The sequence below is a fragment of the Crocuta crocuta genome, unplaced genomic scaffold (genome assembly GCF_008692635.1).
Source record: "Crocuta crocuta isolate KB4526 unplaced genomic scaffold, BGI_CrCroc_1.0 scaffold204, whole genome shotgun sequence".
NCBI lineage: Eukaryota > Metazoa > Chordata > Mammalia > Carnivora > Hyaenidae > Crocuta > Crocuta crocuta.
The window spans coordinates 308,530-380,618 of NW_027529603.1; the positions used below are offsets into that span (position 1 = coordinate 308,530).

The 72,089-nt window shown below is 39.3% G+C and overlaps 4 protein-coding genes across 5 annotated transcripts in view; 1 reads left to right on the top strand and 3 right to left on the bottom strand.

The window, feature by feature from the left end:
- The window catches only part of RIGI (RNA sensor RIG-I), a 35,640-nt gene extending 17,157 nt beyond the window's left edge, over window positions 1-18,483 (bottom strand). Inside the window, exons 1-10 of one of the 2 annotated variants that reach the window (XM_077761851.1) lie at window positions 18,288-18,483; window positions 13,010-13,144; window positions 9,918-10,099; window positions 8,780-8,927; window positions 7,623-7,745; window positions 6,453-6,554; window positions 5,884-6,037; window positions 4,856-5,114; window positions 2,862-3,024; window positions 870-989 (exon numbers count right to left, since the gene is read on the bottom strand). In XM_077761851.1, the coding sequence (XP_077617977.1) occupies window positions 870-989; window positions 2,862-3,024; window positions 4,856-5,114; window positions 5,884-6,037; window positions 6,453-6,554; window positions 7,623-7,745; window positions 8,780-8,927; window positions 9,918-10,099; window positions 13,010-13,144; window positions 18,288-18,393 (1,492 nt within the window). In that variant the 5' untranslated portion in view covers window positions 18,394-18,483. The remainder of the gene's footprint in view (window positions 1-869; window positions 990-2,861; window positions 3,025-4,855; window positions 5,115-5,883; window positions 6,038-6,452; window positions 6,555-7,622; window positions 7,746-8,779; window positions 8,928-9,917; window positions 10,100-13,009; window positions 13,145-18,287) is intronic. The other variant, XM_077761852.1, reaches the window with a different exon arrangement.
- Window positions 18,484-29,552: 11,069 nt separating this feature from the next.
- On the bottom strand, window positions 29,553-41,399 carry TOPORS (TOP1 binding arginine/serine rich protein, E3 ubiquitin ligase). Its single transcript, XM_077761855.1, has 3 exons — window positions 41,238-41,399; window positions 39,489-39,683; window positions 29,553-33,068 (listed from the first exon to the last, which is right to left on the bottom strand). The coding sequence occupies exons 1-3, from the start codon at window positions 41,238-41,240 to the stop codon at window positions 30,150-30,152; spliced, it is 3,117 nt and encodes a 1,038-aa protein (XP_077617981.1). The 5' UTR covers window positions 41,241-41,399; the 3' UTR covers window positions 29,553-30,149.
- SMIM27 (small integral membrane protein 27) lies at window positions 39,678-41,856 on the top strand. The gene is made up of 2 exons (XM_077761856.1): window positions 39,678-41,283; window positions 41,636-41,856. Exons 1-2 carry the CDS (start codon window positions 41,239-41,241, stop codon window positions 41,756-41,758), a joined length of 168 nt encoding a protein of 55 aa, XP_077617982.1. The 5' UTR covers window positions 39,678-41,238; the 3' UTR covers window positions 41,759-41,856.
- A 1,023-nt stretch (window positions 41,857-42,879) lies between these two features.
- NDUFB6 (NADH:ubiquinone oxidoreductase subunit B6) lies at window positions 42,880-54,977 on the bottom strand. The gene is made up of 4 exons (XM_077761857.1): window positions 54,699-54,977; window positions 52,435-52,527; window positions 46,641-46,685; window positions 42,880-43,059 (listed from the first exon to the last, which is right to left on the bottom strand). Exons 1-4 carry the CDS (start codon window positions 54,876-54,878, stop codon window positions 42,991-42,993), a joined length of 387 nt encoding a protein of 128 aa, XP_077617983.1. The 5' UTR covers window positions 54,879-54,977; the 3' UTR covers window positions 42,880-42,990.
- Window positions 54,978-72,089: the final 17,112 nt, after the last annotated feature.

Sequence of the window (72,089 nt, forward strand, 5' to 3'; positions counted from 1 at the left end):
TATCACCTTACCTATCAGTTTAAAATCCTCAGTTGCTTCCCAGGGCTTTTAGGAGAAAGTCAAACTCAGTCCTACCAAGCCTTTCCCCGTATGTCCCTTGCCTGCCTCTTTCTACTCACCTCTTTTCTACTATTCATGTATTACAAGTACCTTGAAATGCTTCCAGTTCCTAAAACATTCTCTTCCTTCAATGCTTGACACTTTTTCAACTTCATTTGATGGTTTCTCTTTCTTAACTTGGCTTCAAGATTTCAAGATTGTCTCAGGCATCACCCCATCCCAGGAAGCTTTCCCTGCAGCCCATTCTAGGCCAAAGTTCCCAACGTGCTCCCATGGCAATGAGTCTGTACTGCTGCCCACATCTGATTCTCATGATTTGACCGTGAGTTCCCTGAGGTTGGGACTATATCTTTAATCTTGCTATTCCCATTAGCTAGCACAATGAATATCTGGTGAATAAATGAAAGAACAGAGGAGAAGAAGAGAACTTTGTGACTTCATGAGAGAGTCTCAGAAGAACAAAGAATCAAAGGTCACCTCCTGTTTCAATGTGAGCCATCAGGGAAATGGTGGTTTCATATAAATAGGGAAGTCAAAACATAAAGCTAATTTGGGAGATTAAGAAAGCCACAAATTGATTTAAATATGGTATTTTTCAGGTATGTACATCAACAGATTTACTTTGGATTAAAAAAAACTGAGAGACTAAAGTAGAAATTATAAGGTTCCTCAATAACCTATAATCAAGAAGGCTAATCTCTTGATATAGTCTTGACACTGTCTGCACTAAAGCGAAAGCAAAAAGACGCTAAGTGAATAATACATGGTTATTCTTAACTGGAGAGAATACAAAATGAGATTTATCTCACCGAGAGTTATGGTGCCGATTTCACCAAAGATACTCTTTGCCAGATTCTCTGTCTCTCTCATCAGCTGAGATATGATGCATTTAAATCTGTCAGTAGTCCGTGATTCCACTTTCCTGAAAACTAGAGCCATCAGAGTAAAGTATTTTTCAGGAAGAACACATCATAGTTCAAAGTAGGCAGATGCACATCTTTCTCTGCCTCTGTTACTTCTTCTGTAAGACCTGAGGCCCCAAGCTCACAGGGAGGTAGTCTAAATAATATATCAAATGCTCAAAAACCTTGCAATAGCTCCCTATGCTTAATGTACTTAATCTGTGCTTAATGCACAGATTCTAACACCCTTATCTTTCATGGTCTGGGTCTAATCCAACTTCTAACTTCTGGTTTTCCTGTTACTCAACTCTACTTTGACAAGGCTGGTATCCATGTCATCTCTGCGATACACCTTTTTAAGCCTCTCTTCTTTGATCTTCTCCTTTCCCACCCAACCCTCAGAAATGTTCACACTGCTCCCAAAATTCATTATTGCATTGTTTCAGCAGAAACTTATTAACTACCTACCATGTGCCATGTTCTGGTGATACACAGTTGGAAAGAACACACTCTGTGGTCCAGAGAGGTCTGTGTTCTTAGGGGAGAAATATACGTAGCCAAATAACCACAGTAAAGTGCTGTAACAATAACTATGTGCAAGGTATCATGGAACACAAAAAAAGAATCTCTAATTCTTCCAAAGGAGGAAATGTTGTGGGGTAAATAGGGGAAGAGGAAAGGAGGAAGCACACGACGCACTTGAGGAGCCCAGAGGAATGCAACATGGTTGGGCTATGGGGGCGGGGGGGGGAGGGAGACGAAGCANAAGGGAACTTAACTGCCCCTCTCTGGCTATTTCATGTCTGTTTGTTCTGCCTTATATAGTCATATACTATCCCCAGAGCAAGGAGAAAGGCATATATGTCTCTTCTTCCTCTTTCCCTTGTTGGGTTAGTATAGCACTGGAATTTAATAAACATTTGCCAGTCAAATCTTTTTTTATTTTTTACTTTTTTTTTTAATTTTTAATATTTTATTTATTTCTGAGAGAGAGAGAGAGACAGCGTGAGCAGGGGAGGGTCAGAGAGAGAGGGAGACACAGAATCCGAAACAGGCTCCAGGCTCCGAGCTGGCAGTCAGCACAGAGCCCGACGTGGGGCTCGAACCCACGAACCGTGAGATCATGACCTAAGCAAAAGTCGGACACTCAACCGACTGAGCCACCCAGGCGCCCCTATTTTTTACTTTTTTAACATTTTATTTATTTCCGAGAGAGAGAGAGACAGCGTGAGCAGGGGAGGGTCAGAAAGAGAGGGGGAGACACAGAATCTGAAACAGGCTCCAGGCTCTGAGCTAGCTGTCAGCACAGAGCCCAATGTGGGGCTCGAACCCATCAACTGTGAGCTCATGATCTGAGCCGAAGTCAGCTGCCCAACTGACTGAGCCACTCAGGCGCCCCTCAAATCTTTTTTTTTTTTAAATCATATTCTGATCTGCTGAGGAAAAATATGATGAATTCAGATTAGCTTCATTTCAACCCAAATCATCAGATCCATATTCAATAATGAATGACCACACAGTCACCTCCTCAGGCATGCATTGCAGGGAAGGGCTGAGCCCAGTTCTTAATGCTGTGATTTTTCTTATCATCTCTCATTGTTAGCATCTTTATAAGAACCTTATCAAAAACACAGCAAAATGAAAAAAAGAATTTTATCAAACTGAAGAGTAAAAATATTTGTTTTAGGAGAGTCCACTCCTGAGGTTTATGCACTGCCTGGGGATACAGCTTAGCTGAGGAGAGAGGCGTGAAACTTAATTATTTAACCCCAAGTTTGGGGTAAAGTATTTTCTACTTAATGGAAAAGGCATAAATTCAGTATTCATCCAAATGGCTCTGAACTAGGAAACATAGAGGGTAACAAAGTCCTAAAGAGCATGATACGGAATTCCACTTACACTTTTGGGGCTTATAAACAATTTCTTCCAGTTCTTCCAAGTTGTCTTTGACTGTTGCTATCACTGATGTGTCAAGAGAAGCACACAGTCTGCAGATATATTCCATGGCTTCTGTTGTGTCTTTGGCATCCCCAATGCCAACTGAGGCAGTCAGCCCAATGACCTATGAGGAATATTGCAAATCATTAGATGTCTGAGAAACCTGCATACCATTTGCATAATTCCACATGCAACTCTTTCCTGCTAAAGTCAGAGTTTGTTTTTTTGTTTTTGTTTTTACTAATTTCAGAAAAACAGTATTTATTTTTTTCTGATATTCCCCATGACATTGCAAATGTAAAGGTCCCCATTAGGCTAAACATTGAATAAATGCAGGAACCACAACTCATAAGATGAACACGAATCAGCAAAGAAACCAAGAGCAGAAACCCTTTCAAGGAAGGACTTGTCTACTCTTGTGCCCCCCTATAATGTGTAGAACAACATACTGAACAGAAAGGGACTGAAATCAGACACAATTCCATTCTAAACTCAACCATGTCACACTGGCTGTGTGTCCCTGAACAAGTATCTTCAGCTCTCTTTAAAACTTGGGAAACTTGGGAAACAATAGCTATTTAAAATGGTAGTTGTGTGAATTCAGTAAGATAAGATTTGTAAAAAATTTAGCTTAATGGTCACCTAATCATTTAAATTCTACTCAAATAGTCACTCAGTAAATATTGAATAACTGACTCATTAGCAAGATATCTAGTTAGCCACCAATTTTTTTCTAGAAGAAGCTTTTAGAATTGTGATTCCTGGAGTGCCTTGGTGGCTCAGTTGGTAAAGCATCTGACCTCGGCTCAGGTCATGATCTCACGGTTTGTGGATTCGAGCCTGCATTGGGCCCTGTGTTGACAGCTAGCTCAGAGCCTGGAGCCTGTTTCAGATTCTGTGTCTCCCTCTCTCTCTGACTGACAGAGAGAGTCAGTCTTTTTTTAAAAAAGAAAAAAAGAAAAAGAAATGTGATTCCTACTGAATTCTGTGTATGGGTACAGGCTGAATTTCTTTTAACCTGCGCTTCCTAAACAGGTAGTTATTAGGGCTAGAGAGCTTTATACAATGTGATACTGGTATACCAGGCACCCTGAGTTCCCTCTTCCATTCCCATCTTGATTATTCTCAGCAAATAATCTGCCTCTCCTACATTTAAAAGAAAAGATAGATTAAATGCCAAGGATTCCTCACCTTTCCTGTCCCAATCTAAGAACTACCCTCTGTCTTAACTCCTCTCACACCCTCACCTCTGATGACACCAAAAATGGTGTCCCATCTACTCTCCCAGACTAATGCATGTACGTGTCTACTTATCGCATAACCTCTGGTCTCCCCTGACATTCTGTTCTATCAGTCATTCCCTCTATCCCCACTCTGCCTCACCTACTGCTATTTAATACTTCACATTCTACATTCAAATGATGTTGAAGAGCTTCACGGTTCTTCACTCTTGGGCGCACCATGTTCTCTCATACCTCTGTGCCTTTGGACACACAGCAGACTTTCCTGAAGACCATCCAGCTATCTAATTTGTACCCTCTTGTTAGGTTTTGCCTAACTTCTGTTGGGTCTTGCCTTACTTTCACAGCACAGCTTCTCTTCTGTTCTGACTACACCTTGTACCCATCTCCAGAGTGTGCCATCACCATACATTATGACATAGTTCATAGATGTTTGGCTTCCCATGAAACTTAAACTGTTTGAGGGCAAGGACTATGTCTTTTTATATTTGTATCCCCAGTGCCTAGCACAGTGCGGGGGGGGGGGGGCGGTGCAGGCGTGGGCTGCGGCATCTTTAAGTGAATAAATGAATCAATCCATCAAAATTAATCATGAGCTATACAATATGGATTTAGCACCTGAAAAGAACATCCTTAATATGGTCCTAAGAGTAAGTAAATAGGAATTAGGAAGGTTACAGCTCTTCTGAGGAATCCATCTGAATCTAGAAATACCTGAGGCAGTGGGTCTGAAGATCCTCCAAGTTTCTGATCTAGATAATTAAACATGATCATATTATAAGGATGCTGTTTCCCAGTGTTGTGACATTCATCAAATATCATCAAAGTAAAGACAGAGAGTGATGGAATAGTCCCATTTTTAAAGTTATTCACAAGAATCTGTGGAGTTAAAATGATGATGTCATTGTTCTCAACAATATGTTTCACTGAGACATTCTCAGACGTTGCTCCAGAAACACCTGCAACTTTGTACCTGGGAAACAACAGAAATCCCCTATTACCAACCACAATGTGAATGAGGAACCACAAAAATATGAAACACTAGATCAGAGCATCAATTGATTAAGCTCTCCTAACTCGGAAAGGAATCCGGAAACAAGTGCTTAGCACAGAACCTTACACACAGTTAATGATCAATAAATGCAAACTGGTTATAAGTGTCGCTAGTATATATTAATTCTTTCAAGTCATTAAGAAAGAAAATACTACTTAAAAGAGTAATATTAAATAAATTATGAAATCATTAAAAAGTTAAATGTGCCCTTTAAATGTAAACTTTATCTCCGGTCATTTTTTAAAAATTTTTTTAGTGTTTTATTTATTTTTGAAAGAGAGATAGAAACAGCATGAGCAGGGGAGGGTCAGAGAGAGAGGGAGACACAGAATCGGAAGACAGGCTCCCGGCTCTGGGCTAGCTGTCAGAGCCCGACATGGGGCTTGAACCCACTAACCGTGAGATCATGACCTGAGCTGAAGTCAGATGCTTAACTGACTGAGCCACCCAGGCACCCCTCTCCGGTCATTTACTCACTCTGTAAAAGCTAGCCAAAGGAGTTTAGGATTTCAAGTGTAGCTCACAAAATAGACTTGAATCCATAAAAAATTAATTATATCCAGATTATATAAAAGCTAAATCTACTATACATTTTTGAATCATGGTTTTCCCAAAACCAAACAAAGCTGAAAACACACCTGTTACATGAAACTAGAGGAAGAGAAACAGGACCAACTGTTATACCTACCCAAGTCTTTCAAAATAGTTTGAGAACACGGATTTCTGCTGTTCATACACTGGGAGTTGAATAGCAAAAAAGACGACCTTCCCCTTTTGTCCTTGAGGAAATTTTTTAAGATGATGTTCACATATAAGAAGTGAAACAAAGGTTTTTCCACAACCTTTTCACATACAAAGAAAAAGAAAACGTGTAACTAATATTATACTAAAATATTTCTGTACAAATGTGACAACTGTTGTCTCCCCTCAAACCACCACAATGACTGGTAAACTGGGAATGTGGATGGGTTAACCGGGGCAGAATTTACACCAGGACAGGAAAATATCAAGCTGCTTCCTAGGTAACATGTAAATAAATAGTCATGGCATAAAGTAACCTAAAAGAGGGCATTTTTCTTTGCCTCCTCATGTTCCTTAAAATACCTGAAGACTATATTACCAGGACAGTCTTCTCAAAAGACATATGGACCAAGGAAAATATTGACCCTCACCCATTTTGTCCCAGTATTCAATAAAAGACAAAAAAAGGGAAGCAAAGACAAAAGCAAACCACGTAAGTAGTGGCAATCAGCTTACCAGTAGGAGCACATATTATTGAGTTTTTGCCTTCCTTAGCAGGGAAAGCGAGCTCTAGTTGGTAATTTCTTGGCTTCACTGGAGTGTAAATATGAGAGACTTCTGTAATACAAAGGGAACAAAATTTCCAAGTAATTACTGCTCTGAGGAATCGAGGAAATAGCTATCTATCATCAAATAGACAGGAATTCTGACTTTAGCAAGAAGGACCTCATTTGAGAAAATGTAGAATCCTTGCCTCTTGTTAACCATTCTAGCATCTCCATTGATGTGAAGTACAGAATCCTCCCTCAATGACAAAGCACCAATGGCGAGAGTTTTTTTTTTTTTTTTTAAGCCACAAAGATTTCTTTCTTAAACAATCTTCAAGTCTAGTAAGGAAAAAACTAAAGCAAGAATGGCCTAATTCAGAGCAAGCAGATGGCCACTGGTTAAAGGAAATGCTATATGGAACAAAACAACAAATCCCTTCAAGACCTCTAAAAAGTAAGAAACTGTAAACACTGAATTCCCAAAGCAATTTCATATTGATGAGCAACCATTCTTTATTATTCTTCAGGCTCTCACATGGTATCATCTCTCAATAGAACCAGAAGTTCCAAAAAATAACCAGAGGCTTTTTCTCACTAACAGATAAACATATAGAATGTTACTGCTAGAAAAGACCACTGAAATTATCTATTGACTCCAACCTATTTTAAAGAAAATGAAAATTTCTAAAAGGTTAAGGGCCTTTACATGTCAGAAAAATTTAAAGCAACTTACATTCATTGATTTTATTCTGAAATGTCAGAAAACTTGTATCATTCAGTGCAAAAGTAATCTGTAAATTTTCTAGTAGTGTTAGCCCCAAATCACACTTTTCTTCTAACACTACTTAATGTTAATCAGAATTTCTTCCCTGGGATGCGTGGGTGGCTCAGTCGGTTAAGCATCTAACTACAGTTCAGGTCATGATCTCCCAGTTTGTGAGATCGAGCCCCACATCAGGCTCACTGCTGTTAGTTCAGAGCCCGCTTCGGATCCTCTGTCCCCCTCTCTGCCCCTCCCTATCTTGCACTGTCTCAAAAATAAAAATTTTTTTAAGACTATGATTTTTGGCACTGGAAGACATGTCCCTACACAAAATATCTGATGAACAGCATTATGGAAAAGAACAGTGTTGGGTACCTGAAGATGGACATGAGTTCTGACTAAGATTCTGGCATTCAGATTCTTCTTTGTAGAAAATCTGTATTTCAGAAGTTTCCATTTCATCATCCTCAAGAACTTTCACTTCAATATTCTTTGCATCTGTATGAGACCAAAAAACACCTTAGAAACTTCATCTAATCTGATTATTGTCTTGACAGCACAAGTCCTACATAATACTCCTAATACTAAAATTTTCAACTTCCGTTAAGATTTTGCACAACCACTTGCTTCACCTTCTAAAACAATTAAAAAAATCTTTTTGAGTTTGATGTCTCTATTTGGAGTCTGAACTCCAATGTCATTTAAGACTTTATTATTGAAAGTGTGGAACATGAGCCAGCAACTTCCAGAGCTTGTTAGAAATGCAGGCTCTTGAGTCCCTACTAAATCAGAATCTGCATTTTAACAAAATCCCTAGATGATTCTCATGCACACTAGAGTAGCAATATTTAGCAGATATTTATGTCTTCCATTCTTGACCTAACCCAAGAAATCAGATGTGTATTTATATAGACATTTTCCAGAACACCATGTGACTTAAAGAAGCCTATGAAAAGCAAAGAGCAGACACTCAGATGGTTTCGCCAAACTCAGCCTTTAAAACAATGCTCTGAGAAGACATTAGCTTCAGGAAACCACATGATGGCACAGAAATTTCATCACAACTCATTCTTTTTTTCAGTCCTGTTCTGGCTTAGTTCCTGATGGCTCCCAGGCAAGACAACCAAGCTATGTCTATTATGATTCTTGCTCTGAAAAGCGAGCAAGCCTTCGAGTTTGAAAGCTATTTCTCTGATAATCTAAACTCAGAGAGTGAGTTCAGACTCTGCCTTCCCCAGATCCTTTGGACCAGACGGGCTAATTCTGGATGAGAGCAGTATGCCCTGGTTAGTTTTAGGGGTTAGACACAACTGAATTACTTCTGCAGGCAAGTAGCCACTTCCCTCCCAGAATTCAACTCGCAGCTGCTCTCTCTCTAGAGATGTAGCCATGGGTCTCTGAAGGGTAAAATGCCTACGACAGTGAGTGAAAAATAGGAAGGAATGAAACAGGCCCTAAGTAGAACCACAAGAAGGGTAGAGCATGTTTTCAGACCTTCCCACCCTTCAGAGCTCTTCCCTGGAATATCCCACCTTTGTCCACAATCCAGAGTTCACTGAACTTGCTCTCTTCTCTCTCCAAAGCAAGTTTCAAAGTTTTGGGCCAGTTTTCCTTGTCCGATCTGAGAAAGCATTCAACCATCTTCTCTGCACCTGCCATCAACCCCTTGTTGGAACACACCTAAGCAAGACAACTGCTGTTGATCAGTCAATCATTTCAAAAGTTTTCCTGTTATGAGTTTTTACTGAAGAAATAGCCATTCAAGCACTGATTTAAAATCATTGTATAATATGGTTCAATGGGTCTGATTCCTGACCATGTTTGCCCCATCCAACATGGTGCCTTTTAAGACACTCTTTCCTTTGTCCTTGTTACACATGGTATCACTATGTCAAGCCAGGTGTTCTCACCTTTTTGGAGACCTTGTATCTATCAGCAGAAGCAATGTTAGGAAACAATCCATTTGACAACCATTCAAAACATGAGTACACTGGCATAAAGAGATATTTGGAAAAATATAACAAAATATTAACAAATGGTTTTTTTCAGGGCAAATGGGATCTATATGATTTTTATTATTAATCATAATTAAAATGTATTGAGCACCTATGATTATATGCCAGGTATATGTAAGTACATATATATATTATCTCATTTAATCCTTATGAAAATATTATGCTAATTAGGTACTATATTTCCATTTTATACATCCAGAAACAGAGGTTTAGAGAAACTAAATAACTTGCCTAAGATCATACCACAAATAGACAGGTGTACTAGGATTCTAACAAAATTTGTGTCCAAAGCGTGAATGCTTAACCACTAAACTCTATAGTTTTTCTTTTTATTTGCTAAACTGTTCAACTTTATTTAAATTTGCATAAAACATTATTTGCAAAAGTAGTAACAATTTTAACTGAAAATAGGATAAGCCTGAAAAACTTGTGACATTAAAAATTATTCAGTTCACAACTAAAAATACTATTCTAGGTAATTATGCCTTATATTTGAGGACTTTTGTGGATTTCAATGATCTTTCTCGGGTCTAAATCAGTGGAGAAGACAGAATACATTTCCCATGTTCAAATTACTTCCTCCAAATTCAGTATTTTATATTATATTAAATTAATTCTAATTAATTAATTATAGTAATTATAGTAATTAAATTACCTGCATAATTTCTTCACACTCCTGACTAATTAAACATTTAGATACTTCAGGAAGGATATCTTTTGGATTAACTGTAGTTTTAAATTCTGGTTGTAAACGCTTTAAAAGTGATCTATACTCCTCCAACCTTTCAATTTTTTGGAAATCCCAACTTTCAATGGCTTCATGAAGTCCAGAATAACCTGAAAAGAAGAAAATGGGGGCTTTTATGAAACCAACTAAAAGATATTTGAAGATTAACATCATATGATCATGTTTGAATGTACAGTGAGAGAACCCAAAAGATACCTGTAAGCCACCTGAATAATTAATAATCTTTCAAAAAGAAAACTCAATATTCATTTCAGGCACCCAACATTTTATTTAGGTCCTCTAACAATATTTATCATCTCTTAGGAGAAAGTGCGAAGGATAATGTGAAGTCTTAACATTTGGTTTTAGTATAAAATCTTCCCTCCAAAGTGTGCCTTGGATTTCAGCTACAACCTCTGACTCCTCTTCCAAGGAGTCAAAACATCATACAATTATTAAGTATCTTCCCAGTGCAATTGTTAACAATTTTAACAACTGTTAAGATTTTGCCTTTTGGAATTACGTCTTTAATTCTCGTGGATTCATTTTGTGTGTATACGTGAATGGAATGAGCTAACGAATAAAAATTTATTCTACATGGGTACGCAGGCTAGGGTTTGTTTGGTTTTTAACATTATCCTGTCTATAACAGCACACTGCAATTTATTAAAAGCCCCTCCATTACTAACCATCCTCCCTTCCAAGTGATCTCAAATATATCAGGTTTTCATAAATACAGGAATTTAATTGAAGGCTCTTTATTTCATTGGTCAGTTGGTCAATGCCAGGACCAACATTAAGCTGTCTTAGTGCCTATGGCTCTAAAATAAATTTTGTTATCTAGAAGGGGAAACTCTAGACTATTTAATTCTTCTTTAGGAATGTCCTGTCTATTCTTAGATCATAATTCTTCCATTTACATTTTAGAATCATTTAGAAATTTATCAAGTGCATGAAAAAGCATGTAGTATTTTTTTTTTTATTTTTTCATGTTTTATTTATTTATTTATTTATTTATTTATTTATTATTTCTAGGAGAGAGAGAGAGACAGGGTAAGCAGGGGAGTGTCAGAGAGACAGCCTCTGAAACAGGCTCCAGGCTCTGGGCTGGCAGTCAGCACAGAGCCCGACACGGAGCTCGAACTCAAGAACCATGAGATCATGACCTAAGCGAAAGTCAGACGCTTAACCGACGAAGCCACCCAGGCGCCCCAAGCATGTAGTATTTTTATTAAACTGTATTGAGTATAACACTTGATCTTAGCCAAAAGGCCAAGAAGCAATAATAATTGTAGTGAATACAAATATCAATGTTGAGAGAGCTGATATTTTTATGGTATCAAGTCTTCCTATCAATGTGCATGGGTATATATCTCCACTTCAATAGGACTTCTTTAATATGTTTCGATAACACTTCTATCATTTTCTCCATTCAGACTTTACACATCTTCTGCTAGGTTTTTCCCTAAATACATTACTCCTTTTGTGACTGTTGTAAAAATACCATTTTGTACTACATTTTCTGGTTGCTTCTGGTGGGTAGAAATGCAACTAATTTTTATGCTTTATTTTTCTTCCAGTAAAATTAACATAGTGTTAAATTAGTTTCAGGTGTGTAACATAATGATTCAATAATTCTATACATTACTCAGTGCTTATCACAGTAAGTGTATTCTTGATCCCCTTTATCTGTTTCACCCACCTCCGTACCCACTTCCCCTCTAGCAACCACTAATTTGTTCTCTATTTCTAGGAGTCTACTTTTTCGTTTATCTTTTTTCTTTGTTCATTTTGTTTCTTAAATTCCCCATATGAGTGAAATCATATGCTATTTGTCTTTCTCTGCCTGACTTATTTCACTTAGCAGTATATCCTATAGATCCATATATGTTGTTGCAAATGGCAAGATTTCTTTCTTTTTTATGGCTAATATTTCATAATATATATATTACATCTTTATCCATTCATCTATGGATGGACACGGATTGCTTCCATATCTTGGCTATTGTAAATAATGCTGCAATAAACATAGGGGTGCATATATCCCTTTGAATTAATGTTTTTGTTTTCTTTGGGGAAATAATAGTGAAATTATAGGATCATATGGTAATTCTATTTTTAATATTTGGGGAACTTCTATACTGTTTTCCACAGTGGCTGAACCAGTTTGTATTACCACTAACAGTGCACTAGGGTTCTTTTATCCTCCATATCTTCACCAATAATTATTATTTCTTGCATTTTTTATTTTGGCCAATCTGACAGATGTGAAGGGATATCTCATTGTGGTTTGATTTGCATTTCTCTGATAATGAGTGATGTTGAGCATATTTCCATGTGTCTGTTGGCCATCTGGCTATCTTCTTTGGAAAAATGTCTATTCACATCTTTTGCCCATTCTTTAATTGAATTTTTGGGGGGTTTTGATGTTGAGTTGTAGAAATTCTTCATATATTTTGGATATTAACCCCTTATTGGATATGTCATTTGCAAATATCTTCTCCCATTCAGTAGGTTGTCTTTTTGCTTCCTTGACAGTTTCTTTTGCTGTGCAAAAAAAGCTTTTCATTTGGTGTAGTCTCAATAGTTTAATTTTGCTTTTATTTCCCTTGCCAAAGGAGACAAATCTAGAAAAATATTTCTATGGCTGATGTCAGAGAAATTACTGCCTATGTTTTCTTCTAGGAATTTTATGCTTTCAGGTCTTCCATTTAAGTTTTTAATCCAATTTGGGTTCATTTTTGTGTATGGTGCAGAAATGCAACTAATTTTTGTATACCGATCTTATATCCAATACACTTGCCCAATAATAAACTCTCACAATAATCACCCTGTAGCTTCCCCTGGATATTTCAGGTGGGCAATTATACTATCTGACTGAAAATAATCTTTACATTGCTTCAGATTAAGAGGTAGGAAGTTCATGTGGATAGCTCAAAGGTAATAGCATTTCACTTTTACAGCATTTTGCAACAGTCAAGTAATATACTCTGATTTGTAAATAAGGAGAATGAACTAACCTGTGTGAGCCAGGGCATCCAAAAAGCCACGGAACCAGCCTTCTTCCTGCAACTCCAATAGGAGCTTAAGAAAAAGTGAGGCAGCCTCCATTGTGCCTTTATTGTTTTTCTCAGCCTGAATATACTGCACCTCATCTACAAACAGAAGCAAGAGTGACTCATCAAACTGCAGAACCACTAATCACTGGAAGAAAAACCTACAAAGGGTTACCAGACCTTCTCAAATGGGGATGGTGATTTTAACAAATCACAGTAATGGAAGGCAAGAAGGCAGCAAATTCTCTGTTCAGGCTGAGTATGCCCTTTCTTCACCAACTAAGTCCACCCTCCCATCCACTCTAGAAACTTCTTCTAGTTTGGTATGGAAGTCTGGGAACATGCTCTAAAGCAGTCTGTTAAAAAGGGAGTTTCTTAACAATGTGTGAGAAAGCATCCCCACAACAGAGGATTAATCATTATAAAGGACTGGATTAGACTGAAAAACAAAGGCTTCTTCCAACATTTTGATAATCTCTTGTTCAAAAGTCTGAGTTAATTGTAGGACTAAAAGAGTGTGAAGAAAGGACCACTCCATGGCATCTTCAATTACACTGGACTCAGAAAGCCGAGTTAGAAATAGATATTTTCATGGTCCTCTTTCTAGGTTTTTGCTTGGACGGCATGAAATATGGCAGAAAAGAAAAACGCAAGAGGAGCTAAACAGAATCCCAGTGAGACCAGGTAGCAGAAAACTATCCACCCAACTACTGGTGGTCTTGCTAACTTTGTACATGAACTCCATGTCTGGGGTAGTGACCAAATGGTTGCCTTCATATGACCTGACTTCGATAATGTCCCCCCACCCCCAACCCATTGTCAGTGGCACGTAAATTCCAAGAAATAAACCAGTTGTCTAACTGGTTAACCACTGTATTCTCAGAGATTAGAAGAGGACCCAGCACATAATAGATACTGAATGAATGAAGAAAGGAAAGGATAGCCTCCTTCTCTGCCAAGGTTTCTGTCTTGGGAACAATAAAATTAACACTTTCAACATGCAAAATCCAATGGTTTTTAGAGTTATGGATCCATCTCTACTATCTAATGTTAGTACACTATGAATAGTAAAGAGAAATCTTATACAAGTCACTCCCATCTCCCTTCCTCTTTACCCCAGGTAACCATTAATCTACTTGGGTGTCTATAGATTTGCCTACTTTGGAGATTTTATATGAATGAAATCATACAATATGTGGTCTTTGTAACTGGGTTCTCCCACTTAAGCATAATGTTTTCAATATACATCCATGTTGTAGCTTGTATCATTCATTCCTTTTTATTGCTGAATAATATTCTATTGTGTGGATATACTACCTGTTGTCTATCCATTCATCAGTTAATGAGCATTTAGGTTGTTTCTAATTTTGGTAATTTTGGCTATTATGAATAGCAATACAAGTGTTTATGTAGACATAGGTATTCCCTTCTCTTGAGTTTATACCCACGTGTGAGATAGCTGGATCATATGGTAACTCCATTTAACACTGTAAGGAATTGTCAAACTGCTCTCCAAAGGACCTATTCCATTTTACATTCCCACCAGCAATGGATGAGGATTCCAATTTTTTTTTTTACATATCCTTCCCAACACTTCTGTTTTTTATTTTACCTATCTCTAATAGTTTATTGTGGCTACAATAACAAATTAGCACTAATTGGTGGCCTTCAAACAATAGAAACTTATTCTCTTACAGTATTAGAGACCAGAAGTCTGAAATCAAGACGTTGGCAGGGCCACACTTCCTTTGAAGGCTCTAAGGGACAATACACCCCTCTTCCCTTCCAGCTCCTAGTGGCTGTTAGCATTCTGTGGTTTGTGGCCACATCACTCCAATCTCTGCCTCTGTCTTCACATGACATTCTCTTTGTCTCTCTGTGTCTTCACGTGGCTATCTTCTTATGAAGACACCAATCACATTGATTAGGATCCCACCCTACCCCAGCATGTCCTCATCTTAACTACCTCTATAAAGATCCTATTTCCAAATAAGCTCACATTCTGAGGTAGTGGGGTTAGAATTTCAACCTAACTTTTGGTTGAAAAAGTTATCTTTTTTTAGGGACAACACAATTCAACCCATAACATCCACCTATCTTGTCACCTACCCCAAATTCCCTGGGCACACAACTGTACCCTATTCCTTTGAGATAGTTAATCCTGTTCCTAGACCTCATCCTTGGAGCTGGGTTCTTACTCCCAGGCCTCCCTGTTGTTCGTTCTTTCCATAGGCATGCCACCAGCCATGACTGACACTTTGTATGAACGTCCAGCCACAGCTGAAACCTTCCCAGGGAAACTGCCTTGCTGCATCCTGGGGAGATTAGCATCACTCTGCATGAGGTCAGTCCCATCCTGCTGCTACCTAGCCCAGATATCTCCTACTGACGAGTCTACTTTCCTCAAAAGCACTGGGGGTTCAATGCAGGCAAAATTCTACTTTTGGCCCTCAGTATTTCCTACTACCTTTGCCATCCTGGCCACTCTGTGATGCCATACTCAGTTTCTCAAGGTAGAATTTCTTGATCTCTTTTCTATGCTTTCTTGGTCTCTTTACAGGCCGCTGACTAAACCACTGGCTCCACATAGTATATAGTAACTGCCTGAGGGTCTATCTTTTCCCATTGACAGTGATCATGGACATGCTGTATCCATTTTTACCTTCATCTTTGTATTCAAATCATCAGCAAAGTCTGGTTCATGTACGGTCCAGAAAATGTTACTGAATGGGTAAATACTCAGAATACTGCTCATCAAGGGCTCCTCCAAGATAAGAGCTAGTCTTAGACTCCAAAAGGCTATTGCAAAAAATGTGTAGCCCACAACCTAGTCTACCTTGAAACATCCTGGACAACCAGTGAATAGCAAAGCCCTGAAGTACCCTAGTGACTATGCAAGCTCTCCAGAAGAAACATGGCTTCAAATCTCCTTTCTCAAGATTCAACTAGTGTACAGTATCCAACATGTAGAGACAAAGATTATGGTAAAAGAGAGACTAGATATTCCTGGTGTAATTTAAACATATTGGTGTATCTGTGTGTGCATGGGGAATGATTTTGGAGGCATAAGGAGAGTGTGGATAAGCTCCCACTTATGGGGGGGTGGGGGAGGAATGAGTCAAAAAGTTTATATCCAGCCATAACACTCATGTCTCAGCTCTCTGACTGAATCCTGATAGAGTACACTCGTCACAAGTAAACTTTTTTCTTTCTTCTCATCTTTTTCTGTTTTCTGTTAGATTGATAAAGTTTCTCTTTCCCTATTTTTTTTTTTCTTGGATGCTTTGAAATCTCTGGATTCTATATTGGTTAACCAATATATCAAAAAATAGGGATAGAGAAACTTTATCAATCTAACAGAAAACAGAAAAAGATGAGAAGAAAAAAGTTTACAGATACATGTGCACATGATAAAGTCTAAAGAAATGAACAGGATAGATATAAACTAGTCAAATGATATCAGTTGCCCTTGGTAAGAAGCTGGAAATAAAACTTCTATTGTATCTTTAACACTCAAAAATAAGACATAGTTATGCATAGTGTTCTTTAGCTAGCTTTTCCTATTTCCCTTTAGGTATTTTTGCTGTGATTACATTATAACTACGAATTAAAACTAATATATATATTAAAAACTATGCTGCCTATGTGCTCCCATAGCACACTATGGTTTTCCATCAGAGCACTTACCACATTTTATCATTTATGGTGTATTTATTTAGTAATGTGCCTTCGTGTATGTATGCACTCTTATCTCTGTTAGGGAAGGATCAGTTCTATCACACTCACCACTGATTTCTCAGTTCTTAGCATGATGCTTCCTATTAGATAATATGTGTAGTAAGTGTATGTAAATTCTCTCCAGTACTAGCATATTGCCTAACATATATGAGTTGTTCTTTGAATGGACACACAGTGCAAGAAAAGAATGGGATTCACACCAGTTAGTGAGTGTTTCATTTATTCCAAGATTTCTAAAAGAGATTCTTGCAGGGGGTTATATTCTTCAGAGGCCCAAGCTACTCTGTGGTTCATTAGGATGTTACTTTGTTACTTCTCCCTGGGCACAACTAGAGAGCAGAAGTCTACTTTTGTTAATGGTATTCTTTCACTCCTCACTCCACAGCCCCCACGGTTTTGCACAGAAATCAGCACTTAAATTACCTGTCTGCTTGCAGGACATCTCCCAAAACTGCCTCACATCAGGAAAGCTATTTTGGCACTTGGAGCCGGAAAAGGAGTTGCCAGATCCCCTCTCTCATTTCAACTCCTTCTAGGCACCACCTCCCTTTTCCTCTTTCTTCAGAGCTTCTGCTCATCTCCCATACAGTGCACTTGGATGCAAATTTACAATATGGCATTCATCCATCATCACCGGTCTCAAAAGCTAGACAGAAACACCTGAATGGAAGCCTACACCCATTCAGTCCACAGAGTCTTGCTTCTCTCAAGCTTCCAGTCAATTGTAAGCACAAGTAAGACACAGCAAGAGTAAAGGTCAAATACTTTGCAGTTCTCATAGCATTGTCATCATTTGTGTACATCTGTCCTCACCAGTCTCCCACCCCCAAAATCTTTTTTAAGAAGCACCTAAATCTAATTCCTTAATTTCAATGTCAGTACAAAGCTGAAGACACATTAGACATGACCATGAGAGGAAATACTTGAAGTGGACAATGATATGTTTCTCCAGCTTTGAACCTGAATAGATGTGCACCACTACACAGGGCAGATCACTTCTCTGGGACTCAGTTCCCCATCTGGACCTCCAAAGACTCCTCTTGGCTAGCTCTAGTCTTAAATGTGGTGGGAATTTAAGAAACAGAACAGACATCGGGGAAGGGAAGGAAAAATAATATAAAAACAGAGAGGGAGGCAAACCATAAGAGACTCTTAAATACAGAGAACAAACAGGGTTGCTGGAGGGGTGTTGGGTGGGGGGATGAGCTAAATCTGTGATGGGCATTAAGGAGGGCACTTGTTGGGATGAGCACTGGGTGTTATCCGTAAGTGATAAATCACTAAATTCTACTCCTGAAATTATTATTGCACTATATGTTAACTGACTTGGATTAAATAAAATTAAAAAAATTTTTTTAAAATAATTTCTTTAAATGCTGTGGGGATCTGGTTCCTAGCTGGCTACATGTATTGATTAAAAGAAAGGGGGGAAAAAGGCAAGAGAAAAACAAGTTCTAAATTGTTTCCTTGCTTCAAGGGGCTAGTGCCGCTGGGGACAACTCACCGTCCTTAAACCAGGGGGACAGGTAGCTCAGGATATAGGTAGGGTCCAGAATCTTGATGACATAGCCCTGGAAGGCGTGCAGATTCCTCCTCTCCTCCGCCGTCATGCTGGTGGCTCAGCTCCCAGCGCGGTGCCACCTCGCCCGCGCCTCACTCCCTTTTAAAGCCCAGCAGCGGCCGGACGGATTTTCTGAGAAGGTATCTTGGCCCAGCGGAGAGGCGGAGCCACCGGGGAACCGAAAATGCAGAAGGGAAATGGAAACGGAAACTGAAACCGGAAACCAAAACCGCAACTAGCGGTGGGTGGACCGGCCGGCCGGTCGTGCGGCGTGGCGGGCAGCTCCCTGAAGCTGCGCTGCCCCACCCAGGTCGCTGCCTCCCCAACCGCACATATTCCTAAGGTTTGCCAACCTGCACGTACGTGCTCGCTCAACCCGGAGGGACAGAGGAGGACCCGTAGGAACTTTTTTCATTCTTGTATAGCAGTAAAGTTTCGATTCAATAAAATGCACAGATTTTAAGTGTGTAATTCCATGAGCTTTGGAAAATGTATGTGTTAACTGCTTCCCCCAGGTTGTGTAGGTCCTAAGTGCATATTTAACCTAACCGGTATCTCCCAGCTGTTCTCCAAACCGGATACATCATTTTGCATTCCCACAGGTAGAGTGAGAGAGCTCCAGTGGATACACATTGGTCAATTTGCCATCCTGGTCAGTGTGAAATGGTGTATTATTATGGTTTTAACTCCTCAAATAGTTAATGATGTGAGCACATTTGCACGTACCTATTGGCCAATTACATGTCTTCTTTTGTGAGGCATTTGTTCCCATCTTTTGCCTGAGACGTATTATTTTCTTTGTATTATAAATTTACAAGTTATTTATTCTAGATAAAAGCCCACTGTCAAATATATGTATTTCAAATATCTTCTCCTAGTCTGTGACCAACCATTTCATTTTCTTAAAGGTGTCTTTCAAGCAAGTGTGAAATGATATAAAGAAAGCAAACAGAGTCATGAGATAGAAAATAATGGAGATTGAAAAAAGCTGTTTTAATACAGTGGTAAGGACCTATCCTTCTAAGTAGGTCACATTTTAGCTGAGTCCGTAAGAATGAGAAGGAATGAATTATTAAAAAAAAAAAATGTAAGTGGGGGGGATTCTATACAGGGAAACTGAAAGCACAAATGAGTCAGAGAAAAAGTGATTTGTATCAGGAATTTTTTTTAAGAGAATATTATTTTATTTTTTAAATAGTTTATTGTCAAGTACATCAGGAATTTCTTAAATAAGGGATAAATGGCATGGACCGTTTCTGAATAGGTAAACGGGACTTTGTAAAACAAGGAATTATATATGCTAGGAAAACATTGCAGGATTTTAAGCAAGGAGTGATTGATGACACTCAATGATGACATTGAATGATTTGATGACATTTTTAAAAAGACTTTCTCTGGCTCCTATGTGGATTGGGCAGATCGATGGGAGGTGACTCAAGTTAAGGGATGATGAGAGCACCGATAAGGACAATGGAGAGTATAAGAAATAAAAAGTTTCAGATATACTTTAGAGATAGGATTGAGTGAAGGAAGTAGGAAAGGAATAGGGGGGAAAATCAAGGTTACATTCTAGGCATCTGGTTTCAGCAACCAGGAGAATGGTAGTACCATGACTAAAATGGAGAAGACAGGTTTACAACTTATCATATTCTAGTGTGAAAGACAAGAAAGTAGATGTTAGATAACGGTAAGTTCAGGAAGGAGAAATAAAGCAAGATAAGGGAATAAAGAGTAAAGAGGGCTGCTTATATAGATGAGTTACTCAGGGAGACCTAAGTGATGTGAGATAGCATGCCATTTGGATGAAGAGCATTCTACTAAAAGCAACAAAGTACAAAGAGAGGGGGAAAAAACAGTACAAAAAAACAGGGGTGAACCAGGTCTGCAAAAGAAAAGGAGGGGAGCAGAGTCACTAAAGTGAAGTGAGCTGGGGAAACAGAGGAGAGAAGTGGCCAAGGCAGTTCACATACAGCCTGACAGCCCACAATAAGGGCTTTGGTTTTGGTTTTGACTTTTTTTTTTTAAATGTTTTTTATTTATTTCTAGGAGAGAGAGAGAGAGAGACAGCGTGAGCAGGGGAGGGTCAGAGAGAGAGGGAGTCACAGACTGAAACAGGCTCCAGGCTCTGAGCTGGCAGTCAGCACAGAGCCCGACGCTGGGCTCGAACCCACGAACCGCGAGATCATGACCTAAGCGAAAGTCGGACGCTTAACCGACTAAGCCACCCAGGCGCCCCTGGTTTTGACTTTTTTAAAGTTTATTTTTTTGGTGAAAGAGAGCACAAGCAGGGGAGGGGCAGAGAGAGGAGAGAGAGAATCCCAAGCAAGCTCCAAGCTATCAGAGTAGAGCCTGGATCCCACGAACTGCGAGACCACGACTTGAGCTGAATCCAAGAGTTGGATGCTCAACCGACTGAGCCATCCAGATGCCCCAGTATGGGTTTTGATTTTAAATATGATGCGGAACCACTGCAGGATTTTGAGAAGGGATATAACAAGACCTGTTTTTAAAGTCTCACTGTGGTTGACTGGAAGAAAACAAGCTGCAGGGAGACAGGGTAGAAGCCGACTAACCGGGTAAGAAGCTGGTACCAGCACTAGACCAAATGAGAGATGATGGCATCTTGGACTAGCTGTGGAAGTGGTAAAGTGTGGTGGTGATGAACTGAATGTAGGATATGTGAGAAAGAAGTCAAAGAGAATTCCTGCTTGTTTAGCCTGAGCAGCTGCAGGAATGGCCGTGTCATCTATTAGCATGGGAAGTTGGATGACAGGCAGGCTTGGAGGAGGAAATCAAGAACATACTAGCTTGCTTGTTGATGAGAATGATCCACAGGCAGTGCTTCTCAAACACGGATGCACAAAAATCACCCACAAGTCTTATTGAAGTACAGATTCTGACCTAGTAAGTTTGAGACTGCATTTCTAAGAAGCTGACATTGGTGATGCTGACGTTGCTGGTCCACAGACCTCATTCTGAGTAGCAAAGTAAGTAACATATAATCACAGAACTAAAAAACAGAAGATAAAGGAAAAAAAGATAATTCAAAAATCAAAATTCCTTTTCAAGTGGGAATAAGTGAAATGCATGCAGAGGGTATGTCCCAGAACAGTGGTTCTCAAACTGTGGTCTGCAGGCCAGTAGCATCAGAACCACCTGGAAACCTGTTAGAAAAGCAAATTCTTGGCATCCCAGACATTTTGTGGGTGTGGGCCCCAGCAATCTGTTTTTACAAACCTTCCACATGCTACAGATGCACATATAAGTGGGAGGGCTAAAGGCCTAGAGGAAGAGGGCTCTTTCCATTGCTGTGGAGCAAACCTGGATACTCTGGTAGGCTGGATGCAAAAGTTACAATTCTTCACTTTCCCCAATACTTTTACCTTTTACAATGTAACTTTGTAGCTCCTCCCATCAACACAGGAGTCTCTGTTCCTTCCCCTTGAATCAGCTTGGTCTTAGAACTTTGCTATAGATCAAAAAAAAAAAAAAAAAAAAGAGGCAATGATGGTGTCAATTCTGAGCCCAGGTCTTGAGACTGCACACTCCTGCTTTCTCTCTTGGACCCCCTGTGACAAGGTGAACAAGCTCAGGCTAATGTGCTGGAAGATGAGTGACTACATAGAGTCCAGTAATCCCAGGTGAGGCCATCCGAGATCAGCACACCCACTAGTTGACTGAGGACACACAAACCAGTCAAGACCAAATGGGCGGGCAGTGTCTGTAATAATACGCTAGAGGTATTATTTTGGTGAAGAGAGTTTGTGTTTGCCCAAACCTGGCACTGGCCAGCTCCCCAGCCACTATGGAAAGCCTATGGTAGAGACAAATGGGAGGTTTGCGGACGTAAAAGGTGTGAAATATACCCATTATACCAATGAGCAAGAACACTACAGAAACTTGTCCACTTGGGATTGTGTTTTTATGGTGACACCAACCTGCAGTTCCTAATTTCCTTCACTCAGAAGGATGCATGTAAGCACAACTGAGGAGCTGGGTTCATCCAGATGGAGGTCTTGCTGGGTAACAGGTTAGCAAACTATTGCAGAACAAATCTGGCATGTGACTTGTTTTTAAACAGACCACAAGCTAAAAATTGTTTTAATATCTTCAAAGTGTTACAAAAAAAAAAAAAAGACTATACAACAGAGACTACATCTGGCCCTTTACAAGAAAAGGCTGCTCACCCCCTAAACTAAGTGAACAAAGACACAGAAGGACTAGAGAAAGGTTATTGCAAGGGAATAATTTAAACATAATCCAGAAAATCATAGCTGAGCATGAAGGTAAGTACAGAAAAGGAGGGTGATTTATAGAGTAGGGTCAAAAGATCATACTTTCCAGTTATGTATTCTAAAAATGGTATGAGGTATCTTTGGAGGTGGCCTAATTTGCTCCACCCAGAACAGAATTCCCTGATTCAATGACCACATGAAGGTAACAGTGACCATGGTCCCAGGAACTTAAAAATAAGATTAGCCTCTTGGAAATTCTGTTTATGTGCTACTGCATGCAAGTCACTGCCTTTGATACAGGATATACAACGTAAGACTGAAGAGGCAAAAAAAGTATATGGGACTGTAAGACACATTTCTTTGTCTCTTTTGAAAGGCTTTCCTTCTTTTGCCAGCCTCCTTAACATTGTATTCTCTAGAATCTTCACTTATGTCTGCTTTTCTCCTTGTTCTGCTTTCTCTCAGAGAGTTCAACTTCTACAACCTCTCTAGTACTCCCTAGGTTTCCAGTGACTCCTAAAACACCTTCCTAGTCCCCATCTCTCCTGCAAGATTCATACTGTTCCCAGGTACCCACTGGAAATCTTCATCTGTCCAGTGTCCTCCAGGATGTCCAACAGAATTTTCTGTCACGATGGGGAAATACAAATCAAAACCACACTGAGATACCACCTCACGCCAGTCAGAGTGGCTAAAATGAGCAAATCAGAGAACTCTAGATGCTGGCGAGGATGTGGAGAAACGGGCACCCTCCTACACTGTTGGTGGGAATGTAAACTGGTACAGCCCCTCTGGAAAACAGTGTGGAGGTTCCTCAGGAAACTAACAATAGAACTCCCCTATGACCCAGCAATAGCACTGCTAGGAATTTACCCAAGGGATACAGAAATGCTGAGGCATAGGAGCACATGGACCCCAATGTTCATAGCAGCACTCTCCACAATAGCTAAAACATGGAAAGAGCCTAAGTGTCCATCAACAGATGAATGGATCAAGAAGATGTGGTTTATCTATACCATGGAATACTACATGGCAATGAGAAACAATGAAATCTGGCCATGTGTAGCAACATGGATGGACCTTGAGGGTGTTATGCTGAGCGAAATAAGTCAGGCAGAGAAGGACAAATACCATATGTTTGCACGTATAGGAGGATTAGGAGGAACTTGACGGAGGAACAAGGGGGAGAAGAAGGGGGGAAATGGTGGGGGAAAGGGAGAGAGGCAAACCATGAGAGACTCTTGAATGCTGACAAAAACTGAGGACTGATGGATGTGGGGGGGAGGGGAGGATGGGCATGGAGGAGGGCACTTGTGGGGATGAGCACTGAGTGTTATGTGGAAACTAATTTGACAATAAACTATTTGTTAAAAAAAATAATAAGAAATAAATAAAAAGACTTTTAAAAAGAATGAAAAAAAAAAGAATTTTCTGTCACGATGGGAATGCTATCTGTATTGGTCAATATGGCAGCCATGAGCCTCATTAAACACTACTTAAATTTCAGTTCCTCAGTTTTACCAGCCACATTTCAATATCCACATGTGCCTAGTGGCTACTAACTCAGACAGTGCAGCTCTAGGCTGCTCAGGCTCAAACTGAACTCATTGTCTTCCCCAACTATCCCTATTCCTCTATTTCTTAATTCACACACAGGGGAATCTCATCATACCAGACTTTTCCATCTCCTTACAGCCCATCCTCATCTACAGGGTACCCAAATATTGTCTAGTCTACCTCAGAAATTGATTGAATCCAGCCTCTCCACTGAACCCCTATTGTTTTTCTATAGGCCCTCGTGACTTCTGGTTTGAGCTACTGAAAAGAGCTCCGTAAGCAACGTTTCATCGAGGTTTTCCCACTCCAAACTTTCTTCTAAGGTAGTACTAGTTGTTTAAAAACAAATCTAATCGTTCCATTCCCACCATCTTTAAAATTCCTATTGGTTCCATCCTATTCATTGTTACACCTCTAGCATTTAGCACATAGACTTGGACCATACACACTCAGTGTTTGATGAACACATGAATTTTACAGACAGAAGTGCAAAGAGATATCCTTGTGCTTGGGAGAGAATGGTTTACCTATTTAAAGTGCAGACGGTCATGCAGAGAGGCAGCCAACTCCAGACAAATGCTAGAGATCTAATTCTGCCCCCTTGTGGCTGTATAAAAGCATATCATCTAATGCTCCAGCAGAACAGTGCAGCTGCAGCTTTTACAGGGATCAATTTATGGACTCAGACCTTGGCCTAACCTGACTTCATTTTCCTTACCTCTTGCTTTTCTCACGCACAGATCCAGTGGATTTACTATCCCCCCACTTGCAGGGAAAGTGAGAAAGTTCTTGATTTTCAGTTTAACAACTAATCTTACTGTACTTTTTTAAACGGCCATATTGCCCTTAATGTTTTCTAATATCTAAGTGATTCAGTTATTAACTAAAAACTCAAGAATGAGGAAATAACTATTTACTAAGTTTTCATTATCTTCTCTGTACACATGCCAGATGCTATCGTGGAACACAAGCATAGTTAAAAGGACAAGACACAATACTCACGACACAACTACCATTTTCTTCTCCATCCTTTATCTTCTGCCATCACCAACAGTATTTTCCATGTAGAGGATACTTCCAGCCACATCAATCACTATCTTCAATTCCAATCACTTCACCTCTACCTCCACCCATTCTAGTTACTTCCAATCCTGCCTAGAATTAGGCACTCTCTAAAATTCTTTTTGTCTTATTCCTTCCTCCACTAGATCTACCTGAACCTCATTGGAAAACAAATTCTTTGCTATCTCCCTATTCTTTACATATAAAAAACTTCAGCTTCACTTCCTTTCCTACAGAGCCCAGAAACCAGAATGCATCTACTCAACCTATACTCACCAGTTTCTCAAATCCCTTGCCCGTTATTTTACTAGTCACATTCAGAACTTCAACCATAAACCATCTATTTACTTACTGAACACATACTATACCTCCAACATCAGTTTCTGCTTCTACTCCCACAGTGCTGAATGAATGGTACCAGGACAAAATTACAAATCTTGGTGTTTCACAAAACTCCCCATATCTCAAGGGGAGGCCTCAGCACTCAGCAGTAATTCTTAGTGAACCTTCTCTCCATGCCCGTCAATGGCATTTTCTCATTTCTCTTCTCAAGCCCAATCTTACTCATGACCTCTGTTTCTGTTGGCCATTACTTCCTACTTCACAGAGACGAGAGGCTTTACAGTGTGAACAACCTCATCTTAGTGCATCTTGCTCAGAACACATCTCTGTGCATTACCTCCTTCTGTCATTTTACAGTAAGACTTGCATCTGCCTCTATCCATTACCAGTTCACTTACCTGTGCTATGCTCTGCCATACAGGTACTCTGCTCCATCAGTTACCTTTCCTTTCAACTTTTCCTATTTCAGGGTCTCCTTCCCAGAAACTTGGTCTTCCCTCTATCCTAAATTACAAAACAAACAAAAACCTCTCTTGGGGCCCCTGGGTGGCTTGGTCAGTTAAGTGTCCAAATCTTGCATTTTATCTCAGGTTGTCTCATGGTTTCATGAATTTGACCCCTGCGTTGGGATTCTTTCTCCCCCTCTGCCCCTCCCCCTGCTCATGCTCTCTCACAAAATAAATAATAAACTTAAAATACACCTCACCTTTGTTTTTACACCCCTCACAAACTTGTTTCTGAGCATGGAACCAAGAGCAGTTAACTGTAAATCTCAGACTAAGACCCTAGACCTCTAGTGACTCTGGCTCTTTCTCACAAAGTGGCTCTAATAGTTACTACATGTTTGCCTTTGTGACTTTTCCTCCTTTTGCTAAGTATATGTGGCTGAAAATTCTGACACTCATACAGGTAACCCAGCAGGCCTATGGAGGCAATTTTAGTAACTTGTTTTTAAATTATTTCAAACCTACAGAAATACAAAAAAACAGACTTTCTGTACTTTTATTCTCATTTTTTTAACATTTTGCCCCAATTTGCTTCATCATCTTCTGTCTATATACATAGCATTCTTTCTGACCCATTTGAGAGTAGGCTACATACACAATGATTATGATTCAGCTTCCCATGTGGGTTTTCCTAAAGACACCAATCACTGGACATATCCATATAGTAGTACCGCCCCACCCCATTCATCCAGTCAACTGGGATTTGGAAGCAGCAGATCTGCCTTTTAAAGTATCCTGAGGTCAATAGTAGCCAAACACTATATATAACAATGCCTACATCATTCACTTCACTTCATCTCATCACGTAGGCATTTTACCATCTCACATCATCACAAGGATGAGTACAAGTTATTTTGAGAGACCACATTCACATAATCTTTATTGCAATATATTAACTGTCCGATTCTATTATTATTAGTTTCTTACTGAACCTAATTTATAAACTTGAGCATAGGTGTGTATGTACAGAAAAAGTACATAACAGGATTCAGAACTATTCAGTTTCAGGCATCCACTGGGGGATCTTGGAACTTCTTCTCTGCAGTTAAAGGGGCACTACCATATAAATTCTGGTCTCAGTAATAGCTACCTTATAAAGTAATTCAGTCAGTTAATATTTCAGTTGTACATAGCTTAATGTTATAAATGGACCCATGCTCAGAATTCTGAGAAAATCTGGTTTGTGAAGAGGAATGCTTCTCCCTCTACTTCCCATCTCTTGCCCCCACTGGTGTGGACAGTGGAGTGGCCACAACCCAAACCAGGTTATACATAGTTTCTGGGATCCTGAAGAACCTTCTGAAAAATTTTGAGTCCAGGGATGTAGACTGACTCAAGGCATCCATACCCACTGGCAAGGGACTGTAATGATTCCCCAGGATAGAAGAATTCCCAGTAAGAATGGGCTGTCAGCTTACCTTGAGTAAATTGTTGCCCTTTAGTACGCATAGACCATTATTACAGATTAGAGGAGTTGGGGAGGGCCTTCGATTAGCTCCGATGGAGCTTACTGAAACTGGGAAGTAAAAGTAATAACGTTTTCCTGTTGTCAATCTGAGGGCTGATGAACAACCAAGTGCAAATGCTAGGTCGCATTCCCATTAAAGTCACAAAAACACTAAAAACTTAAGGTAAAATAAAATCTCATAGACACTGAATTCAGATGAACAGGTTAAAAGAACACAGGCTAGGCTAAAAGTTAACAGTGGAGCCCCCTGAAAGGAGGAAGCAGGTCTTAGCCAAAATTAAAAATCCCTAGCACGTAGTCATCCACCTAGTAAGTGCTTTAAGTACTTCCTATATGAGACAAAAGAGAAGGGATTTACCAGCACACATACATATAGTGGCCAAAGAACTTGCAGATTGGTGAGAGAACACTCCATAATCAATTACTACAGGAGTCCAGGGTTATTACGAGACCAAGTTTGGGGGAAAAAGTGGAAAATGGCACTTTAGCAAAAGCCTCCTTTAGCTAGGATGAAATTCAGTTCCTAGCAGAAGAAAAATCCACATAAGGCGGCTCTGCATTAGGAGGAGGCAGGCTAGGGTGGCCAGAGCACAAACGAGGTGAGAGAAAAGCTGAAGATGGACTAGAATCTGATTAAGCAGAGGCATGTAAAACATATTGTGCTGGATTTTTGCTTGTTTTTATTAAGTATCCTAAGAATAACAGAAACTTACTGAAGGATTTTAAACAGGGAAATGAAACAAGAATGGATGGAGGCAAAGGGGTGGGGGAGAGTAGGTGTAGAGCAACAGTGGATGCACACAGACCCACTAGAATAGCACAAGTGAGAGATTATGGCTGCCCAGATTGGATGACAGTATAGACACATTAGAAATATTTACTGGCCAGGGTTTGGGGATTGAATGAGAGAGCTGACGGAGGAGACTCATCAAAGACTGGGAAATTTTTGGCCTGAACACCTAAGAGGATGATGTCATGATGCCATGTATTAAGATGAGCTTTAGGTGTTTCAAAACTTTGATAGGTTTTCACTAAATGTTTACAAATATCATATAAAATTAGAAAATGAAATAAAATAGCATTACGTCTTTAACACTTAAGAAAAAAACTACAAAATCATGTCATAATTTCAAGATATATTCCTGGATCAACTATGGTCTTCCCCTTATTTCTGTGTCGGAGCTTTCTAAAAACTGCCAACATCCATTTAAATTGGCATTTTAAAAAATTTCCTATTCCCCTTTATGACCTATAAAGCTTGCTCCTACTTTGTTCTTTGGCTAATTTTGCCTTCTTTTAGTTCTTCCAATATATGTCGGGCTCCCCTTCTGCCTTTGGATCTTTGGACATCTTTTCTTTTGCAAAGAACAACTATACTCCTAGCTAACAGCTACTTGTTCTTTGAATTTCAACTCAGCTATCACTTCCACATGAAATTAGGCCCCCATTGTATGCTCTTATAGGACATTACATTTTCTCTTCAGAGAATTTATGGTTTCTAATGTTTACATCTTTGACCCCTAAGGACAGGGATCATATCTGCTTTGTTCCATCACTGAAACCCTAAAAACATAGTATAGAACCTGCCACCCAGCAGGCATTCCAACTTTGAATGAATATGGTAGCAAGGCAAGCTGAAGGCTAAATTAGACCTTATCCAAATTCTGTTCTTCCCTGGCAATCTTACATCAGGCTAGACAGAGAGCAATTTATTTCATCATCTCTAAAACAGGATAAAACATAAGTAAAACCACTTTGTGTACAACTACCAACGTAGAAGTTTGGCAAGGGTGTTTTGTTTTTAAAAAATAAGCTAAATGCTACATAACTGCATTTTAGTGAAGACACAAAGCAAGATATTCTTCATAATCAGATTAAAGAAATAAAATAATTAAAACTATAAAGTTAAATGCAGATCATCTGAAATTTACTATTTATAACAAGTATAGCCTTAACTATTTTCAAGATTTTAGCTCCACTAAATTTTTTTTTTTAAAGGCAGTACTACATAGAAAAATTTCTGGATTCTTGTAAAGTGTTACTGTTTTATTTTTTTATTTTGTCGAATACACATGTTTTACTGGCAGTCCAGATAAACAAGTATATAAAGGAAATATTTAAATTTTCTTTTGGCAGATGTCAAGATAAACTGTGCAGATTAAAATGCCTTAATTTAACCTGAAGAAATGGTTTTGAATCATACAAATTTTTAAGAAGAAAAATAAAGACTGTCCAAAGGGATTCTCCTAGCTTATAACACATTTCCAGAATAACTCTCAAAAAAAAATTCAAAAATACTCATTGACTACTTTAAAAATATGTCAATACCATATGGCTTTATGAAATAACTTCTAAAATTTATATTTTTTATTTAAAAAGGATCCCAAGTTTTAAATAAACTGCTAACAATATCATTTTCCTCACTTAAAAGTGCATATCTCTGAGGGTGGGACATACATACTTTTTGAACAAATAATGATTTTTACAAACTTTTTAACACAAAAAAAAAACCACTTAAAATATTTTTAGGGGGAAAAGAGTTTTCACCAAAAGTCATCTTTAAATAGACTGCGGTAGATCAAACTTTTTTGTTTTTGTTTTCCGTCAGAATTCTCAATGAGATGCTTTGGCAGTTTTAAGACATATCATGGTCTCTACCAAGAGACACTGACATTAATGATGTCCGTGGAGATGGCAATTGCCTTGATGGCTCAGTCTGAACAGAGACATTACTGAGCTGGTTCTCCAAATCAGAAGCAAAGGTACTCTCTTCTCTTACATCAAGAGTTTGTTCAACTGAAGCTGCCTGGGGTGGAACAGAATCCACAGTTTTGTTGGCATTATTCAAGTTGTTATTAAGTGTCGTAATATTACACTCCGTGTCTAGGATGCCAAATTCATCTTCTATTGTAACTACATCTTTAGCTTCAAATGGTTCAAAGGGAGGAGACAAAAATTCATTATGCAAAGCGTCTTGAGGACCACTATTGTCGCATTCTGTATCCTCTTTTACTTCAGAATCCTTATCACTATCACTGTCGATGGTAATTACAACTGGTGAACGTGAAGCATTGTCCCCATGATGTTTCTTATGCTTCTTCTTGTGCTTCTTCTTTTTCTTTTTATGGTGTCTAGTCGTATCAGTCGCTTTCCCTTCATAAACTATCTCTACACTCAGGCTCCGGGTCCTCCTTTTTTTCCTCTTGTGTTTTGTCTCTCGGTCTGATGACCGGCTGTCTGAAAAGCTATCACTCTCATTTTTGTGGTTTCCATCTAATTTTGATGAGGATTTTTGGTAATGACTTTCCTTTACTTTAGAAGCAAATTCACGAGAAGGTTGAGCCACTTCATTAGTACCCTCCAAATGGCGTGTTTTGTATTTTCGTTTCCCTCCAGGCTTTTCATTTCTTACCCAATCAGGCCCTGTAGATGCAGTCTTTGATCTATTACTAGATAGGCTCCTTGATCTGTGCCTTTCATAATAGTAATACTTCCTTTCACTGTGATTGTTTTTCTTCCTAGCATTTGTTCTTTCAGAAAAGCTGAATTCTGGACTTGAAGATTGTCTGGAATAATGAGCTCTGGACAGAGTCCTCCTTCTGTATGATGACTCGTAGCCATCTCTGTCCTTATTTCTACTATAGTAAGTATATTCCCACTTATATCTGCTTCCATAATTATTTCTTAAATAATAACGATCTCTATTTCTGCTCCGTGATCTTCTTTTACCATGATCACTGCTACGAGACCTTGATCTGCTTGTGCTTTCACTACTTAGAGAGAGAGTCTGGCTTCTTCTTGACCAGCTGCTATCTCTAGTTCTTGATCTCTTTTTGTCTCTTCTACCTCTAGGTCTGCTACTCTCCCTGCTTCTGGATCTTTTGCTTTTCATCCTTTTCTTCCCATGATGCTTTCTACGATTCTTCTGATCATGACTTCTACTCTGAGAACGTGAATCTGAACTTCTTGACCTTCCCCTCCTCCTGTGTCTACGGTTATAAGGGGAGTATACTCTGTCTCCTCTGATAGACGAGTTCAGGTCTCTAGGAGACGACAATGACGTGGAGTGTTTCTCTTCCTTCTTTGACTTGATTCTTTTACCAGAACCACAATGACCTTTATTTATTTGCTCATCCTTTCCAAGGGCAGAGCGTGGAGATGAACATCTACTAACATCACTATCACCAGAACTGTAAGACTGTTCTTGTGTCTTCACTGTCTCCATTTTCTCATAAGAGCCTAACTCCTCAGAATCAGAGGACAGTTCAACAAGTTCTGGGGTCCTCTCAGCTAGTGGTTTAACAAACCCAACAATGACACAATTATCTGAAGAAGAATCACTGTCATTATTTAGGTCTTCATTAGTTTGTACTCCTTGTATCTGAGACGGGGCTCTTCCTGCTACAAGTTCTTCATCTGAACTATCAGAAGTATTTAAAAGGGAAGACATGGCAGCATGCACCTGCTCTGAGCTTGAGTAAGATGGCCCTGGAGTTTCATCATCCCATGGTGCCTGACTGACAGTGGTTACATTGATATCCAACTCTTGGGTCTCAGCTTCATCTGGAGATATTGTTATGACTGAAGAATCAGAATGGCTACCGTCTTCATATGAAGGAGCAGGGCAATCATAATTAGCATGCTGGTCAAAAGCTGCCATGTTAAATGGAGATCGAGCAAAACTGATAAATTCATGTATAAAATGCTCAGTCCGATTAAGTAAAAATGGTCTTAAGTCAGATACAAATTCCCGACTCTCCAAGTCATAGCGAGTAACATTACTCATGATGATGTGCTGGACAATATTCACTAAAGATCCATGAGCTCCAAAAAGAACCGTAAGTTCGCGTTTTAACCAGGGTACTAATCTATGAAGGCAAGCCGGATTTCTACGGAAAAATTCAGCTGAAATATCCCTGCAGCGACCACCATCTTCAATATTTCTAACCCGAGCACCAGCACGATAGAGAGTTCGTCTGAAATTAATAATATCTTGTTCTTGAATTTTTCGCAAAGATCTTTCATCTGCAGAAGTTGGCCTCCTTATTGCAATCTGCCTCATAAGTTGAGGAATTTCACCATTTCTAGGTCTTGTTGAAATGCCTAACCCTTCAAATAGTACTCCACTATCTGGTGGAGTTGTTGTTCTTCTATTCATGTTACCACTAGGTGAATAAACAGAAGCACTTCGATTTGTCATAGTTGTACGATAGCGAAATCGTGGAGCATCAGGGGTGGCAAAAGAACCATTATACGAAGGCCTTAGGACATACTCCTTGAAGTCATCTTCTGCCCTCACAGAATGGAAGATAGAATCAAAGGGCTGTTTACACAGTGGACATTCAGCTTTGTTTTTTGACCACTCCTGTACACAGCGAAAACAGAACTTATGTAAACAGCGATCTAAGTAAGACACATTATCAAATCTATCCAAGCATATAGGACACTTAGAATCAGGAGATGCATCAGCTGGTACTGTCTGTTGCAATTTGCTAGTACCAGCTTTAGGTGAAAAGTTGTCCATTTTAAATTCTTTAGCAGCTGATGCCATTATCTGTAAAAGGGAAAAAAATACATCAGTAATCTGATAAAAGAGGAAGAGACTAAATCTGATTTTAAAAACAGCAAATAATGACTATGAAACATACTTTGGTGAAAACAGTTGTGTAGCTCATTATCTTTGTAATATGAAAGGGAGTATAGCATGGTACCTAAAGCACAAGCTCTAAAGGCAGGTATTTGAATACTCAATTGAGTCCTATATTGAATCCTGATTCCACACTTTGCTAGTAAGTGTGACTATGCAGATCAGTGATAATAGAACCTGCATCACAGTGTTTGTGAGGATATAAAAAGTCTTCAGAGGGGCACCTGGGTGGCTCAGTTGGTTGAGCCACCTTCGTCCAACTTTGGCTCAGGTCATGATCTCACAGCTCATGAGCTCAAGTCCCACATCAGGTTCTGTGCTGACAGCTCAGAGCCTGAAGACTGTTTCAGATTCTGTCTCCATCTCTCCCTGCCCCTTCCCCAGCTTGTGCCCACTCTCTCTCTAAAAGTTTAAACGTATAAAAAAAAATAAAAAGCCTTTAGAAAAGGCGTATTGTTGTATATACTAAGCTCTCAAGTACTATATAGCATTCTTTTTTTAAAATTGTTTTAAAGTTTATTTTGAGAGAGAGCTCGCACATGGGATAGGGACAGAGACAGAAAGAGAGAGAGAATCCCAAGAAAGTTTCACACTGTTAGCACAGAGCTGAATGCAGGGCTCCAAATCACAAACTGAGAGGTCATAACCTGAGCAGGAGTCAGATGCTTAACCGACTGAGCCACCCAGGTGACCCTAGCTTTCTATTCTTTTTAAAGAGAATTTAACTGGGGGCAGCTGGGTGGCTCAGTCAGTTAAGCATCCAACTCCTGATTTTGGCTCAGGTCATGGTTTCACAGTTCGTGAGATCGCGCCCTGCATCCAGCTCTGCATTGACAGCACAGAGCCTACTTGGGATTCTCTCCCTCTCTTCCTTTGCCCTTTCCCCGACTCTCTGTCTACCACAACACACACTCACTCTCTCAAAATAAAGACTTAAAAAAAAAAAAGCAAAGAATTTAACTAAAAACTATACAAAAGAAAACCTGCCTCAGGGTGCCTGGGTGGCTCAGTCGGTTAAGCGTCCAACTTCGGCTCAGGTCATGATCTCACGGTTCGTGGGTTCGGGCCCCGTGTCGGGCTCTGTGCTGACTGCCAGCTCAGAGCCTGGAGCGTTTTTCAGATTCTGTATCTCCCTCTCTCTCTGACCCTCCCCTGCTCACAGCCTGTCTGTCTGTCTGTCTCTCTCTCCCCCTCAGAAATAAAAATTTAAAAAAAATTAAGAAAACCTGCCAAAAACTCATTTATCCACCACTCAGATTTAACATACTAACATTTTTTCCAGGTTGTCCAAATTTTTTAAAACATTCCTTATCTTCTCCTTCTATCCCTCTCTAGAAAACAAAAACCCAAAACACCACAATCCTAAGCTGGTGTTATTTCTATGTATGGTTTTATACCGTTCAAATACCCTGAATAATACAGAGTGACTTGTTTCATGTGTTAAATATTGGATATGCACTTTTAAAAATAACTGTAGTGATGGGGCACCTGGGTCGGTCAGTAAGTTAAGCTTCCAACTCTTGGTTTTGGTTCAGGTCATGATCTCATGGTCGTGGGATCAACCCCCAGCGGGGCTCCATGCTGGCGTGAAGCCCACTTGGTATTCTCTCCCCCTGTATCCCTCCCCTGCTTTCTTGCTCTCTTTCACAAAAAAGATAAAAATAAAAATAACTGTTGTAAGATAATCTGCATACCAGAAAGTTCACCAGCTTAAATCAATTCTGTAGTTTTTAGCATAAGATTCTTTCACACACATACAAAAGTATCTTTTAGTATACAGAGGAAGATTCACACACACACAAAACAGTATCTTTCAGTGAAGACTAAATGAAATATGTAAAAGCACTCAAAGATAGTTTCTGGCTCATAGCAACTACTGTATAAGTGTTACATATTATTACTACTATTGTTAAATTATTATCTTCAGTTCCTCACTGATTCCTTACAGCATCCCTTAAAAGCCTTGCTTATTAGCTTTTTTTTATTTAATCCAAAGTCACCCAAAAAGTTTCTTGAAATCATGCTTTTAGTCTCATTATATTTTTCTCACAAGGATCGCTAAAATCTTAAAGATTAGCTTTGTTTTCTTTAAATTTATCAGCCTATGTCAACCCATAACTTACAAAATGAGTTTGCCAGGGCTGAAATTTGGTGTGCATTGCATTTTTGGCCTTGTTATTTTATCTCTCTTTAGCTGCATTCTATACAAATCACTTAGTATATATGAAACATTAGGTTCTTCTTTTATGTTTCCGGGGTCTATTATTCATCTTTCTTCACCTCATCTATTACAGGGAGTTCCATCAGTAGTTAACTACCAAGTCAGTCCAATAATACAATTATAACTTTCTAAACATTGGCCATACCAAACTCTAACAAAACCCATGACAAAAATCCATGATTGTGAAATATAACTATTTCATCACAGATTTCAAATTAAACTTGCTCACCGAGGGTATCTTAACTTTCTCAAGGACATAATAGGAAATCAATTAATGCTGAACTAATGTTTCTTCAGGGATCTAAATATTTCTAGTCCTTTCTATTCTAGACTAGAAATACAAAAATCAACACTCTTCTTAAACAGCACAGAATTACAAATTGCTTATAACTATGTATTTAAACATATACAATACTAATTGTTAACATTCTAAAACTCTGAAACCTTAATATTGCATAAATCTCTCAGCATTTTCCCCTACTTCTAACATTTTTATTCTCCCCCCAGAAGAAAAAAAGCCTAAAAATAAAAATTTTTATGATCAAAGTCTGTGCATTAGGGGAAGGAATGAAGAGTGGAGAGGGAACCAGAGAGGCTAACAGAGAACCTGGACTGAAAAGCAGATTTCCCCTAAAACTAACTCTGTAAACTGAAGATAGCCAATTAGCTCTAGATTTTCGTTTTTACCTCTATATAATAATTGGATTACTCGACTTTTTAAAGACTGGTGAATTTAAAGCTAATACATTGTATCTTATTTCTTAGAAATACAGACTTTTAGTATTTACTAAACATTTGCAGTTCACATAAAAATTCCAACCCTGAATGCATTTATTAAAGAAAATTAGTAGATAGTAAACTTGAAGTTCAAATAAAACAAAATCTTAACTACGTAGAATTGTTTTTAAAAATGTAATCTTAAGTCTTCCCCTCCCTAGTTTTATATGCCTGTTAACCACTTTGACAGCATAGCATAAGGCTAAAGAATGATCAGTAATGTCATCCACAATAGACAAAAAGAAAAAACTGAGTTGTGTATTTCTCACAGTAGTATCTTCAGATCTAAAGAATGGTAGTCACTAGAAACATCAAACAAATGGCAATGAATGTACATCATCAAATAAGAGATTTACTCCTTCAAAAGCATCACTAATGCTGAAATTAAAACATTTGCTAATGGAGCATGTGGCTGGCTCAGTCGGTGGGGCATGTGACGCTTGATCTTGAGGTAATGAGTTCAAGCCCCACATTGGATGTAGAGATTAGGGTTTTTTTTTTTAATTCACCAAAATATTTGCTGAGATACTAATGAAGTAGAATTACCATATACATGACCGAGAATTCAACACCTACCCAAGAGAAATGAAAACATATGTCCCCACAAAAACCTGCATGTGACTAATCATAGCAGCATTTGTCATAACAGCTCAAAGGTGGAAACAATCCCATCAATTAATGAAAAGACAAATAAAATATGGTATATTCATATGACGAAATATAATTGGGTAATAAAAAAGATGAAGCACTGATACATGCTAAAACACAGATGAAACTTTTCATTATGCTAAATGGAAAAAAAAATTAATCACAAAGACCACATGTTGCATGATGCCATTCATATATAACATCCACAATAGGCAAATCTATGGATGAAAATAGCCTGGTGGTTGCTGGGGGAGGGAGAGAGAGTATAAAGCTTATTTCTGGGATGATGAAAATGTTCAATTATAGCTGCACAACCCTGTAAATATATCCCAAACCACTGGATTATATACTTTAATGGATGGACTTAATGGAACTTGATGGACTATAAATTCTATCTCAACAAAGCTGTTTTAAAAATACAAATCAAGGCATAAAACAGGAATGGCTAGGAGACAGATTAAGATTTGTAGGTTTATAAAGTCTGGGTTTAGGTAGCAAAGGTGGACTTGATGGTGGATTTAGTGCTTCAGGTTCTAGAACCTTGTGATAAAGTTTTCTCTATCCAAGCACTCTAGGAAATGGGATTTGAAGTTAATTTCCTCACAAGGAAAAAGAAGAAATCAACTCTTCTGATGCTTTTTCCGTAACTGCCTCCCAAATTCTAAATAAAGTTTGCCACCTTTAGGATACACTGATTAAACCAAACCTTCCCTAAATCTTCAAATCTACTGGCTTTAACAGAGAAAAGAAGCCTCCCTGTCACATTCTAGGGTAACTGAAGATAATTAACAAGCATACTTACCTAGGGAAAATGAATGAGAGTGGGCTAAAGAATCAAGAGGTTGGAGTCTATAAATTAAGTCAGGACGTTTAAAAATGATGCTAATTAGGGGCAGCTGGCTGGCTCAGTTAAGCCTCTGACACTTGATTTCGGTTCAGGTTATGATCTTGAGGTTCATGAGTTGGAGCCCCAAGTCAAGGAGAATTCCTGCTTAGGATTCTCTCTCTCCCCCACTCTGTCCCCCTTTCCCACTTGTACATACATGCATTCTCTCACTCAAAATAAATTTTATTATTTAAAACAGCGATTACATATAGTGATGTTAATTCTAAACCAGAGCCAGGGTTGAGAATCAAAGCCACTTATTAGTGGTGTGATCTGGAGGAAATTTCCCAAAACCTTCAAATTTTCTCAATTCTAAAATGGGTTAAGTAACAGTACCCACCTGAAAAGGTAATTGTTTGAGGGCATATATTCTATGTAAACTCTTAGCATAGTGATTAGCATGCAGTAAGAATTTAATACTGTTTCCCTATGTTATGTGAAAATGAATCTCAGTTCTTTCCATCACCCATTTCCATTATAAAGACCCAGAAAGGTGACAATCTATAACAATTAAATAATCTTAATAATTATTGTACTTAATATATCCAGGCAAGGTAGCTAAAAAACAGTTCACAAGTAGATAAAGTAAAATAAACCGCAAGTATTAAAAATAATCTGGAGGGGCGCCTGGGTGGCTTGGTCGGTTAAGCGGCAGACTTCGGCTCAGGTCAGAGTTCGAGCCCCCATGAGGCTCTGTGCGGACAGCGCCGAGCTTGAAGCCTGCTTCAGATTCTGTGTCTCCCTCTCTCTCTCTCTGCCCCTCCCCCGCTCACATTCTGTCTCGCTCTCAAAAACAAACAAACATTAAAATAATAATAAAAAAATAAAAATAATTCGGGCCTTACCTTTTATGACCTTAGAAATTACTGTACCTCTCTGACCTGCAATTCAGTTCCAAAGGATTACATGGATCTTACAGGATCTACTGACCAGATGCTGTGAATTTTAACTCCAATTCCAGCCATAAAAAGAACTGCTTGGGAACCATTCCCTTCTAAAGCCACTCACTCCAGGTAAGCATTATTGGTTTGGCTCCCTAAAGCTTTGAATTTCACTGACTAAAAAAATAACGGAGATCCCAACTTTCACCATTTAATCTTGGGTAACTGTTAACTTATTCTAAATCTTGAAAATTACCTACTAAAAATTCTATTCATTTTCGCCCTTAAAACACTGTTTGCTTCATCTCAGTACGGCCCCCTTCCAGTCTACGTATCAGCAGCCCACGAGGAAAGCTGCACTGACTGTATGGCTGGAAAAACCACAGGCAGGAGTGCCCAACCCACAATGTGTAGCACAGCGCAGACAACTCTAATAGTCACGGCGATAGTGGCTTCCTTGGGGTGAGAAGTGCCACCCGCCAGGATCGCTAATAAGCACCACGTGAATTACATAATCACAACGAACTAAAACAGTTACTCCCATTTTACTGACAGACGGAGATAATGGAGAACCTCACCTCTGGCAAACCTCTGATTGTGGCGATGCCACTACTGAGACGCGAGTTCCCCACCCCCACCTCCAGAGAGCAAGCTTTTTCCAGTACACCGGTGGGCTCGCGCCCCTCGGGAGAGCTTCCAGGAACCGCAACCCTCCCCCGCGCACCCGCACAAATCCACAGGTGCGACACCAGAGCCGCCGGTCCGCCCGCCGGGAGCCCCGCCCCACCGAGGCCCGGACGACCCCTCAAGCCCCGACCGCAGCTCCCCGCTCCCCGGGCCTCATTCCAGGCCAGGAGCGCCGGCTCGCCCAGCCCTTCCGACCCCCGCGCCCCATTGTTTCGTATCTCACTCACCTCGGAGGATGTCGCCGCAGACCCGGCTGAACCGTTCGTGCCAAGCTCCCGGCGGCCCAAAAAGCTAGGTCGGTGACGGCAGGATCCGCGAAGGCGTACTCGGCGACTTCTCCGCCGGCCCTCAGGAACCGGAGCAGGCGGGGGCGCTTCACCCTCCTCGCGAGACAGCGGAGACCCCGGCGGCTGCTGCGACCCCTGTGACGTAAAACGCTCATCACCAATGGCAGCTTGGGGGGGCGGCGGCAGAAAGCTAAACCCACTCCGCGGCCCCCCGCGCGTCAAAACACAACACCCGCGTGCGTAACGCATGCGCAGTAGAAGGGCGCCGGCACCGAGGGAGGAGCCTAAGAGCTAATCGCCGAGCCCCGGCCCTTCCCCCCACCGTGCCCTCCGTTCCCGGAAAGTGAACTCCGAGACCCTTCCAAGCGGAAATCACTACCATCACCGTCATTCTTCTTACCACCAGTTTCTGGGGATTACAGGAGCACTACTTAATTTTTGCTCTTAACTTACCCAAAGAACACGATAACTAGCTTGGTCTCATTTAAACCTCACCAAACTCTGCGAAAAGTTACTAAAATTATCTCTAGTTATATACATAAAGAAACTTCAGTTACATGGAGGTGAAGTGACCGTCTCCGGTTGCACAGCTAGGAAATAACACGGATTCAAACGGAATCCAAAGCCAGAGCCCAACCAGTGTCCTATACAGTCTTCTTCATAAATCTACTCCAGTCTAGGGATAAAAACAGGGGTTACTTAAGAAAACAGAACCTTGAAATCTCCCCAAAACTGATAACGTTTTTCTCTCGAACACTTTTCCCCTTAATCCATTCCCCGAAATCTGGATTAAAACCCTCTTCAGGTGATATCTGAGATGTATACAGACAACGTCTGAGCGTAAAGTGGCCCATTGCCCCATCCTACCCACAGGCCTCAGATGGGAGCGTTCCATACATTCTAGAGCTAAACTTGGTACAACCAACCGGGTACAAAATTCCATCTTTGGCTTAATATCTGATACGTGCTACCATTCTAAGCACATAACATAACGCTCAAAAAAACAAACAAAAAGAACACTTGTTGATCGGCACGTACATTATGCCAGGTAATCCACGCTACATTATTTCTTCTTGGAAGTATCATTTACATTCACAAGCCACTGAGTTCTCAAAAGACTTTTGTTTCTAGCAGAAGGGATCAATTAACAGGAACTCACATAACTATTCGTCACTGTTATATAAAAATGGGTGCCACTCTCAAATCAATGATGAATATACGAACGCCTATCTGTATTACGTGGAAACAAATGCAAGAAGAAACGTTAATCCCTCCAGCGTCAGAAACCAGTGTGGTGTTTAAAATGGAGATTATTTTTTCAAATACACTTTTAAATGCACACGACGGTTCATAATCTTGCATGAATTGAGCACTGCAACTGAAAGACCGGTTAATAAAGCACGCCCATCTCTCTGAGTAGGGGAAAAAAAAAAAGCCATTTTCAACATAATTTCTCCTTTATCTCATCTCCCCTTGCACCCAGAGCTAGGCCCCCAGATCACGTGAGCCGGCCCCCAGCTCCGGGCGGAAGAGGCCGGCCCCGCTGATGGGAAACGCTCCTGGAGGCGAGGGGCGGGCGCTGATGCCCGGCTGAAAGATGGCCGCCACCGCTCGGCAGCCGCCGCCCCGGAGATTAGTCTAGGGCCTGCAGTTTCCCTCCGTTCCCGCGGACCGCCGCAGCCACCTTACCATGAAGCCAGTGAGTCGCCGCACCCTGGACTGGATTTATTCAGTGGTAGGTCCCTAGTCTGGCGGGGCTCCACGGTGTCGACTCCCTAGGCCCGCCGGCGGAAGGCCCCCTATTTCTTCAGCGCCCAGTAACTCTAAAATCCATTCCTGTATTAAGGATTTTACTCTCACCTCGACTCCGCCTCTTCCTGGAAGACACGCTCTTCCGCTTCTTACGTAAGGGCGGCTGGGTGTACTCTTCTCCGGAACTCCTTTTATTCCAGTTTTTAACTCTAATTCCCACCTTAGCAACGTACACGGCAACCTGTTGGGGCGAGGGGAGGGTGAAAAGTACCACTTACAGTAACCTCCTCCCCCTTTTTTTTTTTTGCTTTTATTCCCCATCTTGCATTTTTTAGCTGCTACTCGCGATCGTATTGCTCTCCTGGGGATACGTCATCTATGCATCGACAGTAGTCGCACGACGACAGCTAAGCAAGGAATACCCAGACAAAATCTTGGAGATGAATGAGAATTTCTAATTCTTCTGGATTTAATTCTGTGCATATAGTACTTTACCTCATGCTTATCCGAGACGTGTCTAGATTTAAAGTAAAATCCATTATGCAGAGTTTCCAAATTTATTTTTGTATAGTCCTTTATAATAACCACTAATCTGCTAATTTTCACATAGAGGTTGGTCTTTTACATGCTTATATAAAACCTAGATCTGACAGGACGGGAGTACTGGATCATAAGTAGAATGACCTGTTTTTCAACCTAAGAGTTTCTAAAGTACTTCTTTAAAACAAATGGTGTGGAATTGCTGTTCTTACATTTGTTTATTGCAACACTGCATTCTGTTGCATACCTTCACATAAGATTAGGTTAAGTAATTGCAGTCAAGCTGACATAAGGTAGTTAGCTTGTAGATATATGGTAAAAGTGCATTTATATGACTGCCTGATTTTCGAATTATGAGATAAGGATCAATACTAATTCCAAAATTTTCACTCTGAGAATCTAGAAAATGGATTTGCCATTAAACGAAATTAGGGAAGCAGGTTTTTTGAATTTATGAGAAATTTATTTTTAGGCATGCTACTTTGGGAACATTTTTTTAAAATCCAAAAGAAAAAGGAAAGTAAGTATTTGAACAAAACCTGGTATCAATTTCGTAATTGTTAGCATGTGGATATGTGTTAAACCATGACACTATATAAACTCTGCAAGGAAATGAGGAAAGGTAGCAATAATAGATCAAGGTTGGGGACTGTAGGTATTCTAATATTAAGAGGGAAGGGAAAATAAGAAAAGAATAAAAGAATAACTATATTGGCGATTCATCTTACAATCATTTTGTATAGGATTATTATTGCATAAAATGATGTAACAAACAGAAAAGATCTACTTAAAGTTTAACTGGAGAGACTGTTATTAGTAAGATGCAGAATAAAGTTTCTCAACTATTAAAAAAAAAAGATTAAGTACTGTGCAAGAAAAAAAAATCTGTGACTACTTTTCTACATCCTATTTCTCAGGAATGGCCAGAAAAAGGTGATCACTCATTTTACTTTTTTTTCCATCTTGTCCAGTTTTTACTTATTGCTAAATAATTCAGAGTTGCAAACTGTACAATATTTGGGAAGAAATAGACAACACATATCTCACAGTAAACTTTATTAAAGTTACTTTTCCAGAAAATATATTCAGTAAATACAGTAATGCAGCAACAAACTTGGGCTCATATGCCTTTGACATTTTAAAGTAATCTTCAATGATGTTGATCAGGAAATTCTTTCATTGGTGGAATTACTTCTCCAGTCTCCAGAATTGTATCACCCTAAAAAAACAAAGATGCATTAGTAGAAAAATCTTGTCTGCAGAGGCTGTCTAAAGATGAGCAATATTCAGAATCTTAAGGTGTAAGTGAAGGGGAGGTGTAAATGAAGGAAGTATAAAAGAAAGTTTCACTCAAACAAAATGTCCAGAAAGGGCATGAAAGTGGTCTTCACAGAGTGACAAAGAGATGTTTCTTTTACATGGCCCTAAGAAATAGAAAAAGCCCTAGAAGGAAGTTACAGGGAAACATCTTCAGTCCAGTAAAAGCAGGTAATGTATTCCCAGCAACTGAATGTGTTAGACAATCACCAGCTTACCATTTGGCTCAGCTATGAGGTGCAGAATGCAAACTTTGCCTGGGTAGCTGGTTCATGCATCTTTGCCAATCTAAATACAATCTGTGTGGTAGAAAGGGCATGGGCTCTAGAGCCAGAACCAAGTGGTGAGAATCCTGGAACCTTCACTAAGAAGCTGTCTAATTTTAGGCAAATTTATGTTTAAAATAGAGTCTGTCAGCCTAAAAGTCCATGAATAACTAGGTAGAGAGAATTACCCCCATCCCCACCCTTGCCATTCCTTGACCTGGTAGTGTTCAGCACTGTTATCAGAGGAAGAAATACACTTGTATTGTTTAAGCCATTATATATTGGGGGTAATTTGTTACACAGTTAGCATTACCCAAACATAGAAATTAGTACCCTGAAGTGGTACAAATGCCACCGTAATAAAAATCGAACCAATGGCACTGGTTTAACAATGGAGACAAGGGCACTGGCACGGGAGGCTAAAAGATGGAAACAAAAGGCAGTAGTAACTTGGAAGCAGAGCATCTAGTGAACTGAGGTCCTAGGAGAAGTAGCTGAAAAAAGTTATAGTGTGTTTGACTACTACCAGCTGCCTTGGGAATGTACTTCAAGAAACATGAACTTAGGCAAAAAGTGGCTGATTTAAAAGGAAAAATTAAAATGGAAAGAATAAAAAAATTCAGGACCTTGCAGTACTGGAAAATCATATTGCTTCTGAATCTCTAAACACTGAGAATTAACACTGAAGAGATCCTGAGATCAGAGGCCCAATAAAACTCAATAAGCAGAGGAACTCTGTGCTATGGCAAAGATCAGGTTTTTTTTTTTTTTTAATGTTTTATTTATTTCCTAGAGAGAGAGAGACCACGTGAGCAGGGGAGGGTCAGAGAGAGACGGAGACACAGAACCTGAAACAGGCTCCAGGCTCTGAGCTAGCTGTCAGCACAGAGCCTGATGCAGGGCTCGAACTCACGAACCATGAGATCATGACCTGAGCCGAAGTCGGATGCTTAACCGATTGAGCCACCCAGGTGCCCCTGCAAAGATCAGATCTTGAACCAGTGTTTCAGATGTCCTCCACACAACTGCCATGGAGTTGAAGATGCAGTTGCATGAGGACCAAAGAAATAAGAGAACTTGGTAGCTACACCAAGCACAGATGCATATAGGACAGACTAGAAGCAAAAAGGCTCCCATCGGGTATTTTTCTTTCCATACCTACTGTTTTGGGAAGATAGTCAAAGAAACCAAACACATAGGCAACAAAAGACTGAATGGTTGAGCTTAAAATATTCTGTGAGCAGAAGGCAAATTTTAAAGGCTGTACAACCCTAAGAGCAGGCTTCCCAGTATGCATTTTAGATGTGCTGTAAGTTGATAATGGAAAAGAAAAAAGAAAAGGAAAAAAAAACCTAAACAGAGCCAGGGGCCAGGAAAAACGATGAACAAAGGTATTCCTTCCAGAAAACAAAATCAGTGCCCATTCAAGTGTGCAGTACTGCATACGGGGGGTTAGGAGTCTTCATATCTGACCACTGGGAGTTCAGAATTGCCAAGAACTAGTGACTGCTGTGCTATCCGAATTCCACCACTGAACAATGGGCAGCTGGGGTTAAACAAGGGAGACAGTTAAGTAGCCTTCTTAGTTCACTGATCCTCAGATCTCCAAAGAGAAGTTACATGTAAACCTACCAGATACTACTGTGCAGCATCTGGAGATCCTGCATTGGGGCTGGTTGCAGTGATGGTATGGGACTGTGGGATTTCTCTCCAGGAAGGACCTATGTTTTATGTGTGGGGAGAAGGAAGCAAAGAGCTATTCAGTAATGAGAAGAATGGACTGGCACAGATCCAGGCATGGTGGGCTGGGAAATATAAAAAAGCAAAGATCTGTGGGACAGTAACAATGAGTCCTAGACAAGAGGATCTGAGAAGTGATGTAAACTACTTCCAAGGTTAGACCTTAAAATCCTCCTGAGATGTCCATCCCTCTCTTTTCCTAACCTGATCTTTGGAAACCTCATATTCCAGATGGCATAACTATTAGATTGTGGAGGACCACCTGATGCATATCAGTCTGTGCTGTCAGTAAGACGCGACTTTGATCTGTTAAGCCACTGACATCTGGGGGTTTGTTAGTGCCTATCCTATTCTAATATATGTACAAATGATCATTCTTTAAGTCCTCACAGGTAAGCTTCTCAAAGGGATCAATGGCACAGAAAGAACCACAGTGCAAAAAAAAAAAAAATAATAATAATAATACATACACACACACACACAGAATGAGGCAAAATGCTCCACAGCATTTAGGAGACCATCACTTTGGTCTTCTAAAAGAGCCTCACCCTTCTTTTCCTTTGAACCGTACTGGCAAAATAAATAATAAACAGATAGGTCAATGGAACATTAAATAAATTACCCAACTGGGGAAAATAGTAAGATAATTTCCTATTTTGAAATTACGTAGGCCCTGACACACATCAATTATACACAATGAAATATAGAAGAAATTCCCTATTTCTAACCGAAGGGTTAGTCAATTTTGGTGGTTCACCCTAAAATTCCCTTCTTGCAGACAATAATGGGTTATTGTGACTATGTCATTTGATTGAAGCAAGAACCAACACAGTTCTGTTTTTTTAACTGTAGAACTTAGAGATTGATGGTAGTTCGTTATCTATGACTGGAAATAGGACATGAACATAATCTGTATCTTGCTATGCTAAACAGCAACCTCACAGACAACAGTAAAAATACCAATTGATGGATAAGTAATCTTTTAATGCTAAAAAGACTCATTTTAAATTAGGATAACAGCTTACATATTCACATCCCAAAACTTAAAGTATACATTAACACATTTTAAATTCACAGATGGAGAGGTTAAGGCCAAATTGCCGTAAGAAATGATAGTTTGGAATTATTAAAGGAGGACTTGCTGTTAATGTGCTCAAGTGTCTGCTCAGGCTATGCTCTAAGACCTCAACTCTACATGAAACAGGGTACCAATGAACAACTGTTGGTACCTTCAGTTCACTTTAGGACTACAAAGGTCACACAAGTTCTACAGTCAGCTTCAAAAGAAATGTGCCCACCTCCCTTTTGCAACTATTCCTGCTGCCTCACAACATTTCCTATGTTTTCTTGCAAGAATATACAAAACAGGCACTTATACAATGACCGTGAGAAGAAAGAAACACTTTAATGATCACTCAGGGAGGGAAAGAAGAGGGAAACCTAATAAAAGAAAAATCAGAGACATATTAAGACTCACTGGGAATATTCTGGGCTTCCTCTCAACAATGGCATACGGTTTTGTCTGCAATGAAAGTAATGCTCTGTTAATTATGGTTTTAGAGTTTCTTCTAAAATACAATAGATCATATCCCAAATTTTTATCTTAAATCCCAAACTTTCACCAAACTCCAGACTCCTATGTTCAGTTGTTTACCCAAGATCTTTACTTGACTATCTCTGCTCATCATCTCAAACGTAACCGGGTCCAACTTGTAACATTCCCCCAGCCCCAAAAGGTCCCCTATTGCAACAAAATGGCACTTTGGTTCTCCTAGTTACAAAGGCCAAAAACCTTGATTCCTCAGCAGATCCTGCTGGTTCTGTCTTGAGATTGTATCTTGAATCCAACTGCTTCTCACCACCTCTAGAACTACCACCCCTGTTCAAGCCTCTCTCATTTTTCTCACCTGCTAGTGTCCCCAGCATTGGTGCATGCCCTCTCAGTCTATTCCCAACACAGAGGCAGAGTGGCTCTTTTAAGATGTACCACTCCTCTGCTTAAAGTTTGGTAATTCCTACAGCAAAGGCCAAAGTCCTTGCCGTGATCTCCAAGACCCTACACAATCCGGCCCTTGGTTACCTCTCTGAGGTCTCTCTGCTCTCTCTCCATATTGTAGTCACAGTGGTTCCTTTGCTATTAGTCCAATCAGCTGGGCCTGCTTGTGCCTTATACAAAATGATTCCTCTACCTGAAGTGCTCTTCTAGACACCTACCTGGTTCATATCCTCATTTCATTTATGTTTCTCTTCAAACAGCACTTCCCCACAGAGGTATCGTCTTACCCTGGTTAATTTTCCTTCTATAGATTTATAACTTCCTATAACATCACATGCCTCTTTGTTTGTCTACTTATTGCCAGTCTCCAAGACTAAACATTTCATGAGGGCAGAGACTCAATCTGCTTTGTTCACTGCTATATCCCTGTGTTTAGTACAGCACACAAGAGGTGCTAAATAAATGTTTGTTAAATAAATGTATTTACTAAGCACACCGCTAAGATACCACACCAACAAAATTTTATTAAAAGATTACTGGCATAATGTAAGACTAAAGGAAGCTAGAGCCAAAAGCAGGAGATATACTCAAAATACAATGTATATACATTAAAACATCTTTACATCTTTACGTACTGTGGCCAGAGGCAAGAAAACATTGAAATGTGCTTAGAAAGAATGTCAAAGTCAGTAACTAAAGGTGTTAGCAGAAGCAAACTGGCTGCAACATTAATGAGGATGCAGACCTGCTGAAATCCAGAGAAGAATAAAGTAAGGAAGAGGCCTCAGGACCTCTACTAACATAAAACCTTTAACTAATTATGTCCATTTGTGGCTCAGGAAAAATCACCTTTAAGTAGGACTCCCTCAGATAAACAACCATACTAATATCTTGAACTGTCAACCCGGTAACTGCAGCGTGTAAAATTTGCTTCTCTTAGTGGATAAATGTCTTTTCGATCCTAGAAAAATTTAGTTAAATATAGATATAACAGAGATTAAACCTAGAGTATAACCAAATAAATGTCAAATTTAGTAAGTTCTTAAAACATGGGCACAATCCATATACAGTGTTGTTACTTAGAACATATGTCATGTTTAAGGTAATCTGGCCATTAGAGGTTCTAAAAGATTAGTTTTAGGATTCTAGTTAAAACGCATAATTGATTTAGGCTTGTGATTCTAAATTTAAAAAGATTTTGCTTCTTAGGGTCATTAATTTTCCCTATACATACTTAAAAATATAATTCAACATATAAACACAAATGTATAAACGCAGCTTAAAATATAGAAGATAGTATATTTGTGAGTGAAATTGTATTAAGACAGTTTGACTTGAATTAATCCAAACATAAGAACAAAGGAGACTTCACATTTTACTGGATGTATAAATAGTTTAAAAGAATTTTAAAACTGAATTTAAAGAATTAGGGGGAAAAAGAGGTTTTTAAACTTGAAACTAATAAACTGAATTTTAATATACATTCCAGATAACTGTGAACAGTACTTTCTGCACATAAAAGCCACTCTTGGATGCTAAAAAAAAAAAATAATAAAACTTATACTGACAAGAAAAGTAGTAACATTTTTTCTTCTGTGGAGTCTGCATGTTAAGACAGTGAAAAAAATCACATACATATAATGATATGAAATGGGCTGTGGACCTGAAGATGAACACAAATATAAAATTTTGTTGAAGCCACTAAACTCCAACTCTAATTCCTACTAACCACCACTAATTCCATGTTTCTAACACAGAAGACAGGCCATGTCCACTTGGACATCCCCAAAAGTGCTGTGCCAGCAGATGCTCCCATACAAATTTACTCCGTTGCAAAACCCTACTTACAGCTTCCAAGCGAGAAATTTTAGTCACAAGTGTCTCTGAACTCTTTTTCATCCCCAACTTAACGTGAGCTATGTCTTCCTTAAAAAATGTCTTCTGCCTCCACTTTTCTTTTTCATTCCTGCTATCTATCTTCATCTTACCCAGATTCTCATCAACTAACATCTACTAAACTGCAACAGCCTCTAGCTGACTTCGGTACTTTCCTCCCTCCAATTTTCCCCATCATATCAATGTTTTTTTAGCTTTTCCTAAATATACAAGTCTCCTGTTGAAAATGGAAAGCTTCCCACTGCCTACCAGATAAGGTTCAACCCCCTCTGCCTAGCTTTCAAGAGCTTCCACTAAATGGGCCCAGCCGACTGAGCCAAGAGACCTGCTATTCTAGTCACCTTCTCAGTCTTGGGTAGATATGATGTGCATATTACCGATTCCTTATCTTTCTTTCTAGCTGGAATCTTTTCTCCTCCATACTCTTACCCAAATCATACCCATCTTCCAACCTTACTATAAACTCTTTAAGGTCAGGAATTTTATCTTGTATATTCTTTCCAGAGCAATAAAGGAAGATGACATACTAGACACTCCATATTTGTTGATCAGCGGACATAATCTGCTCAGTGAAGAAAACAAAAATTATGTTAGCAATCAAAATTTAAAGAGACCAGACAATCGAGAGAACAAGTCATGTCAAAGGGAATTTTCTGAGAATACCAATTATTTATTTCGTCCTTTCAACAAGCTAACAGAAAGCAAACCTCAACTGGATTATCTACAATTTGTTAAGGCAATCCCTAGCTTTTGTTTTATCTCAACCTAATTCTGTAATTTCAAGAAGTTGTGAGAATTATAAAAAACAGGGTGCCTCTGGGTAGCTCAGCCAGTTAAGCATCTGACTGGCTCAGGTCATGATCTTGCAGTTCATGTGCATCAGGCTCTGTGCTGACAGTGCAGAGCCTACTTAGGATTCTCTCCCTCTCTCTCTGCCCCTCCCCTGCTCACTCTCTTTCTCTCTCTTTCTCTCTCAAATAAATAAAAGGTTAAAAAAAAAGAATTATAAAATTTTTTTTTCCTGAATCACTTCAGTAAACTGCAAATATTACTTTAGTATTGCCTATGGAAAAGAACGACATTCTTAAAACAATCACAATACAACCATCAAGATCAGGAAATTAATCTGTTTCATTACTGATACATTACTACCTTCTATCTAGTCTAACGAACCCACTCAAATGTTACCAGCTGTCTCAATAATTGTCTGGAATTTTCAGAAACCCCCTCTTAACAGGACTTGTTCTCCATTGTGGTAGGCTCAAAAATTCTGAATGCCAATGCCATCTTTGTTCTTTTAACTAAGCAGATTATGCCATTAATCAACAACTGCATTCAGCTAACATGCTCTTTAAGTGTTCAATCTAGAACAAACCTTCAGTCATTCTTTAACTTTCACGGTCTTGACACTTTGGAAGGTAACAAGCCAACTACACAGAGAAGTCCCTCATTTTGTCTTATGATTAGATTCAGGTTATACATTTTTGACAGGAATAGCACAAACTTGATAGCTGTTTTCTCACTGCATCCTCTCAAGTAGTAAACAATTTCAGTAGATCCCATTATTTGTAACAAATAAGTATGGTGAAGATAGGTATTTTGAGATTAACTTGAGCAACTTTCAATGTTCTCTGGCTTTAGAAAATGTAACTTTGATGATTCTCAAGTGGTGACTTTTTTAATTGTATCAGTCCCTCTCCTGATTTATTATTTAGCAATCTACTGTACAAAACAAAAAGGTCTCCCCTACTCACTTATTTTTTAGAAGTGTATGGATTTATGGTTTTGCATTTTACTTATTCAGCTGGCTATGACCTATAATTATCTTTAGTTTTTTTTTAATGTTTATTCATTTTTGAGAGAGAGACAGAAAGAGTGAGAGAGAGCATGAGTGGGAGAGGGGCAGAGAGAGAGGGGGACCAAGGATCCAAAGTGGGCTCTGCACTGACAGCAGCAAGCCTGATGTGGGGCTCCAACTCACAAACCATGAGACCGTGATCTGAGCTGAAGTCAGACACTCAACCGAGCCACCCAGGTGCCCCATATCATTAGTTATTCTGACATTGTCCTGTGGGAGTGCAGATGAATGAGCACAATAAGTTCAATGTGTACTCTTCCTGCTCCAGCCCTGGAATTGACCATTTCTCCAAAGAGCTCTGGATCCTTTCAGTGGAGAATTGATTTAGAAAATAAGACCAGGCTGCTAGATATGTTAATTACCATGTGGTAGCACAGCTCCCAGGTCTGTCAGTGGACAGACCCAGGGAATATCCACATTTATATATAGAATTATCAATACACGCTAAAAACCTTGAGTTTATACCAAAAATTCCAATTCCATTACAGTACAGCAGGGTTTTCTACCTTTCCATATGTGCAAATCCCTTTTCTGACCATGAGAATTCTGGGTCTTATTACCATCAATGTATGTGCTTATTTGATCCATTCTCCTATATATAACCAATCTCCTGTCATACCACCACACTCCAGTATAAATAACCTCACCTCACTCAGGTCCTGAGATCTTACTATTGATTGCCTCCTCCACCACTGCCCCAAACTACCTTTCTTACAGATGTCTTCCTCCCCTTGCTCAGGTTCCAATATCCTACCCCAGGTTAACAACCACTGCTACTCTCCAAACAAGTATATTCACCAACTCTCCCCCTCCCCACTTTCCCTCTTCCGGGGACCAGTATCTTCAGTGGGCACAAGAATGCCCTATTCACTCTGTTTGGGTTAAGACACTCCATGCTGGGCAGCCACCACTGCTCTCCCCTCCATCCACTCCCCCAAATGCACTCCTTTCCTCACCCTGCCTCAGATCCAACACCCTGTACCAGACCATCCCTTAGCTTTAAAATGTGGCAACTGGCTCAGTTTAATCACCACATGTAAGATCTTTCCATGACAAAGTTCAAGCTTTTGGGCATCATGGATCCTAAAGAAAGAAAATCATGAAAAATCCAGTAGAATGAAGAAAAGAGAAATGGAATAGTGACAAAGATAACCTTTGTCTAATTTGAATTTATCTTGTATCACATCTATGCTCAAAGGAGCAGAAATTCTTTTCTCCCTTCCTACTTAGAACCCCAAGTTCACACTAGTATTATTAGGTCAACTACATTCTGATCATTTAAACACTGTTTTTATGAGAAAATGCATTTCAAATTGTAATCAATATAAAGATTAATTTTTTGAAAAACCATACTTAAGTTTCATTAAGCCTTTTACCTAAAACGGTTCAAAGTAGTTCAAAACCAGTTATAAGTGCAGGTTATTTACACTAAGTAAAGCAGGGCAAGGCATGCCCAAACAGGAAATAATTTTGTATAATACTAAAATTATTTTGAAAAATACAAATTTAAAACATACTTACATTCACATGGTATTTGATATAATAATGAATAATCCAGGCAGGTATAAGTACATGAGTAAAAGCAAAGATACTGTGTCCGTATGCTTTATAAATCTGGGGGGAAAAGAAACATACATAAACATATACCCCATTTTTTATGTCTGTGCTGTGGCAGGAAAAAAGCATCAGTGATATAATGTCATGATTATTTTAAAATACCTGCATACTACATATTTCCTACAGCCTGTCATTAACCTCATCCACTCAAATATTTTTATTAAACACAGGGCCTGCTAGGGGATATCTACAGACTTCAGAGCAAACAAGGTTTAAGACAAGTAACATCTTGCAAAGCTACAATAAGATATCTATAGATATACAGAGATTTTAAAGACTACAAAAAAAACCCCTCAATATAAGCTTGTTAGGCAAAACATGCCATAAATAATGAAAGAATAATTTTAATCGATTTAACTAAAGTAATCAAACCTACAGAATTTTTCAGGTAAAGTCAACCCCCTAATTTACCAATTTCAGATATCCACAGTCAACACACACTCGTTATTCTAGGCATAAAGCAGACAACCTTGAGTACACCAGAGTTTGAAAAAGAATGTTTTACATACTGAGATATGTAAAAGCTCACTTTGAGATGCCTTCAGGAACACGGTCTTAAAAAAGAAAGGCAAACTAGAGCTAAAAACGGAACTTTTCCGTGACAGCCAATTTTACTGAAACACACCTATCTTACCAGGGAAAGGACAAACTAGATTCTAGGTGTTATAATAATACATCAGATTATGGAAGAAAAATTAACTCAAAGTAAGGTAAAACAGACTTCAATAATTATTTACTTCCTTTCATCAACTTTCAACCAGGTAGCTGCCCAAATCAACAAGTAATGTCAGGGATACAAAGGGTGAGAGAAGGGTTGAATTAGAGTTTAAATTTACCACCATAAACAAGTAGCTAATTCAACTTTCTCAGAAAAATGTGTACAAGACTCAGTAGCACAGTAAGAAGTAGATACACATGAATCTCACTGTGAACTCCTTCAATTCTTGGGGCTCTGTGACTATGGGTAAATCATTCAATTTCCTTAGGCCTCATTTCCCACACATTTAAAATAAGGATTTGAAGCAGTGTCTACCTTATCTTACAGAAGTAAAGAAATAAAGTAACACATGTGAAACACTCAGCAAAACCCAAAGCAGAAAGTAAGCACCCAAGTGTTACTTAATAGGATTATTACCATTATTATTAGTCAATGGTATACATTGTTGAAAGCAATTCTGAGATACGGTGTTCATCACTTAAACTGATGTAATTTAATGAACAACCTCAAGAAAATGTCCGCTGCAGAGACCCTTAAAATAAGGACAGCTCTTAAATGAGTAACTTTTCTGCCATGTCAAGTCCAGAAATGGCATTTTTTAAAAATTTTTTTTAATGTTTTATTTATTTCTAGGGGAGAGAGAGAGACAGCGTGAGCAGGAGAGGGTCAGAGAGAGAGGGAGTCAAGGACTGAAACAGGCTCCAGGCTGCGAGCTGGCAGTCAGCACAGAGCCCGACGCGGGGCTCGAACCCACGAACCGTGAGATCATGACCTAAGCGAAAGTCGGACGCTTAACCAACTAAGCCACCCAGGCGCCCCTGGAAATGGCATTTTTATTTATTTATTTTTTTTACAGATAGTTTATTGTCAAATTAGTTTCCACAGAAATGGCATTTTTAAATTAAACAATGTGTTAGAAGCACATAGTGGTTGTTCCGAGGGTGGCTCTTGACTATTACTCAATAAGCATACAAACAGGCCCCTATCTTTTATGCGATCACATGGGGGCTGTACTACCAGTTAGAGATTCATTGTGTCTTCTGGTAGTTGGGGGCAGTGTAGTCTCTATAACTTCAACTTTTAAAAAGCAGGCAGGTGTCTTTAAATACTAAAATCACATAATTTTCACTCAAGGAATCCTTCTAACATTCTGTAAAACCTAAGCAAAGAGTCGTCCCCTTCTCATCACACAGGACAGCAAAAGGGCATGGGTTTCTCGAAGCCATACACACTCCTGAACTCCAGAACTCCCAGCCCAGGACTCTTAGGACCAGACAGCGTCCCCAATAAACCTGAGCGTCGGCTAAACCTGGTTCTCCCTCAAGGAACCAGGGGATTTGCGGGCCCAGAGTGCTGTCAGTCCTTAGTATGGCTACAATGAGCAGGCGTCGAACGGCCAGGCTGGGGGTCGCGGCGGGGTGTGTCAGGGCGAGGATGGGTTGTAACTCACCATCTTCTTCCAGGGGGCCTGGTCCTGCAAAAACTTATTCCAGAATCTCTCCATAGGCCACACCCTCCGCGGGGGCAGCACCGGCTCCCGGGGACTCAGCTCCTGGTCCTTTAGCCATCGCCTTCTCAGCTCTCGGAGCTGCTGCAGCCGCAGTTTCTCGTCTGGCGTGTACCCCGACATGTCGCCGCTGGTACCAAGGCAGGACACGGCGCGTCCCCGACCAGGATCTTGTCACTTAGGCGCGCCACCTCCGTTCCGAGGCGACCTTGCGCGGACGCTTGGGAGCGGCGCGCCGTTATGACGTCACTCCGGTCCTGCCTCCGCAGAGGCTCCAACCTCGGCGCAGGGGCTGGGCTTGCGCAAGGTCTTTATCCGCCCAGATTACGTGCCAGTGGCCAGAGGTTGCCCCCTAGCTGTGGGAGAAGGGGCGAGAGATGTCGGAGGACTAGAGTGTTGTGCTGAGACTTGGAAGGATGAGACTGTGATTCCGTGAATAGGACGTCCAGGTGCAAATTCTTCACCTCCCAATCCCAACTTGGTACTCCTCTTCCCGTGACTTAGCCTATGGAGAACGTAGTTACTTCCAAGTTTAAATCCCAGCTGTGTCGGTGACTGGTAAAGTGACCATGAGCAGTCTCAGTCTGTTTCTTTATCTGTACTGTGGAGGCAAAATGAGTAGCTTAGTGTCTAACAGAATTGGTCCCGTTCATGCTTTTACCAGCAATTCCACAGTCTTTTGGACTGTATCCAAAAGATATAAAAATATAAAAAGAATGTGCAGGAATATTCACTGCGGCACTACTTACAATAAAATACTGGAAATTCCTCAATGGTGGACTGGTTGAAGAAATTATGGTGCAATAACGCAATTCCCTGGTCTATACACAACTGTGGATCTCTACAATCTATTGTTAAGCAAAAAAACAAAAACAAAAACAAAAAAAAAAAACAAAAACAAAAAAACCCCAAGTGGTGAGAAGTGTATATAGTATATTACCTTTTATCCAAAAAGAGAAGAGTGGTAGTAATACTAAGCATATATCTATCTATGTATTTATCTATAGATCTATCTATCTATCTATCTATCTATATTGCTTATCTTTGACAAATAATGTGAAGGAAACTTGCTGTTGGGGGAGAAAGGGAATAGGATAGAGGAGACAGGGATAGAAGCGAGTCATCTCTGTGTATGTCCTATGTAACAGATTTGACTCTAGGACCATGTAAACATTTTATATTATTGTAAAACAAAATTAAATTTACAAAATCTCCTCTAAAATTCAAAATTAAAAACATGTGAATCTTAACTGATCTGTTAGGTGGCATAACCCCCAAACCAAGCACCATTTTGGGTAAGTTTAATCCATCAAATTACTGTACATCTATAGAGAGACCTCAAAGACAGAGGAACTGCAAAAAAAATACCATCTTAAACTATTTTAGGTAATATATATTGGTATTATTGTTAGTATTATTAATGTGACACTGAAAATAAACATTTACACCGGAATTTTTGTAACAGGAGAAAGAAGATACAAATGTAAATTGTATGACTTCACATAAAAACTCTGATGGCCTGGGGGCACCTGAGTGGCTCAGTCGGTTAAGCGTCCGACTTCAGCTCAGGTCATGATCTCACGGTTTGTGGGTTTGAGCCCCGCATCGGGCTCTGTGCTGACGGCTCAGAGCCTGTTTCAGATTCTGGGTCTCCCTCTCTCTCTGCCCCTTCCCCACTCATTCTCTGTCTCTCAAAACTGAATAAATGTTAAATAATTAAAAAAAAAACTGATGGCCTGAATTTGAATCAAAAGACTCAGTAACAACTCTAAATATATTGTATGTTTAAATATATTTATTTGGGGCACCTGGGTGGCTCTGTCGTTGAGCATCTGACTCTTGATTTCGGCTCAGATCATGATCCCAGGGCTGTGGGATCAAACCTCACATCAGGTTCTGTGCTGAGCATGAAACCTGCTTAAGATTCTCTCTCTGCCCCCTCCCCTGCTCATGTGTGCGTGAGCTCTCTCTCCTCTTTGTTTAAAAACTATACATATGTGTATACACACACACACACACACATATTTATCATTGCACATTAGCTCTGCCCATTGAAATGGCTTAAAAACAACGGCCAATCCAGTAACCATGAACATCTCTAGCGCCTAGAGTGTGATTTTTAAATACCACTTTCTGTTAGAAGAAACCAGGACTCCTCAGAACAGCACTTCTCAAACATTTTGCTTCTCAAATTTCCTTAAACTCTTAAAAGTTGCTGAGAATCCCAAAGAGCTTTTGTGTATATGGGTTATACCTATTGATGTTTATTGCATTTGAAATAAAAACAAATTTTAAAATAACAAAGTATCCATTAACAAAAGTTATTTAGTGAGAAGAGTGCCATTGTTTTACATTTTTGTAAATCTCTTTAAAGTCTGGCCTAATAAACTGACAGCAGAATTTTTAAAACCACTTCTACATTCAATCATAATATCAAACACCAGGTAGCCCTTGGAAAACTATACTTTTGTAAGAGAATGAGAATTAAAAAGGGCAAATAGCATCTTGGTATTAGTATGAAAAGAATTTTGCCCTCACAGACCCCATGAAAGGATCACAGGGACTCTCAAGGGGTCCTCAGATCACTCTTTGAGAACAACTGCCTTAGGGAAATACCTAATTCCAGGTCTGAGGTAAGAAGTGTAAAAGAAGCCAGGAACATCTTGCTTAGCAGAAAGCAGGGAAATTTTTAAAGACGGGGTCATGTCAAAAGGATTCAGGAGCAGGGGCACCTGGGTGGCTCAGTCAGTTGAGCATCTAACTCTGGATTTTGGCTTAGGTCATGAGCCTGCAGTTCATGGGATGGAGCCCTGCATTGGGTTCCACACTGACAGCCTGGAACCTCCTTGGGGTTCTAACCCCCCCTTCCCCCACCCGCCATCCCTGGCTGGCTCATGCTCTCTCTCTCTTTCTCAAAATAAGTATATAAACTTAGGGGCACCTGGGTGACTCAGTCGGTTGAGCATCCAATTTCGGCTCAGGTCATAATCTCACAGTCTGTGAGTTCAAGCCCCAGGTCTGGCTCTGTGCTGGCAGCTCAGAGCCTGGAGCCTACTTTGAAGTCTGTGTCTCCGGCTCTCCCTGTTCCTCCCCTGCTCACGCTCTGTCTCTCTCTTTCTCTCTCTCTCAAAAATAAAGATTTAAAAAAATTTTTTTAATATATAAACTTAAGAATTAAAAGGATTCAGGAGCCAACTTGAATAGACTTCCATTGGCCAAAGTTACAAGAATTTGAGTATCAAAAAGTATAATGACCTCAGTGGAATGAAAAATATCAAAGAGACTCAGATACATGAGTTCATGAGTTTAAAACAAACTCACTGATCATTTTTGGATGGTGTTAGGGAACCAACTCATTATGTTAAAAGCTGTTAAGTGAAAGGGGGAAAATCAAGCATTTTTCTGGCATCTCTAAATAAGTTGCATCTTTGAGTAACAAAATAGTTGATGAAGGAAAAAGTTAATCAAAGAAGCATAAAACCTGATAAAAGAAGAAGGGATGGCAGAAGTAGAATATCACTATTCTGCAACCATTAGTTAATGAATAAATGCAGTGATCATCAAGAGCTGCGGCTGTCTCAAAAAGAGAGCAAGTGCGCCTCCTGGTGGAAGACTGCCTCACTGCCTCTGAAGTAGCCTTGCCAAACAAAAAACTGAACCTGAATCTGATCAAGTTTTTAGATCTAAAGGAAGTTTCTAGATCATTTAAAGGAAATCGATGGACAAACTCCTGTAACTCCTATACCAAACACCAAAATGATACATTGAGAAAAATCCAAACCGTCGAAACTGTAAACAATAACTCCGTTTCTTAAACAAAAATATATTGAAGGGAAAAACAGAATGAGAGATAGAGAGATAACTCATAGATTAAAAGAGATGATAACTCTGGAACCAAAAAAGGCCCCAAATAGCCAATGCAATCCTGAAAAAGAAAAACAAAACTGGAGATACCGTGATTCCAGATTTTAAGCTATATGACAGAGGTGTCCAGTCCTCAAAACCGTATGATACTGACACAAAAGCAGACCATAGATCAATGGAACAGAAAAGAGAACCCAGAAAGGGACTCATGCTATATGGTCAACTAATCTTCGACAAAGCAGGAGAAAATATCTAATGGAAAAAGGACAGTCTCTTTAACAAGTGGTGTTGGGAAAACTAGACAGCAACATGCAGAAGAATTAAACTAGACCACTTTCTTACACCATATACAAAAATAAATTCAAAATGGAATGAAGACCTAAATGTGAGACAGGATACCATCAAAATCCTATCGGAGAAAACAGGCAGCAACCTCTTTGACCTCGGCTGCAGCAACTTTTTGCTAGACATGTCATCAGAGGCAAGGAAAACAAAAGCAAAATGAACTATTGGGACTTCATCAGGATAAAAAGCTTCTGCACGGTGAAGGAAACAATCAACAAAACTAAAAGGCAGCCTATGGAATGGGAGAAGATATTTACAAATAACCTGTCCGATAAAAGGCTGTCTGTATCCAAAATCTATAAAGGGCTTATCAAACTCAACACCCAGAACCCAAATAATCCAGGAAAGAAATGGGCAGAAGACCGGAATAGATATTTTCCCAAAGACATCCAGATATCTAACAGACACATGAAAAGATGCTCAACATCACTCATCATCAGGGAAATACAAATCAAAACCATGAGATAACACCTCATACCTTTCAGATTGGCTAAAATTAACAACACAAGAAACAGGTGTTGGTGAGGATGCAGAGAAGGCAGAACCCTCTTACACTTTTGGTGGTAATGCAAACTGGCCCAGCCACTCTGGAAAACTATATGGTTCCTCAAAAACTTAAAAATAGAACTACCCCATGACTCACCAATTGCACTATTAGGTATTTACCTAAAGGATAAAAAATTACAGATTTGAAGGGGTACATGCACCCTAATGTTTATAGCAGTATTATCAACAATAGCCAAACTATGGAAAGAGCCCAAATGTCCATTGACTGATTAATGAATAAAGCAGATGTAGTGTACACACACACACACACACACACACACACACACACACACAGAGGAATATTATTCAGCCATCAAAAGAATGAAATCTACCCATTTGCAACCTTGTGGATAGAACTAGAATGTATTATGCTAAGTGAAATAAGTCAGATAGAGAAAGACAAATACCATATGATTTCACTCATATATATGGAATTTGAGGAACAAAACAGATAAACATATGGAGGGGGAAAAGAGAGAGAAAGAAACAAACCATAGAAGACTTTTAATGATAGAAAACAAACTCAGGGTTGATGGAAGGAGGGAGGTGGGGGATGAGTTAGATGAGTGATGGGATAAGAAAGGTACTTATGATGAGCACTGGCTGTTGTATATAAGTGACAAATCACTGGACTCTACTCTTGAAACCAATATTGCACCGTATATTAACAAACTAGAATTTAAATTAAAATGTTTTAAATAGCCAAATTATGGAAAGAACCCAAATGTCCATCAACTGATGAATGGATAAAGAAGTTGTGATATACAGTGGAGTATTTTTCAGCTATAAAAAGAATGAAATCTTGCCATTTGCAACAATGTAGATGGAGCTAGAAAATATCATACTCAGTGAAATGTCAGAAAGACAAAAATCATATGATTTCACTCATATGTTGAGTTTAAGAAATGTAACAGATGAATATAGTGGATTAAAGAGAGGGGCAAACCTATAAAACAGACTCTTTAGAGGACACACTGAGGGTTGCTGAAGGGGAGGTGGGTGAGGGTATGGGTGATGGGTCTTAAGGAAGGCACGTGTTGTGATGAGCACTGGGTGTTGTATGCAAGTGATGAATCACTAAATCCTACACCTGAAACTAATACACTGTATGTTGACTAACTTGAATTTAAACAAAAACTTGGAAGATAAAAAGAGAGATGAGAACTCAACAATAAGAACATGAACCACCCAAATAAAAAATGGGCCAAAGACCTTACAGACACCTCACTAAAGAAGATATACCAGATATACCAGATATCAGAAGAGACGGCCAGTAAGCATATGAAAACATGCTCCACAGCATATGTCATCAGGGAAATGCGAATTAGAACAATGAGATACCATTATACAACTGCTAGAAGGGCCAAAATCTGGGACCCTGACAACACCAAATGGTGGTGAGAACGTGAAGCTACAGGAACTCTCATACATTGTCAGTGGGATGCAAAATATTTTTTTTAATTTTTTTTTAATGTTTTATTTATTTCTAGGAGAGAGAGAGAGAGACAGCGTGAGCAGGGGAGGGTCAGAGGGAGAGGGACAGACTGAAACAGGCTCCAGGCTCTGAGCTGGCAGTCAGCACAGAGCCCAACGCGGGGCTCGAACCCACGAACCGCGAGATCATGACCTAAGCGAAAGTCGGACGCTTAACCGACTGAGCCACCCAGGCGCCCCCGTGGGATGCAAAATATTAGTTACTTTGGAAGACTGTGGTTTCTTACAAAACTAAACATACTCTTACTATATGATCCAGCAGTCACACTCCATGGTATTTAACAAAAGAAGCTGAAAACTTATGTCCACACAAAATATGCATACAAGTGTTAATAGCAGGTTTACTCATAACTGCCAAAATTTGGAAGCAACCAAGACGTCCTTCTGTAAGTGATTGGATAAACTGCGGTACATCCAGACAATAGAATGTTATTCAGCACTAAAAAGAAATGAGCTACCAACCAATGAAAAGACATGAACAAAACTTAAATGTGTATTACTAAGAAAGAAACCAATCTGAGGAGCCTACATACTGTATGACTCACACTCTATGACATTCTGGAAAAGCCAAAACTATGGAGACAATAAAAAGATCAGTGGTTGCCAGGCCAGGGGGCAAGGGGTGATATGTGAATAGGCAGAACACAGAGGATTTTTAGGGCAAGGAAAATATTCTGGGTGGCACTGTAATGATGGATATATGCTATTTGCCCAAACCCATAGAATGTACAACCCCAAGAGTGAACCCTAAAGTAAACTACAGACTTCGGGTAATTATGATGCATTGATGTAGATTCATCCTTGGTTAAACAAAGAAAAAAAAAAAAGTACTATTCTAGTGAGTGATGTTGATTATGGGGGAGGCTATGCATGTGTGAGAGAGCAGGGGGTATACGGAAAATTTGTTTACCTCTTTCTCAATATTACTGTAAACCTAGAACTAAAACAATCAAGTCTTTTTAAAATGAGAAACGATGAGGAAAATTTGAACACTACTTTGATCTTTTATGATATTAAGGAATAACTGTTCATTTTTTATGTGATGACATTGTGGTTATATTTTCAAAGAGGAGTTCTTATCTCTTACAGATACCTACTGAAATATTTGTGGGGGAGAGGATGCAATGCCTTCTAAATAATTGTACATAATTTCTAAATACTTCTAAATAATTGGAGAGGGAGGAAAGAGGTTTAGAGGAAATAAGATTAGAAATGAGTTGGTCATTGTTGATGCTGTCTAATAGGTAAATGGGGAGAGTAATTATAGTCCTCTCATACACTATTTTGTATATATTTGAAGTTCTTCTGAATAATAAGTTTTTAGAAATCTGTGCCTTGAAGTAGTAAGTAAACTATGCATTTAAGCTATTACCAATCCTCATTCTATCTTATAATAACTACATTTTAGACTAAAATTCTATACCCTTCTTCGGTTAGAGCTCTCAACTCTGTTAGGATGAGATGCAAACAACTGATAGTCAAAGGAGAGTAAGCTTCTAAGTGCTTAATCATCCCAGAAAGGCTAGGGATCCTCAGTGAGGCATTTGATAACCCACATATATGTTTCTCTGTGAGTAAAGAAACCTAGTAATTTCTTGAATTTGGGACCTTCATTCTGACTTACTCTGGAAAATCACTATGCTTTCCTCACGTCCTGCCACCACTACACTTAAAAAAAAGAAAGAAAATCAATATTGGTTTCGAAAATATATTCTTACACCACTGGCTACTGCCTGTCATATTTCTACCCCTTCCCATTTACTTATGGCTATGAACCATGGTCCTAAAAATAAAACACAGTCGGGGAGCAAGTTCACCTACCACACTCGGGAAACGTGGGCTCCCAAACTGAGACGGCAGCACCTGGGTTAACTCCTGGATAGTCCCACAAGAGGGCACTCTAGCTTGTGGGAAAATTATAAACGCTGTACAATCAAGTTGAGCTTTCTGCAAGGTCTCATTAACCAGTCCACAAAACCAGGAAGGAGCTACAGCACAATGGGCAGGGAAAGGAAGGTGCTGGGAGAGGAGATGGGAGGGTGTCTTCTGTTAATAAACTTAGGATCTGTCTAATAAAGGTCTAATACTTCCAAGTATGTTTTTAAAGGCCAGCTTGATCTGAGCCCTGAAAGAGTACCCCAGTTAGAGCAGACATGACCCTGAGACCATAGATTTGAGGTGATGTGGGACAGAGAGCTGAACTGAGCGCAGGACCCTCTGCCACCAGAACTGAATTTGCAACCTGGAATTGAGATTCAGTTTCCGCCATCAAAGTTCCCTTTCAAACTGCCAGTCAGAAATTGAAAAGGGTTCGTGCTATCTTCATTTTAAATATGTATTTAAGCGTATTTATTTTTTTTCTGAAAACTCCTTTACCTTTCAGTTAGTTTCTTTCCTCTTGTTCTTTTGCTTTAAAAACAAATATCTAGGGGCGCCTGGGTGGCTTAGTCGGTTAAGCGTCCGACTTTCGCTTAGGTCATGATCTCGCGGTTCGCGGGTTCGAGCCCCGCGTCGGGCTCTGTGCTGACTGCCAGCTCAGAGCCTGGAGCCTGTTTCAGAGTCTGTATCTCCCTCTCTCTCTGACCCTCCCCTGCTCACGCTGTCTCTCTCTCTCTCCCTCTCTCTAGAAATAAATTTAAAAACATTTAAAAAAATATCTATTACCCTACCACACAAGGCATCATTATTTCCAAGGACACAAAGGAGGAAAGGATACTTGCTCATGTTGATTAGAAGACCTGCAAGAGGGAGCATTTTAGAAGTCTCTACTTGTGGGGACGCCTGGGTGGCTCAGTTGTTTGGGCGGCTGACTTTGGCTCAGGTCATGATCTCACAGTTTGTGGGTTCGACCCCGTATCGGGCTCTGTGCTGACAGCTAGCTCAGAGCCTGGAGCCTGCTTCAGATCCTGTGTCTTCCTCTCTCTCTCTGACCCTCCCCTGCTCACACTGCCTCTCTCTCTCTCTCTCTCTCTCTCTGTCAGAAATAAGTAAAACATTAGGGGAAAAAAAAAGAAGTCCCTACTTGGAATTTTTTTTTTAAATCAGTGTCTTCGAGATAATACAGAAATTAGTATCAGCTTCACAACAAAGTTCATCACTTACACAGGCGGAAGGTCACATACTGTGTGCCAGAGGTAGAACTTTGAGTGGAATAATATAGAGTTTCCAGCAATGGGGCACAGTTGGCATGACTACAACTGTCTTCATACCCTACAGTTCGCAGCGTAAGTTGTTTGACGTCCTAAGCATGTAAGTAGTCTAAGACAATGTCCATCTCCTCAAGTTGTTACTTCTAGTTGGACGCCTGCACTTTCAGTGGCAAGTGATGGCCAACAGAGACATTCTAGAAAGAATAATTGATTAAAATCATTATCTCTGCATTACAGAAGGCGCCCTCAAGTTCTCTACAAGAGCTTCTAAATTTTGTGTTTCCTTTCAACGACAATTTAAAATTTTCTGTGTAAGCATATTCTAGATCATTTTGATAACCATCTTATAACCAATATCCAAATTTGCATATGTATTTACAGTTGCATGGAGCCAAGGGGATGCCATGTGATGTTATGGCACATTGTTTAAAAATTTTTTTTAACGTTTATTTATTTTTGAGAGAGAGATTCAGAGATACAGCATAAGTGGGGGAAAGGTGGAGAAAAAGGGAGACACAGAATCTGAAGTGGGCTCCAGGCTCTGAGCTGTCAGCACAGAGCACAATGCGGAGCTTGAACTCACAGATCATGAGATCATGACCTGAGCCGAAGTCGGATGCTCAGCCGACTGAGCCACCCAGATGCCCCATGGCACATTGTACGAATACAAGTTTCTCAGTCACTCAGAAGTAGGGAAGAGGTGAATGGAGCAACCTCACAGCACACAGAACCTCACAACAAAAGTTCTATCTTTGTATGTATTGACTAGCAACAGTTGATTCAGTGAGGTAATAAACAAGTAAAATGAAAAAGTTTTCATTATGTCTTCTTATTGTTAGAGTATTTTGTTTCTATTGCATTTTGTAGGATGTTAGTAAGCAGATCAGCCCAACAAAACAAGAATTGGCTTGAAATTAATGTTGTTTAAAAGGAAAAAATAAAACAATGCTCAATAACTCAAATAATGTTCCAGCAATACACAATAAAGCAGAGAACCCCAAACTGCATCTTTCCACTATTTAACACATCATTGCTCTTGTTTTATTATTCAAATTTTAGCCTTATATTTTTATTCACACATAATTGGTAAATTAATTTCAGTTTTATAGATGAAACAGAATATAGACAATGAGTGAGTTTATATGTAATTTGTGTTTGTGAATATTTAAATAAAGTTATAATGAAAATTACTTTATTCTAGGAATATGCAAGAATTTGTTTTTCCTCCTTTAAAAGGTATTATTTCATTACTAAAATTTGTAAAGAATATACAGGTTCATTTCTTTTTCATAAAATTATTAATGACCAATAGGGAACAAACTAAAGAGAAAACAGTGGGCATGTCTTCATAAGAACAGCTGTACTGCCTTTTGGGGACTAGATTGACAACTAACTCTCTATAAGTTCTAATATCCCTAAATGTAAGAGTTCATCCCATAATTTCAGCTTAGTAAATAATATTTCATAAGTTTTACATTTCACAAAACATTGGGGCAAAGTGTTTAAGCCTAAAATTCTTTGAACTCTACCCAGAAGGATGATTTTTCTCTCCTTCCTTTTGTTTTCTTATCCTTTATCCCCCAAGGAGCAATTAGTTTTATCTTCGTGTCCTGAATTAATTTTAGTTGGTTTTCTTCAATAAAAGACATGGCTTTTGGAGGGAAGGAGGTGGAATCTCAATCATCCCAACTGATTATAATTCAAATTTACATAATAATTGATAAACTTTCCCTTTCCTTTTTACTTCATAGATCTGCCATAAGAGTCTTAAAGTCCTTATTAATAATGAAGACGAAAAGTATTATTAAAAATTTTTTAATTAACAATCAGACCATTATTATGAAAATGCAGCTGTTTTACATTTGTATTTTTGACGTAACATTTTATGTTTTTTCTGTTGATAAGTTATCTTTGATCTCCACACACCTGCTTTGGTATATACATGGGTATCTGTAATGATATGAGTGATGGGAACATTTCATTTGAATGGCTTTTGTTCTCTTTCTGTACTTATGCATTTCATTAGCATGATGATGCAGTGGTCATAATCCAGAAGAGTTATTGTTCTTCTCCCCATTTCTTTGTTAATGTACACACACACACACGCACACACACACACACGCACGCACGCACACAAGAATAGATGCTGCCTACTTCAGATAACACCACATCCACTATCATCAATTTATTTACCTGGTGACTTTAAATTATGAAGTAGCATGTCGACACTGGGCCTCATGAAAGGTAGAACTGAGACACAAAACTGGATAAAATTCTTTCCCCACTATTTATTTTAGCCAGAATCATGCCACTGCTTGTTAATATTGTTGATTCATTGGGTGATACTTGAACTTTTCACCTGCAACTTTTAGGGAAAGAACATGACACCTATTAATTATACCAATATAATTGGCAGAAGGAGAGAGAATCTTAAGCAGTTTCCATGCTCAGTGCAGGCCCAACACAAGGCTCAATCCCACAACCTTCAGATCATGACCTGAGCAGAAATCAAGAGTAGGACACTCAACCAACTGAGCCACCCAGGTGCCTGGTTCAATTATTTCTATTTCCTTTTTCCACTTAAAAGTCTCCTTGTGTGTTAAACCTGTGACATCTATTGCTCCCACAAATGGTTCAGATAAACAACTTTGCTGAAATCCCACTCTGCTTAGCCTGAATATACCTGGGATACCTATTATACAGAAATGGCACATATTGTATCTTGCAGGACATTGAGTTCATTGAAAAGTTTGATTGGCATAAAGTGATGTATAACATTAGCAAATGTCTGGTGGCTAAAGTTGACAAGCCCCATTCCCAAATATCCCATACTGTAATCACCTCACCCTGGGTTCACTATGTCTCAAGCAGTGGGAAGCATCTCCATCCAAACCTCATCATCTCCATCCACAGCCCACCTTCCTGACACCATAAGCTCAAACCCTGTCAGAAAGCACTCTGTGGTTCTACTTTCTGCTTTTATGCTAGATGTTTTCAGAATTTATGCTTACTCTGAAACCTGGAGAAGAGTCAGAAAGCTCACAAATGTCTCTGAAGGAAATTTGGACCTTATTGCTTTTCTCTCATATCATCTCCTTTCCTTTCTCCCAGTTGTTTCTTCTCTCCTGGGTTAATCAGGGTAATGAACAAACAATCCTCAAATCTCAATGGCTAAAAGTGCTGAAAATATATTTCATGTCCATTTTGCAGTCTGTGGCAGGTTGTGGGGATTAGGAAGCAGGCATAGGCTCCACACAGGCATCGAAGGGCCCAGGCTGATAAGGGCTTCCATGGTCTGCCTGGGCAATGACATCCACTGGATGGAGGATGAGGAAGGGATACAAAAGAAACATGAATGGTGATGCAGGACATTTTTAGGAACCAGAACTGGAAAGGGTATTATATCTCTTCCATCCACATTCTGTTTCCCAGAACTCAATCATGGGACCCCACTTAACTGCAGGGGGAGAGTGAGAAATATAATTTAGCTATGTTTCCAGGAAGAGAACAAATGGGTTTGTTGAACAAACTCTCCATCCCATTTGATTAGGGAGAAACTTTTATATATCTTTCCTTAGAAGTCTTTAGTCTTCAACCAGTCCAAGGAAACACACTTTGACATCTCACACAATTTCAACAATATGTTTAATGTCATACACAGTCCAGTTACATTTGTAACCAACATCTTGATCCCATATCATACACTGTCTTGTATAATTCTCAGATTGTCAGGGTGCCTGGGTGGCTCAGTCGGTTGAGCGATTGACTTCAGCTCAGGTCATGATCTCGCAGTTCATGGGTTCGAGCCCTGCATTGGGCTCTGTGCTGACAGCTCAGAGCCTGGAGCCTGCTTTGGAGTCTGTGTCTCCCTCTCTCTCTGCCCCTCCCCTGCTATGCTCTGTCTCTGTCTCTCCAAAATAAATAAACATTATAAAAAAGTTTTAAAAATAATAACTCTCAGATTGTCCCACGTATACATGTTGGTTCTTCAAAAAGATTTCATGGTGGAGAGGGTAGTAGTAGGAAGGAAGCAGACTAGAAAAAGCTGTTTTTCATAGGGGAGGGGGTTGTTAACAACTTAGAACTTTGAGAAACCTAAGTGAATGTGTGCTGACAGATTATGATATTACTAAATTAATCAGTTCAAGAACTTGAGAGGAAATGTATTTCTGAGCAGACTATTTACATAGGGACCGGTAATTTGGATTCACAAGCATTAAAACATATTTTAAAAACTGGAATGTAAGGTCTTGAGGATGCACTCATGGTTTGAGTTAGGAAATGACCCACATTTCCACTAGATGGCCCTATTTCAAGATATTACAAAGCTGGGGATGAACAGTTTTCTGATGAATTGCAACTCTCATACCTTTTCAAGTATTTAGGGCACTTCATTATCAATTGTAGCTGGTTTCTCTAAAATACTATTGATGTGGCAAATTTCATCTTTTAGTATGACATGGAAGCTGTTTTGGTAAAAGAATTTAGCCCAAAGTTTTTTTAATAGGGAATATTTTGTTCAGAATAGATCATTTAAAATGAACAACCTGGCAGTACTGAAATGACAGCCTGTCTCCCAAAGTGCAGAGTCAGCAGTGATGTCGGAAGAGTCCACAGAGCAACCCACACTGGAAATTTCCCTTGCTCCAAGTGGATTTTAAGACCAACACAGATTCTTTTCCTCTTTTTTTTTTTTTCCCAGCTCTATTTTCAGACACACATTTCAAAATCCCTAAGGTTATCCTACTATGTTACATGAATTCTGACAACTTCAAATAAGTCAAAACCATCCAATTAAAATATTCTCTGAAACTAAAATGGGATGACTATAATAAAAAGCTGCAAACCCAGTATTTAGTAACTAGAACCTGGTAGTTGCCATTATAAAGCATCTTGAGAATTGCTGATGAGAAAGAATAGAAGACACTAATGTCTCTTTTTCCTATCCATGCATCCGTTAATCCTGGCATCTTTTGGAGCAAGTACTAGGTCTCAGTGTAAAAAGGAAGTTCATCTAATTAAAAATAAAGAAACTCAAGGAAATGGATAGAGGCTCGTTCCCTTCCTTCCCTTCCCCAGCCCTCAGTCTTGTTGAAAGGAGACCAAGAGTGAGATTTCCTATCACTTCTGCTGTCATCATCCTTCTAAGCAAATCTGATAGTAGCAACATAGGTTCGTTCCCGGAAACAAAGAAAGTCAACACCAGAGCCTTATTTCTCCACTCCTACCATCCTCCAGGATTCTTCCTACATTTAGAAAGAGCTCTGACACTACACTCAACATTACTAATCCATTCACATCCACAGTTGTAGACAAGAAATCAGAATACCATATTCAGGCTAAAATAATCTCCCATCAGTGTTGTGGTCATCTGAGTTATCTTCAATATTAAATTGAAAACATTTCCCATCGTGGTTCTTCCAAATTATGGCATTCATATATTTCCTTATCCATTAAATTTCCGACTGCGAAAATTGCACATTTGAGCATCCAGACACTTGAAGGATTAAGTATGGCAAAGCTAATGTGTGTGTAATTCCACCTCTGACCATGGAGTAACAGGAATTGAATTTATCTTTCTGCCTTAAGCAATTAGAAAGTCAGAAAAAAATGAAGGAAGTACTGTTTTTAGACATCGAACAACAGGCAACACAGGACTGAGAGAAGGGAAATAAATGAGATAAGCCTTATAATTGCCCCAGTTTTCTCTCTGGAAGAAATTCCTAATACAGGAAGCGATAACCCAAACAGCACATCAGTCTCACTGAGTTGGGAAGATAGAGATTGAAGTTTGAACAGGCCAAGATAGCTGGACTTTCCCTCTGAAAGGAAATAATTAATAGAGAGAGCTCTAAAGTCTTCACCTAGGCAATAATCTCTGCATGTGTGAAGGAAAACTACCAGAGTAGAAGAAAGAGGAAAGAAAGAAGCCCAGGAAAGCTGTACACCAAACCGTGCCTGTAGCTCACACAGGGATGGAAATAGTTCATTTTCCTATCAGCCAGAGTGAAGAGAACTCAAACTACAAAAGACATCAGGTAGCGACCTGAGAAAAGTATTGCCCTCTTGGTAGTAGCGCTAACTCTGGATCCATCCTTATAAAGTTTGAAACCAAACCTTGAAACAATCCAATAAATTCCAAGGAACTTAGCTATATATTAGAAAAAAAGTCCAATACTATATAAGGCATAAAACAAAACACAGCATCTAAAAAAGTAATTTGCTCAATGTCCTGGATTCAATAATAAAAAAAAAAATTACCAAGAGTGCAAAGGATCAGGAAAATAAAATCCATCACCAGAGGAAAAAGTCTCCTATGAGATACAATGAGATTCATTGTATGTTTTATTTCAGATATTGTATTCTTATTGCCTAGAAGTTCCATGGATCTTTTTTTTTTACATCTTTCCTTTTTCTTCTGATCATTCTCATGTTTTTCTCTACCTTCTTTAATATATGGAACATGGTTGTGACAGTTTTTTAAAACATCCTTGTCTGCTAATTTTATTATCTCCATCACTTTTAGCTACAACTAATCTACCACTTCTTCTCAATATTGTACTGAAGGCCCTAGCCAATACCATATGGTTAATAAAAAATATACAAATCAGAAAGGAAGAAGTAAAATTGTCCATATTTGCAGACCAATAAAGCTACTAGAAATAATAAATTAATTTAGCAAAATGATAGGATGCAAAGTCCATATATAAAAGTTACTAGTTTTTCTATATGCTGGAATTAACAATTAGAAGTTGAAATGAAAAGCATGATTTCCAATAATATCAAAAATATTAAATACTTGGGCATACACTTAAAAATATATGCAAAAGCTATACACTGAGAAACTACAAAACTTTGCTGAGAGAAATTAAGGACCTATGTAAATGCAAAAATATTGCATGTTTATGGAATAGAAAATTAAACACTGCTGAGATGACAATTCTCTGAAAATTGATCTATAGAATTAACACAATTCCGGCCAAATAGCAGCAGGTTTTTAATGACATGTCAACTTTTACAACTCAATAGTAACACAAAAAATATGACTTAAAAAATGGGTAAAATTTTTGAATACACACTTCATCAAAGAATCATTGCAAATGTTCAAAATCATTAGTCATTAGAGAAAAGCAAAAAAAAAAATTAATGCAATTGTAAAAAGAACAATAATGCCAAATGTTACAAGAAAGTTATCACAACACTCATACATGCTGGTGAGAATGCATAATGGTGTGGCCACTTTGGAAAACAGCTTGGCAGTTTCTTAAAAAGTTAAACATACATTTACCATAGCAATTCCATTTTTAGATTAACCCAAAGAAATTAAAACATGTGTCTGCACAAAAGCTTGTACTCAAATATGTATAGCAGCTTTATTCATAATAGTCAATCACTGGAAACAACCCTAATGAATCTGCTGGTAAATGAGTAAACAAAGGAGGACCTACTGCTATATAAGCAGTAACATGGATGAATCTCAGAAGCATTATGCTGAGTGAAAGAAGCCAGACACAAAGATTACATTTTATATAAATCCATTTATACAAAATTCAATAAAAGGGAATTTTATAGGGATAGAAAACAAATCAGTGACTGCCAGGGACTAGAGGAAGGAAGTAAGAAATGACTGGAAAGGCCACAGAAATTGTTTGGAGTGATGAAATGCTCTGTGTCACACTCATGGTAGTGATAACATCACTAGAGGTATTTGTTAGTACTCAATAAATTATACACTTTAAATTGCTGGATTTTATTGTGTATAAGTTATACCTCAATAAAGCAGGGGGTTGTTGGTTTGATTTTGTTTTTTAATACATAGAAAGGTCAAAAATCTGCAAGGCCCATTGCATAGGATAGTGACAAAACATACATATATTACTTGGAATTCCAATGCCAAGTCTCTTAGACAATTTGAAAGTTTAATTTGACAGGCATA

What these genes read in the sequence shown, in the direction of transcription:
- TOPORS (XM_077761855.1), bottom strand. An exon ending in CTGCGGCGACATCCTCCGAG is followed by an intron (nt 33,069 to 39,488) that starts GTGAGTGAGATA and finishes TCCCTTTTACAG; the next exon opens with ATAATGGCATCAGCTGCTAA.
- SMIM27 (XM_077761856.1), top strand. Translation starts at nt 41,239, where the DNA reads ATGAAGCCAGTGAGTCGCCGCACCCTGGACTGGATTTATTCAGTG. An exon ending in TGGACTGGATTTATTCAGTG is followed by an intron (nt 41,284 to 41,635) that starts GTAGGTCCCTAG and finishes TGCATTTTTTAG; the next exon opens with CTGCTACTCGCGATCGTATT.
- NDUFB6 (XM_077761857.1), bottom strand. Translation starts at nt 54,878, where the DNA reads ATGTCGGGGTACACGCCAGACGAGAAACTGCGGCTGCAGCAGCTCCGA. An exon ending in AGGCCCCCTGGAAGAAGATG is followed by an intron (nt 52,528 to 54,698) that starts GTGAGTTACAAC and finishes TTTTCCCCCCAG; the next exon opens with ATTTATAAAGCATACGGACA. An exon ending in ATATCAAATACCATGTGAAT is followed by an intron (nt 46,686 to 52,434) that starts GTAAGTATGTTT and finishes CTTTCATTGCAG; the next exon opens with ACAAAACCGTATGCCATTGT.